General features: G+C 29.8%; 6 protein-coding genes across 12 annotated transcripts in view; 5 read left to right on the top strand and 1 right to left on the bottom strand.

Annotated features, from left to right (window-relative positions):
• The first annotated feature begins 32,345 nt into the window (after positions 1–32,345).
• Positions 32,346–33,398, top strand: LOC119606003 (protein CWC15 homolog). Its single transcript, XM_037959362.1, has 2 exons — positions 32,346–32,621; positions 32,687–33,398. Exons 1-2 carry the CDS (start codon positions 32,491–32,493, stop codon positions 33,282–33,284), a joined length of 729 nt encoding a protein of 242 aa, XP_037815290.1. The 5' UTR covers positions 32,346–32,490; the 3' UTR covers positions 33,285–33,398.
• Positions 33,399–34,475: 1,077 nt separating this feature from the next.
• Positions 34,476–36,438, top strand: LOC119605990 (dolichyl-diphosphooligosaccharide--protein glycosyltransferase 48 kDa subunit). The gene is made up of 2 exons (XM_037959348.1): positions 34,476–34,728; positions 35,075–36,438. The coding sequence occupies exons 1-2, from the start codon at positions 34,590–34,592 to the stop codon at positions 36,286–36,288; spliced, it is 1,353 nt and encodes a 450-aa protein (XP_037815276.1). The 5' UTR covers positions 34,476–34,589; the 3' UTR covers positions 36,289–36,438.
• Positions 36,439–38,928: 2,490 nt separating this feature from the next.
• LOC119605988 (ras-related protein Rab-10) lies at positions 38,929–42,394 on the bottom strand. Its single transcript, XM_037959346.1, has 4 exons — positions 41,996–42,394; positions 40,152–40,351; positions 39,998–40,087; positions 38,929–39,928 (listed from the first exon to the last, which is right to left on the bottom strand). Exons 1-4 carry the CDS (start codon positions 42,120–42,122, stop codon positions 39,731–39,733), a joined length of 615 nt encoding a protein of 204 aa, XP_037815274.1. The 5' UTR covers positions 42,123–42,394; the 3' UTR covers positions 38,929–39,730.
• A 696-nt stretch (positions 42,395–43,090) lies between these two features.
• Positions 43,091–58,008, top strand: LOC119605972 (leucine-rich repeat flightless-interacting protein 2). Of its 5 annotated transcripts, XM_037959327.1 has the most exons (8): positions 43,092–43,434; positions 45,468–45,652; positions 45,733–45,898; positions 53,198–53,494; positions 53,571–53,934; positions 54,001–54,165; positions 54,226–54,410; positions 55,479–58,008. In XM_037959327.1, exons 3-8 carry the CDS (start codon positions 45,812–45,814, stop codon positions 55,587–55,589), a joined length of 1,209 nt encoding a protein of 402 aa, XP_037815255.1. In that variant the 5' UTR covers positions 43,092–43,434; positions 45,468–45,652; positions 45,733–45,811; the 3' UTR covers positions 55,590–58,008. The 5 variants fall into 5 exon arrangements, with proteins under 5 accessions (XP_037815254.1, XP_037815255.1, XP_037815256.1 ...); XM_037959326.1 differs by lacking the exon at positions 45,468–45,652 and having other exon boundaries at positions 43,091–43,434; XM_037959328.1 differs by lacking the exon at positions 45,468–45,652 and having other exon boundaries at positions 43,092–43,420.
• Positions 58,009–60,069: 2,061 nt separating this feature from the next.
• Positions 60,070–64,182, top strand: LOC119605982 (late secretory pathway protein AVL9 homolog). Its single transcript, XM_037959340.1, has 4 exons — positions 60,070–60,446; positions 60,509–61,532; positions 62,252–62,840; positions 62,912–64,182. Exons 1-4 carry the CDS (start codon positions 60,372–60,374, stop codon positions 63,546–63,548), a joined length of 2,325 nt encoding a protein of 774 aa, XP_037815268.1. The 5' UTR covers positions 60,070–60,371; the 3' UTR covers positions 63,549–64,182.
• A 1,781-nt stretch (positions 64,183–65,963) lies between these two features.
• LOC119605973 (solute carrier family 41 member 2) overlaps positions 65,964–72,089 on the top strand; it is a 64,464-nt gene continuing 58,338 nt past the window's right edge. The window contains exon 1 of one of the 3 annotated variants that reach the window (XM_037959330.1): positions 65,964–66,138. The gene's annotated coding sequence lies outside the window, so the exon portion shown is untranslated. Of the gene's footprint in view, positions 66,139–71,339; positions 71,355–72,089 lie in introns of those variants that run through there. The other 2 variants (XM_037959332.1, XM_037959333.1) reach the window with 2 other exon arrangements.

Below are 72,089 nucleotides of genomic sequence, written 5' to 3' on the forward strand. Positions count from 1 at the left end.
AGTTGATCATCAGATCATCTTCTTAACATCATCAACGTCGTTTCCATCTCCTTTTTCAAAAGGCATAAAGTTACCAAACATCACCATCACAACAATCAATATTGTTGTTCAATTGTTGTGGGGCTTCTTGAGATCTTAAAATAAATTGAAACTTGTATGACTATAGGAAAAAAAAAATCGAAAATTTCAAAATATTAAATTAAAACAACAAAATTCTTAAGTTTTACAAAAAAAAAAAAAAAACAAACACCAGCTTAAACAAACATATTTTTTGGATCTCCAAAGAGTTTTCTGTGGCAGAATTTTTCTCAAACACCCCTACACAACACTGACTGACAACAACGACAACGAGTAGACGAAAGCATGAATGTGTTCAGTGAATTGTAAAATATTTCGTGTTACTTTAGGCACATTGCTTAAGGTTTGTATTAAAACACAAACACAAACGAGGACGGGCTGTAAAGAACCTTTAAAAAAATATTGAAGAATTTATACGATTACTCGCCAGGTCTTTGCTCTGCAACTAAATCATTTTAAATCGAAAAACATTTATAATGACTTTTGGTATTAACCTCGTTTATTTACATACATACATATGTGTGTAAATATTTACATATGTATGTTCGTAAGTACATTCGGTGTTTGTTAACTGTTTTTATTTGGGGTGTTCAAAATAAAATGCAAATAATGTTTTTTTTATTTAATTTTATTTATTTATTAATGCCAGAGTAAAAAACCGCAAAAAATGTTCATACATGATCCTCCGCCTCTTTTTGCACATATTACTAGTGTTTTTTGTTTTTTTTTTTGTTTTTGTGGTTGTTCATCATGTCTATTGTTGTTGTGTAGTTTTCAATCTTTAATTTATTTATTTATTATCTATTCTATTTATATACAAGTATGTAATTGCAAATGTTTGCAATAATTTTATTGTGTTTTTTATTGTTTTTGTTTTGTCTTTAATTTCCATATTTTATTATTGTTACTGCAATACAAAATTTGATAAAAGATTTTCTAAGGTTTCATTTATACTAATTTTGCAATTATAATTCTTGTTAATTGTATTTTATTCTATTGAACATCATTTTGAAATCGTTTCTTTTTTTTAATACAAAATGGTTTTTGTTATAAAAAAAAATAAATATAAATGTACTTAAGTTCAAAATTAATTCTCTACTGCTTAGATGATCTAATTCAAATCGTACTTAAAGAATTTCCGCTGCAGATTGATTCGAATACGAATTACTTAATTCTTTTTTTTTTTTTTGAGTGTGGGAGCTCTTTAAGGGCCCTTCCGACGATCACACTTTACATACGACACGTCTAATGAAAAAGTAAAATGAAATTCCATCCGTATGACAAAAAAGAGAATAAAAGTCGTATGATTTATTTTTTTTTTTTTTGTGTTTACTCGATTGGTATAAAATAGGGATGCCAAACGGGACTGGCTTTTACAAATCCCGGGATTCGGGATTTTGAAAATTGCAATCCCGGGATCCCGGGATATTTCGGGATCCCGGGATTTTTCGGGATCCCGGGATTTTTCGGTATTTCGGGATTTTACGGGATTTCGGGATTACATGAATTTAATTATTTTATATATGAAAATCTTTAAATCATCATATTTGTAAAGAAAATTGTTTAATTTTGTGGAAATTTAACAGACAGAAGATATATTTAAATTAAAACAATCCAATTAATTCCAATTTTTAAATAAAAACTTTCAGAATTGAATAATTTCTGAAACTTTTTAAATACATACTTACTTCCTAAATAAAAATAAATATCAAGTTCCGAAATTAGACATAAGCACTTTTTAAAACCTCATACTGTTCCATGTGAACTAATAATTATAACAGATACCAATTCAATTATTCGAACATCAATTTAGAACCTATTCTTTGAAAAATATTTGGAATTTTACTCAAAATACATATTAGTTTTGGAACATATTATTATATTCGTAGTATTAATTTAAAATTTTAGGTGCATTCAGAACAAGGTAATTTACCTTTACCGGTATCATTCAGATTTGTAGAAAGTTAGAAATGTAAAATCCTCTAGTACCCTTTTGGGTCGGTCTACGACCAACATTGCAATGTGCTAACAAGTAAAAAGTTATAGTTGGGCGAAGCCTTATAAAGCATCTAAGTTGAATTGTACCTTGCCTCAGATATAATTTAGCTATTTTTTGTTGAATAAAATTGTGTACATTTAAGTCATATTTCGAAGGGGGCTTTGCATAGGGGCTAGGGTCAAATGAGGCCGCATCATCAAAAAATACATCAGGGTCATGAAGGCTAGTATAGAACTTGGTTTTGCAGCTTTTTGTCGAGTTACGAGTATATTGAACATAATTATGAACTTAAAAACCCTATTTGGGGGGTTCAGTTGTATGGGGGCTAGGTCAAATATTGGACCGATGTTATCCATTTTCAATAGGATCCGTCTCTAGTACAATAGAAGATCATGCAAAATTTCATTGAATTATCTTCAAAATTGCTGTAGTTTGATTACAAGGTTTACACGGACGGACGGACAGACGGACGGACACAGCTAAATCGACTCAGAAAATGATTCTGAGCCGATTGGTATACTTTAAGGTATAGGACCAATATTATTGTGTGTAACAAACATCAGCACAAACCCAATATACCCTCCCCACTAAAGTGGTGTAGGGTATAAAAACGAAGTGAATAAATAAATTTATATGTGCTATGTGTATGGACTCATACCACTTTAAAAAATAAAAGGTTCAAATATGTATAAAATTAGCTCTGCGGAATTTTGTTTTGTATGAGTCAAAAATAAAATAAGATCGTAATTTTCAAATTAATGAAAATTATGGCTCAAAAAAAAAAGAAAATAAAAACAGTTTTTTGAAACAAATCCTAATCCCGAAAAAATCCCGGGATTTATTTTCCAAATCCCGGGATTCGGGATTTGCCAATCCCGAAAAATCCCGGGATTTTCGGGATCGGGATTTCGGGATTGGCATCCCTAGTATAAAACAATAACAAGTAAGATGGAAACAGCTGTTTCACTTTTTTTGTATGTATACATCCCTGATCTAATGCGACTTGCTTGTATTTTGAATCATTTTCAAAAAATGGAGAGAGCCATACGACTCAAATTTTCCATCCGTATTTTCTCTCAATGTGTGATGATTTCGTTACATATTGCGTTTAGACGATCCCATCCGTTCTCTTCTACACAAAATTTTGACAGATCATATTACTTGTGTGCTCTTGTGAAGGGGGCTTTAACAGTTTTTGTCTACGCAAAAGTTTATCGTATGATATTTAAAAAGCTTGGAAGAGCCTGCATTAGTATGGGAACCTGCAGAATTCCCATAAAATCCTGTCAACAATATAGACATCCAATGTCAGTTTCAAGTTTATTATGTAATTAACTTTTTGCAGAAATGTTCGGAAATCAAGTACGAATCGAACTCAAGCCAAGCCCATTTTGGGATTACATAATTCAATATTTTACGTACTTGAATCAAGTATTTTGTACTTGATTTAAGGAATATCGTACTTAAGCAATTCGAAAACTGCTATTCGGGTCCAAACAGGTATTCATTCCTATTCGTCTAATGTAGTATAACCTAAGCTCCGAAATACTCCTCGTATACTTAGTAAGTTTCTAGCTGCCACATTTGCTACATAGGGTCAATGGATAGTTGCATTAAGCATTAAGTTCTTTAATAGAAAAGTATCTTAATTAATAAAAGCTAAAAATTATTGAGGCATTGGAAAATTACCAAGATTTGCATATACGTAGTAAGTACTACTTATTTTCTAAGAAAAGTCAGGCAAGTCTGGTTTGAATTAACGTCACAATTTTCAACAGAATTAACAAGCTTATTAAAGTTAAAAGTTATGCATGTAATACAAAATTTCACATGTGTATATGTATAATATGAATCTATTTTAAAACAAATTCAATATCTTAGCTAGGTCAATAATTTTGCTTAATCATCGGGCTTCTTCAAACGTTCACACCCCCAAAAAGAGAAGTTTTCGAAAGCAAACTTTCAAAAGTTCAGCTCTTAAAAAATCAATGAAAACTCTTAGCAATCTTTGTAAACATTTAAATAAAATCTTTTATTTATTTAAACAAATCTAACTCACCTTAGCTCTCATATCTTTCTTAATATTGAAACTCTCCCTTTCTCTCTAACAAATGAGAAAAGACAATGAAATACACAACAAACTTGTCAACGGGGGTTTTTGAATATTGTCATTAAATAATACGTTCGCAATATAAACGGTCAGCAGCAGTGGTGGGGTGAATCATACAGGTAATAAAATGACGTAGTGAATACAGCAAAAACAACTTAATTTTTACGTTGCTTCCGTACGTGCTCGTTTGTCTGTCCGTCCGTTCATCCATCTATCCACACACCAAAATCAGCTGTCTGTTGGTTTGTCTAGCCGGCTTTTGTGTTTTTTTAAATGAGCTCTAAAATATTAATAATTTAAACACGATTTTTAAAAGTTTAGTGTGTGAATTAGAAATCCCAAACTTTTGAAATTGGAAAAAGCTTTTTTTCGTATTCCGTATTGTATACAAACTGGCTGAAGTAAGTTGTAGTATTGTTGTTTGCATATTAGTGAATAAAATGTAAAAAATAAGTAGAACTAAATAAATATTTGAATATTGCGCGATTTGTTTTGAATTAAAAATGACAAATCATTAATGAGTGTGATTTAAGTGCGATAAATGTGACCAACTAAAGGTGATAATAAGAACGGGTCTATAAAAACAGCAGTTTTACTTGAACGCAGAATCGGACGTTTGTCGAAGGTCAGTATCAAAAGTTTATGTTCCAAATTCCAGAAAATAAATCTATCTATCTATCTATCTATCTATCTATCTATCTATCTATCTATCTATCTATCTATCTATATATCTATCTATCTATATATCTATCTATCTATCTATCTATCTATCTATCTATCTATCTATCTATCTATCTATCTATCTATCTATCTATCTATCTATCTATCTATCTATCTATCTATCTATCTATCTATCTATCTATCTATCTATCTATCTATCTATCTATCTATCTATCTATCTATCTATCTATATATCTATCTATCTATCTATCTATATATCTATATCTATCTATCTATCTATCTATCTATCTATCTATCTATCTATCTATCTATCTATCTATCTATCTATCTATCTATCTATCTATCTATCTATCTATCTATCTATCTATCTATCTATCTATCTATCTATCTATCTATCTATCTATCTATCTATCTATCTATCTATCTATCTATCTATCTATCTATCTATCTATCTATCTATCTATCTATCTATCTATCTATCTATCTATCTATCTATCTATCTATCTATCTATCTATCTATCTATCTATCTATCTATCTATCTATCTATCTATCTATCTATCTATCTATCTATCTATCTATCTATCTATCTATCTATCTATCTATCTATCTATCTATCTATCTATCTATCTATCTATCTATCTATCTATCTATCTATCTATCTATCTATCTATCTATCTATCTATCTATCTATCTATCTATCTATCTATCTATCTATCTATCTATCTATCTATCTATCTATCTATCTATCTATCTATCTATCTATCTATCTATCTATCTAATATATCTATCTATCTATCTATCTATCTATCTATCTATCTATCTATCTATCTATCTATCTATCTATCTATCTATCTATCTATCTATCTATCTATCTATCTATCTATCTATCTATCTATCTATCTATCTATCTATCTATCTATCTATCTATCTATCTATCTATCTATCTATCTATCTATCTATCTATCTATCTATCTATCTATCTATCTATCTATCTATCTATCTATCTATCTATCTATCTATCTATCTATCTATCTATCTATATATCTATCTATCTATCTATCTATCTATCTATCTATCTATCTATCTATCTATCTATCTATCTATCTATCTATCTATCTATCTATCTATCTATCTATCTATCTATATATCTATCTATCTATCTATCTATCTATCTATAGAATCGCTCATAATTCTTCGTTAATTTGGGTTAAACCCAAAATGGAAATCAGTCGGTTACGTTAAGCACTACTAGAACAGTTTTTATTTATTCCAAAATGCAAATATAAACACGATTTATTAAATTTTATTTTCTCTCACTCACAAAATATTAAATAATTTTTCGTTAAAGGTGTCTGGACTATGAGAAAAAAACTACATAAATAATCTAACAAATTACTTTAAGTAAATTATAAATTTCCACAGCACTAGGAACTTGTTAAATAAATAAAATACAAAGTAATATGAGTAATCGTAAATTAAACATAAAATTATAATCGTTTCTTGAGTTTAAATTAAAATTTTTAGGAATTCACAAAACGTACAACAAATGCTGAAGGAAACCTAACAGCAATAAGTGAACAGGTCAATGCTTTAAATGGCAGCACATATAATACAAATCTGTTGCAAACTTCTTAACCAAACAGTCTCGATTTTATGGCACACGCACGATGTTTGTATGATTTTTGGTAAATTTATCTAAAATCGTCCGCCGCTAATCAAACTGTCAGAACTTCAATCATTTTATGAACTTCTAAAAAGCTGTAGAAAAAACATATTCAACACAGTTTTCGAAAAGATTATTGCGAGTGTTTTATAATATAACAAAAAAAGTTGAAGTGTTTAAGGCACCTGCCATTTAACCCAACCGACCGAACAACACACATCTGTTTGAGAAACTACTTTGAAATAAGGTGATCAAATAATTTGTTGTGTGAAAAAATATGTTAATTTTTGCGGTATTATCGCACAATTTACAATAAATTATCTTTCTTTTTTAATACTTCTGACGAATAAAGTTGATTTTTTTGTGAATTTCTTATTGATATTACAATAATGTTGCAAAAATTGAGAATAGCGTTTTAATATTTGTTTAAAATTAATCAAAATTTAATAAAAAAGTGATTATAAGAAAATTTAAAATGATGGAAATACGGATCTTTTTTGGAGCTGTATTCAATAATATTGAAACAGGAATGTATTGGATGTATGGGAGGCAGAAATTCAAGGTTTCTTGGAGGAATGAATGCATAATCATATTATTTAAAATCTAAATTTCCTAAGTTTAAAAATATTTATTAGCAGAATGAAAACTTTGATTGGAATGTTGGTTATTCTGGAGGTGATCTCGCGGGGCCACTAATAATACGTCCATTAATAAAAAAAACTATAGAGTAGACTATAGACTAGACTATAGACTAAAATATAGACTAGAATATAGACTAGACTATAGACTAGACTATAGACTAGACTATAGACTAGACTGTAGACTAGACTATAGACTAGACTATAGACTAGACTATAGACTAGACTATAGACTAGACTAGACAATAAACTAGACTATATACTAGACTATAGACTAGACTATAGACTAGACTATAGACTAGACTATAGACTAGACTATAGACTAGACTATAGACTAGACTATAGACTAGACTATAGACTAGACTATAGACTAGACTATAGACTAGACTATAGACTAGACTATAGACTAGACTATAGACTAGACTATAGACTAGACTATAGACTAGACTATAGACTAGACTAGACTATAGACTATAGACTAGACTAGACTAGACTATAGACTAGACTATAGACTAGACTATAGACTAGACTATAGACTAGACTATAGACTAGACTATAGACTAGACTATAGACTAGACTATAGACTAGACTATAGACTAGACTATAGACTAGACTATAGACTAGACTATAGACTAGACTATAGACTAGACTATAGACTAGACTATAGACTAGACTATAGACTAGACTATAGACTAGACTATAGACTAGACTATAGACTAGACTATAGACTAGACTATAGACTAGACTATAGACTAGACTATAGACTAGACTATAGACTAGACTATAGACTAGACTATAGACTAGACTATAGACTAGACTATAGACTAGACTATAGACTAGACTATAGACTAGACTATAGACTAGACTATAGACTAGACTATAGACTAGACTATAGACTAGACTATAGACTAGACTATAGACTAGACTATAGACTAGACTATAGACTAGACTATAGACTAGACTATAGACTAGACTATAGACTAGACTATAGACTAGACTATAGACTAGACTATAGACTAGACTATAGACTAGACTATAGACTAGACTATAGACTAGACTATAGACTAGACTATAGACTAGACTATAGACTAGACTATAGACTAGACTATAGACTAGACTATAGACTAGACTATAGACTAGACTATAGACTAGACTATAGACTAGACTATAGACTAGACTATAGACTAGACTATAGACTAGACTATAGACTAGACTATAGACTAGACTATAGACTAGACTATAGACTAGACTATAGACTAGACTATAGACTAGACTATAGACTAGACTATAGACTAGACTATAGACTAGACTATAGACTAGACTATAGACTAGACTATAGACTAGACTATAGACTAGACTATAGACTAGACTATAGACTAGACTATAGACTCGATTATAGACTAGATTATAGATTATAGACTATAGACTAGACTATAGACTAGATTATAGACTAGACTATAGACTAGACTATAGACTAGACTAGACTAGACTATAGACTAGACTATAGACTAGACTATAGACTAGACTATGGACTAGACTATAGACTAGACTATAGACTAGACTATAGACTAGACTATAGACTAGATTATAGACTAGATTATAGACTAGATTATAGACTAGGCTATAGACTAGACTATAGACTAGACTATAGACTAGACTATAGACTAGACTATAGACTAGACTATAGACTAGATTATAGACTAGACTATAGACTAGACTATAGACTAGACTATAGACTAGACTATAGACTAGACTATAGACTAGACTATAGACTAGACTATAGACTAGACTATAGACTAGACTATAGACTAGACTATAGACTAGACTATAGACTAGACTATAGACTAGACTATAGACTTGACTATAGACTAGACTACATTATAGACTAATGACTCTATTGTCTTTAAGTGTCCAAAGTACATTTCTAACCTACTTATCAAATAACACCAAAGCTTTTTTTCAATCATTTGAATCGCAAACTGCATTTGAAATCTATAACTAATTAAAATATCAAAGATGACTCAACAATGATGAGTAGCATCTTTAAAATAAAAAATTTTCCCTAAAATTAATTTAAATATTTGTTAAAATATTTTTATTGCCATTTTTTTCACTTAACACACACACACACAATTTATGTCACAGTTTCCGTTTAGATGGTAAATCAAAGTCATCATTGCCACCATCAACAACGGCAGCTGCTGCATCTGTATGGGTCGTCATTGTTGGCATCATCACCATCATCACATCACCATCGTCGCTATAATCAAGGCTAAAACTAAACTGCGTGATTAAATGTGTCTAAATATGTTGGTTGGTAACGCTGAGAATGTGTGTTTTTGGCCTCATATATGAATGTTTGTTGTTGTTGGTTTGGTTTAACTATCGACTGACTGCAATTTACATCATGTTTTGTAATGTTGCGGCCAAACATGACCTGTGAACTTGATTAGCGGTTATTTTGGCTTAAAGTTTTTGACATGTTTATTTCGCTGCGTTTTTCACTTTTTTGTGTGTGTGTAGTGCTTTTAATTTTTTTTGTTCTTGCTTGATGATTTGTATTTATTTAATTTAGCTATTTGTTAAATTTTAGTTTTATAATTGGTTAAAAAAAAGAACAATATCATTTGGGGCAATTGCATGTAAAATCGTAAACGTTGAAAAGAAAAATGTTTAATAGAGGACTTATTTATATCTGCATAAAGAAATTTGTTCTGTACCGTGCTAAAAAGAGAATAGAACGATGTTAAGAATAGACAATGAATGCTTGGTCTTCGGTTTCCTAGAAGGAGGGAACTGGTTCTTTTGGTGGTGGAACCGATTTTAGTTCTAACACTTCATTAGAAGTGGTTTTTAAACTGTTAACATTTGCAGGTCATTTGGAAGGTCTTGAGACTTCTCTCGACATTGACAGAATCAAACGATACTTTTGGAAAATTTGATTACTTTCGTCAGTAACACATTCTTGATATCGACTATATCATGTAAAGCAGGGCAGTCACATGAATGGTGTCGTACCTGCTTGAAAGAAGTTCTCTAGTAAATTTCGTCCAATGGTCAAAATCCATTTTCAAGGAATTCCAGAGCATGTTTTGTACGAGTTTAGAACGGACCACTTGATATCCAATTTTTCTATCGCCCATTCAGCGATCATGTTCTATAACACGGACAAGAAGGATCTTAATTGCACATTCGTTAGCAATTTCATTTTGCCGAATTCCATCATTCCCTAGAAGTCTGAGGAGATCGATTCGATAGATCGACATTACAGTTGACAGCTTTGAGAGATGTCAGACTGTTTACGTAAATGTTACTTAATGGTCTCCATCTCGAGATTCACCTTGAATCCTTATAAAGTAGCAAGGGCCCCAGTACTCGCAACAGTATTTAAAACTTCCTAACGTTAACGTTTTCAATATTCTATGAAATTGTCTATGTGTTTATGAATTAGTGTTTATTAGAAAGTACAAAAAGGATTTAACTGTGAAAAAATGTAAACCGCTTATTAAATATTTAAAAGAAAGACTATTAGTACTAAATACACAATCAATAAAAACAAATAGTGATATAAAAATTGGACTTCAATATTTGAAAAGTTAGCAAGTAGATATCGGTGACTGACAGAGTTAAGTACTTAGGTGTAATCCTTGACCGTATGATAGGATTAAGAAGGCACATAAGTGTTTGATGCTATGAAGGAGAACCATAGCCACGAAATGGGGGCTTAGTCAAACTATGACATGGCTTTATAAAAGCGTGACTTGACCAATTCAAACTTATGCTTCAATTATCTGGTGAACTTCTTTAGACAAAAAGTGTAATATCAAACTACTACAGGGAGTCATCAATAACACTAGAAAGTGAGGACATAATGCGTCTGGGGTTTTATATTGAAGACCCAGAAATAGAAATATACTACCGTCTTCATAATAACAACATTGGGGGATGATACATAATCAATAAACAAAACTTGGAACTATAATACAAACGATTATTCAATCTTCAAAGTAATCCATATTGGCCCCCGAGGTCAATGATCCCCGTTTTACCCTAAATTGTATAGAGAGAATTTTTTTAACCATTATATACATTTAAAATTTTCATTCTGCAAATACTCATTATTCATTAACAGCACAACACTAATTTATCAATTACTGCAGATAAATTGAAAAAATTCGAATTTTTTCTCTTTTGTACTTATATTTGGAAAAATGCGCAAAAAAGAGGATGTTAGTGGTTGATTAGCTCAAAACAAATAAACAAACATTTGAAAAAGAATAGAGGAAAATACTAATTTTATAAAATTAGCGACAAAATAGTGGTTTTCATAAAATAAATACTATAAAAAATAAAATTAGAAATAAAAAAGTCACACAGCAAAATCATTAATTAAGTGAAAAATAATAGATATATTTTTTTACAAAATTAAAATAAAACTTTTGGAATTTCCCAAAAGTCAAGTCAATTGTATATGTAGACTTAATATAGAATTGAAAAGAAAACATGATAAAATATGCTTAAACGTACATTTAGTTTTTACCAACATCAGTCCAAAAAAAAATCATAATAAAACTGTTGCACGTAAAATATTAAGGGTATTCATTCGGATGTCAAATGATTCCTTCCACAACGACTTTAAACATATAAAATGCCTCCCCAAGTACTTGGACTAGTTTTGTATCAGTAGCTTTCCCTATAAAGTAGCGTTATAATCAAAAGCGAAAAATCCCACTTAGAATTCTCATAATTTTTAATATGACAAATCTACGGGATCTCGGGAATCCCCATAGCACAAACTCTAGTTGTTAAGCACGATATTTTGCAACTTCAGAATTGTTAAACAGTTTAAGCAGCTTAAAGTCTGCCTAAAATGGCAATAAACATTAATAACTGTATGTAAAAGTATTAATAATATCTCAAAATATGATTCCAAAACAACTAGAAAAAAACGTGAGTCCAAAAAAAAAAGGAAAAATTAAATTATTCTTATTATAATAAAATCTTAAAATTTACTACGATTTAAACTGCACGTACACCAAAATAAACTCAACTCTTCATACACGCAATTTGAAAAACCCTTTATGCCGAGAACCGTAGCAATGGACTTTTTTTATCATAATTAATATGCCAAACGCATAGGTTACTTTCATATAAAAACATTTCAATTTAAAAGGCAATAAAAATCATTATTTTTGCTCAAGAAAATAAAATTAGCAAACTAAAAAAGTAAAAAAAAAACACCTGACGTAGTTTGTTTTGTTGTTGTTTTCCTTAAGAGTATATTAACCTAGGTTAGAAACTAAACTTAGATTTAAATATACAATATATAAAAAATGGGTTTTTTGGGTTTAATAATAAGGAAATTTTAATATATTCTTTAATGACTTATATCCTGCTTTTGGATTCTTGAAGTTTTTTTCTTGCTACACAATTGATTTATTATTTCTTTTGAACGTCTTAAATTGTATTGTTTTTCTTATTTAGCAACAAATATGTATGTATGTAAGTATGTCTCAAATACTAATTTATCATTATTACAACATTTTCTCCAAATTAAATATATAAGAAAAAAATTGTTGCAAAAAAAAAAAAGCCACAAAGTGCCAATCTGTCTGCTCTGAATGTGGTCACACTTATAACTTCCATTTTTACTTTAAAAATACATCATTGTCATTACAAACACACATGCACGCCCTCACTTACACTACTGCATTTACGAAATTGTTATAGTTTTTTGTTTTTTCTCTTCTTCCCACTCTTTACCCAGTAGTTTACTAGTAGTCAATGTATACCCTTTTTATGCAGTGACCTTTACTATTTCTATTGTTCTCATTAGGAGCATTATTGAAGAATCTAAAACGATCATGGAAAGTTCAGTACTAGACTAGTCAATAGGCTAGTCCATAGACTAGTCCTTATACTAGTCAATAGGCTAGTGCATAGACTAGTACATAAACTAGTCTATAGATTTGTCAATATGCTAGTACATAGACTAGTCAATAGGCTTGTCCACAGACTAGTCAATAGGCTAGTCCATAGACTAGCCAATAGGCTACTCCACAGACTAGTCAATAGGCTACTCCATAGGCTATTCAATAGGCTAGTCCATAGACTAGTCAATAGGCTACTCCATAGACTAGTCCACAGACTAGTCAATAGGCTAGTCCACAGACTAGTCAATAGACTAGTCCATAGACTAGTCAATAGGCTATTCCATAGAAAAGTCAATAGGTTAGTCCATAGTCTAGTCAATAGGCTACTCCATAGACTAGTACATAAAATAGTCTATAGACTAGTCAATAGGCTACTCAATATGCTAGTATATATACTAGACAATAGGCTACTCCATAAACTATTCAATAGGCTAGTCCATAGACTAGTCAATAGGCTACTCCATAAACTAGTCCATGTATAGTAAATAGGTTAGTCCATAGACTAGTCAATAGGCTACTCCATAGACTATAGGCTAATCAATATACTAGTATATAGACTAGTACATAGGCTAGTTAATAGGCTAGGACATAGACTAATCATTAGGATAGTACATAAACTAGTCAATAGACTAGTAATTAGGCTAGAACATAAACTAGTCAATAGGCTAGTCCATAGACTAGTCAATAGCCTAGTCCATAGACTAGTCAATACGCTAGTCCATAGACTACTCAATAGGCTAGTTAATAGGCAAGTCCATAGACTACATAATATAGGCAGACTTTTAGTTTTCTCTTAATTGAAACGTTATTTATGAGCCGATTTTAAACTTTTTCACATAAAAATCTTTTTTTTTTTATGAAAATTATGAATGATCACAAATATTCGTTATATTCTCAATTAGATTACTATTTAAGGATCTGCAATAAACCTGATGTAAGTAATTAAGAGCTCTTTATTACTTACCTTTATTTGTTTTGTTTTGAAGTTGACTTTATTCAACCAGAACTGCTGGGTATTGTTGTATTTGTTTTCTTTATAGTTCGGATATTGATAATTTACTACTCAAAACATTTGGGTTTTTGAAAAGGAAATTAAAAAGTGTGCCGCGTTTTTAGTAAATTTTACGAGAGCATTTTCAATATTTTATGTTTATAGTGCCAAAACAATAACAAAAATGTTTAAACCACCACCAGCTATTAATTTTTTAACTTTATAGCTTTAAGGAGTGGGTGTAAATGTTAACAATTATTAGAGCTTTAAGCAATATTTAATTATTTATTCAGAATTTTTTTAAACAAAATAAAGAACGAATAACTTACATTCATAAAAAATTAAGTAAAATTTCAAAAAATTTGTAGGAAATCCTGTTATAAAAGCTTTTCACACAGATATCAACATTATTTAATAATTACAGTAGTTATCTAATAATTTCTTCAACAACTTTGACATTTACTTAGCTACGAGTGCCTGCCCTCAAATCCGCAACCTCAAACGTGATATATTTAAGTTATAATTATTGCAGCTTGTTAACTAAAACTGCACTTTGTTCACAAAAAAAAACCTCAAAAGGAAATATTGGAAATTCCCATAAATTTTGTATAGATAAATTAAATTTATTAAAAGTCATTTTGATCTGCTAATATTTTAACTAAGAGTGCAAACAAACAGACACAAACACACACCCACATTTTAAGCAGATGCTGATGATGTTGGAAAAGTTATTAATACTAATTAACAAATGTTTAAGAATTAACAAATCAATATGCACACAAAAAATATTAAATTATAATTTACTATGAATAAATAAATGTACGTTTGATAACGGAAATTCCAATACACATTACGCATTCAAGAAAAAACCAAACAATAACAATACATACACAGCCAAAAACAGATTCATACAAACAATTAAATATATTTAATACGAGTATTTAAAAAAAATCAAACAAAAACTTTTAAGCCAAAATAACGAAGAACCAAACGAAAATGAAATCAAACAAAATAAAACAACCAAGAATATACAATTTTTTAAATGTAAATACAAATGTATTTGGACAACTCACAGTCCCAGTAAGACTTATGAAAAACGTAATGAATCTTGTATATTGAAAAATCGCCAAATTTGTGAAATAATTCAGATTTCAAAAAAATTTTCAGTGGAGAACGTACATGTTGGGAGAAAAACTTATCAATGTTGATAGAGTTGCCAATGGTTTTTTATGGGGGACAACATCAACTAGAGATCAGAGTTGTGCCAAAGATCGATGTCTACTTACAGGACAACTTGAGTTAGCGATTGTGTATTATATAGTCATATGTAGCTTAATATAGCGATCGTGGTCTATATTGATGACAACTTGAGCTACCGATTGATCACAGAAAATGGATTTTGGTCTATATATGGATCAACTTGAATTGCATTTTATTCCATATAGAGAAGTACTTAAACTAGCGATTATGGTCTATACTGTTAATGATCGTGGTCTATTGTGAAGGAAGATAAAGGAACTAAAAATTGCTAAAAATCGTCAGTACAACTTGAAATAGCGATCGTGATCTATATTAATTTTCTATATTTTTCTATATAGTGAACATTTTAAGCATACAAAAATCGATTTTGGTCTATATATGGGTCAACATGAATTGAATTTTACTTCATACAGGGAACTACTTAACCTGTCTATACTGTTAAAGATCTTAGTCTATTCTGACGGAACATAAGCTAGCGATTGTATTCTATAGGTGACAACTTAAGATAGAAATTTCTGATGACATCTTAAGTAGACATTATGGATATTGTATTCTATATAGGAATCAACTTGAATTGCTGATTGAACTAATGATCGTAGTCTACATCGGGTACAATTCGAACCACAGATTGATGCTAATATGGGGAACAACTTAAGGTATTGATTGTTGCTTATACATATTGAGGACATTTGTGATCTTTAAAGGGAACAACTTAAGCTAAAGATCATAGTCTATGTAGAGGACAGTTGGAACTATTCATTACTGTCAAGATAGGGGACCTATATTTAATTCAAGTTGAGTTTGCAAAATGCTGGAGATTTCATTCTACATAGAGGCCAGCTTGAGTTGACAATTGTGTTCTATATAAGGGACAATTCGAAGTTCGAACTAAAGAATAATATAAGTTATCGATTGCGACTTATATTAGAGTCAACTTGAGTTAGTGAGATCGTGAAGATTGAGGTCTATATAAAGGCCGCTAGCTGGCCTGATTATGTTCTATAGAGGTAACAATTTAAGCTAGAGATCGTAGCCTATATAGGCGGCAATTCAACCTTAAAATTAGTGGCAATATAAGGATCAGTTGTGACGTTTATTAAGGACAACATGAGTAAACGAGATCGTAGAAATTGTAGTCTATATACAAGGCACCTTGTGCTGACAATGCACAGTGGTATAGGAAAAAAAAAAGAGAGAAATAATTCGGTAACTTCAAACGGTTAATCCGATTTTAATGAAATTTGGTATGCACAAAGATGAGGTGTTGTCGAGTTTAGGTTTTGAATTTGGACCTTATAGGCCAACCAGGGGCCCGGCGGGGGGTCCTCAAATTAGGACACCTCGGCTATGTTAAATTTTTTAAAACGATTCCGTGATTTCTAATAAGAAAATTCGAAATTTTTATTTAATTTTGGATTTTGAGTAAAAAAATCTAAAATTTTACAGTTAGGTAGATTTTTTTACTCAAAATCCAAAATTAAATAAAAATTTCGAATTTTCTTATTAGAAATCCCGGAATTCCCAAAAAAGTTTTAAAAAATCCCAAAAATGGGATTTTTTGGTTTTTTGCCTATTATAACCATACCAGGGGCGGGGTTATCGAAACCCGTTACAAAATGATTAAGAACATATTGGGTCATATAAAACAGGTCACTATAATTTGATATCGACTATGCGATTTGAGAATTTTTGCTCAAAATTGAATTTTCCATAAAAAATAGGGTTTTTTTTGGATGGACCTGGTCCCCTCGGTATCAAAAATTTTTAGGTTTTGTTTCATTTATCGTATTTTATGTAAAGTCAGCTTTCCAAAAAGTATAAATTCTATATACATCTTCTTAGAAACTTTTTAGATAACTTAAAAAGAAAAAGATACTTTTTTTTCCCAAAAAAATGACAAAAAATCGCCTTTTTTTAATTTTTTAAATTAAAATGCCTATAACTTTGGACTCAGTCATGATTTTTACATAATTCTTTCACTACTTGATATATAAACTTGTTGTTAAGCGAATAATAAAAAATGGCGAAAATCGGGAATATTTGGACCCGCTTTTATCAAAAAAACTAAAGTAAGGACGGTAAAAATTTTAAAATTTTAATTTTCAAATGCGAATATCTCCTAAACTATAAGAGATAATTTACTGCTGCGACAACATTTTTATAGTGCTCGATGAGGAGATTCTATATACGAAATTTTTTTTAAAATGAAATGAAGAAATAGGATCGTTAACATAGGAACTCAAATGAAGAAATAGGATCGTTTTAAAAATTTAACATAGCCGAGGTGTCCTAATTTGAGGACCCCCCGCCGGGCCCCTGGTTGGCCTATAAGGTCCAAAACCTAAACTCGACAACACCTCCTCTTTGTGCATACCAATTAAAATCGGATTAACCGTTTAGAAGTTACCGAATTATTTCCCTCTTTTTTTTCCTATACCACTGTGCAATGGTGATATATGTAGAGAGATCAACTTGCAAGGACTATTATGTTCTCTACAGGAAAGTACATACTTAAGATAGAGATCGTAGAATAAATGGCAGACAATTTGAACTAAAGATCGCGTTTAATATAAGGATATATTGTGGTAATTGTAGTCTATATTGACGACAACTTAAGTTGGCGATATTATTTTATATAAGAAACTAGACCTAGATATCGTAGTCTATATAGAAAAAAATTCAAACAAGAGATAGCAACTAGTAACTCAACTTTATAAAGTGAGATCGTTCAACATGAGTCTATATTCAGGCCAACTACTGAACTGTGAACACCCCAACTAAGCAAAAAATCACTGTGTAGAAAAAGAAACAACAGTTATACAATCAAAAACAATATAACACTGAATAAAGTTATTGCTTGCTACTAAAACTGATTACCTGGTCTTTATTTGTTGACTTGGTCAACAAAATAAATCTATCAATTTTATAATAATTATTATTATTTATTTAAAGATTGTTGATAAATAAAAAAAAAACATACAATTTAAACAAATACATTTATTTGTTAATACAATATTTGTTATCTATGTAGATTTATTAAAACAACAATAATAAAGTGTAAAACAAATAAAAAAGTTCAACGTCTTACTATTTGTCACCTCTATATAATTTTCCGATTTTTTTATGGTTTAACCAAATAATGGGAATTTCAAAATCTGTTTAGATTGCAGCTATAAATAAACTTAAAATTTTAAATGAAGACAGACAGGTTTTATTCTATAATTGCTTATAAAGACTGGCGGTTAAAGTCTTATAAATTAGCAATCAAAATTTAATGAAATTTTGGGTAATGCATAAGTATAACGACTTATGAGTACGCTACTTGATTTATAAAATGTTTTTATTTTTTTTTTTTTACTTTATATTCATTAAGAAACTTTAACTATTTGGAGCCGATTTATACTACATACTTTCAAATGTGACCAATACTCCATTCTATCATTGATATCATCCCTACTTATGTAGCGCTCTTCAAATATCAACAATATAAAAAATATTGCAATAAATATCAAAATAAAGTGACGTTTTTTTTGGGAAATAAAAAATCACACGAATTGTTTGTGTGACTAGATAGAAGATACATTTTAAACTGTATTTTCCATTTTTTTTGCTTTAGATTTTTTTTAATAATTCACGTTTATTTTTGGTTTTCTACAACATTAATTATGACTTGATATTATTTAATTGCATTTATGGACAATTTTTTAACTTTGCCTAATAAATTATTAATTAAACGATATTAATTCATAAATATTTAATTATATAGAATATGTTATAAATTGTTAAATGGGTTTTAAGTGAATTAATATTAATATAAAAATATCAATATAAATTAAAGGAAATGAATGAATGAATAGTGAAAAATATTTAAATGAAGGGAACATATTTTTTTATTTAAGTAAATAAATGGATGGATGGATGGACAATAGATTGAAAGAAAAACAACATCGCTTGTCTAGAAAACAACTTGCTATACCGATAGTTGCCTAATATATATGAAGAAGATCACTTAAATTATACATCCTTAAAGCTCCATTTAACACACCTTATTTCCATGAGTGTCAACTAATGAAGTCCACTACAATGTGCCTAAGAAATACTTAAACATTTTTTTCTCAATGAATTTTTCCAATTGAAAAGTGGACGCAGAAAACCACAAAATTCTTTTAACGACTTTCTATTTATTGAACGCATAATAAATGTGTGTATGTCTTTGAGTGGGAGTAGGAGCAGTTCGAATGTTACAAGTATTAATAGACCCCACCATAATACCAACACAAATCTATGGTTTAAATATCAATACACTCTAGGATGTCTATTGTCCTAGGACATACTCTATGCGTAAGAATAACTGGTTCATATATGTTTTCGTATGTAAATGAAGCCAATTACACCTTACGCACAATTACCCTGGAACACATTGTAAAGAAATTTTTTCTCCGTAATTTTTGCTTTTTTTTGTCATACTAAAATGCCTAGAAAGATATAAAGGATTTTTACACATTTGTGAATAAGTGCTAGTGTTGTAAAAATAAGTTAACAGCATTTAAGCATTCTAACATATGTGGGAATGTGTGCTTTGACGTTGACATTAGATTGTGTTACCAAAACCTACAATTTGTCTAATCCTCATGTGAATAAAGTCACATGAATATATATTTAGGGAAACTGGTTACTTGTATGTAAGAATTTTTTTAGACTATGAGAAGCAGTTATAAAAGGCAACAGCGTTTCTATTTTGCAATGTTTGGAAAAGAGTTAAATCTTTCGAAAGAATTGAAGAACTAGAACTGAACTAGAACTGAACTAGAACTGAACTAGAACTGAACTAGAACTGAACTAGAACTGAACTAGAACTGAACTAGAACTGAACTAGAACTGAACTAGAACTGAACTAGAACTGAACTAGAACTGAACTAGAACTGAACTAGAACTGAACTAGAACTGAACTAGAACTGAACTAGAACTGAACTAGAACTGAACTAGAACTGAACTAGAACTGAACTAGAACTGAACTAGAACTGAACTAGAACTGAACTAGAACTGAACTAGAACTGAACTAGAACTGAACTAGAACTGAACTAGAACTGAACTAGAACTGAACTAGAACTGAACTAGAACTAAACTAGATTTAAACTAGAACTAAACTACAACTGAACTGAAAATGCATACATTTAAACTGCTTTTACTTCTGACCCTGTTGCTGTAAATGCTAGTGAGCCTTATGCATTTTTCGTCTTTCCCTGGCATTTTAAAATAGAATAGAATACTTTAGAGTACGACAAGTGTTTGTAAGTATGTTTCGCCTTAAATGGTCAATTTCTCACACTAAATTTAGCCATAATTTCAAGTACAATATAAGTACACTCCTACAACCATAGTTCTATCCAAACTATTTGAAAAATGTTTATAAACATTGCAATCCTTTCTAGAAATCGGAAAAACATCTGCAGGCAGGCACACACATACAAGACAATTGTCAGATTTTTTTTTAGAATTTGTAAGATTTTTTTATTTTACATCATGTTGCATATATGTATGTATGCATTGGGCCCAACTAGAATTGTTGGCAAAATGTGCGTAACCATAACTTTTCGTGAAAATGTGTAAATAATCATTTATTCTGCAAGAGTCACATACACCAAGCATTTCGACTGGGAATATGCATTTGATATCTTCACAATTGGGGATAGAGTATATTCCTTGATAGGATCTATCATGGAAGTTTGTTTGGCTAGTATTATGTATGTGTTATGTGTAACAACAGTTGTAACAAATGTTTAAGCAAATCATTTACATTTGTAATAGATGTTGCAACATTAGCAATAAAAGAATCATCATCATGTAACAAGAACAACAACAAGAAAAAAATTGACTTGTTACAAAAACGCATAATTTAACTGGAAATTCTTTTTTTTTGCATAAAACTTGCTGCTACTGTTGCATTTTATTGTAACAAGACCAATTGGTAACAGTAAGAAATTCATACATACACATGTATGAATAGAAAGGAAATTTATTTTCATTCCATAGCGGAAGTTGTAGACAAATGAGACCTTTAGTTTTCCAATACTCTTATGATATTTATAGCACAGAGTAGAGGCCGGCCATTAGTAGATACTGTTTCAAAAGTCTATAATTCAAAAATGTGAGAGAAAAAAGAATTTCGTACAAACATTAAACTGTTTTCATTTAGTTTGAGGATTTGTGTATTTGTCACATATGCATACAGGAATGCATTTCCGTTTAAAATGATTTACTACCTTTACACTGACGGCAAGTATTTACACACGCATGTTGCACCTACACAAACATTAGTACATATACACGTTGAAAATTTTAAAGAAGTATTCAAATTAATAAATCTACGAAACTTTATTTTGATTCAAAGCCAATGGACCTCAATTGGACAGTTTTGTTGCTCCAATTCAAGAGCACTTTTCTTTCAGTGTTTCCCTGCGTAGGTGTGTTTTACGCACAGAACTCACATCATTTCATGCAATTTTGCAATCATTGCCGTATTGGTAGTGTTGAATTGCATTGCATTGAGTTTGTGTTGTTTTTTAAAACTTAGTTATGAAGTCAATTATCTAAAATTGAAATTTCTTATCGAATTTACATAAAATTTATTTGTTGGAAAATTATATTTTCCAACAAATAACACATCAGCCATACATGTAGTCTGTGAACGGAAATTTATGTCTGTTACTTGTTAATTGATTTTCAATATAAATTTAGTTTTAAATTTGTTTAATTGTTAATTGCACTAAGATGAGAAATCAATGAAGTGAACATATGCACTTTCTTTAAGATTTAAATAAATAAAATAAATTATTGAAAATCTTAAAGCTAATTTATGTTATAATGACTTGCAATAGAGAATAGAAGTACGACAGAACAGAACTAGAACTAGAACAGAACTAGAACAGAACTAGAACAGAACTAGAACAGAACTAGAACAGAACTAGAACAGAACTAGAACAGAACTAGAACAGAACTAGAACAGAACTAGAACAGAACTAGAACAGAACTAGAACAGAACTAGAACAGAACTAGAACAGAACTAGAACAGAACTAGAACAGAACTAGAACAGAACTAGAACAGAACTAGAACAGAACTAGACAACTAGAACAGAACTAGAACAGAACTAGAACAGAACTAGAACAGAACTAGAACAGAACTAGAACAGAACTAGAACAGAACTAGAACAGAACTAGAACAGAACTAGAACAGAACTAGAACAGAACTAGAACAGAACTAGAACAGAACTAGAACAGAACTAGAACAGAACTAGAACAGAACTAGAACAGAACTAGACAGAACTAGAACAGAACTAGAACAGAACTAGAACAGAACTAGAACAGAACTAGAACAGAACTAGAACAGAACTAGAACAGAACAGAACTAGAACAGAACTAGAACAGAACTAGAACAGAACTAGAACAGAACTAGAACTGAACTAGAACAGAAGTAGAACTGAACTAGAAGTCGAGTCGAGAGATTTCATAACATGAAAGTTAATGTGCAGATTTTGTAATAAAATGAATTCATTTAAAGAATTTCCAATATTCCTACAATATACCTTTTCGATACTTATCAATTCAATATTTAAGCAGCACATACACTTTCAATATCAAACATTTTTATTGTGGCCAAAAGTGACAAATCACTACTTTTACTATAAAAACCAAATGCAACAATAAAAAAAGAGTTCAACCACCAAAAAATTTACCACGAACACATGTTTTTAGCTGGGGAACTGCAAAAAAAGTCCAAAAATATTTATGGACATGTTCACAAACACAAGCCAAGCAAAAAACCGAATATACAATAAATACACTTTGGAACAGGACGAAATAAGGATAGTACTCGTAAAGTAAAGTTGGACACAGCTTAAATATTCATACATACGTACATGTATATATATATATATAAAATGCAACACAATGACGACCTTCAACACTCCATGGATGGACTCTGGTGTCCACAACCGAAGTATAAGGGAGAAACTGCATAATTTAATTCATTGCAGAGAGGCAGGCAAATGCAAGCAATGACATGCAGTGCTGGATATAAAAACTACCAACTGCAAACAACTATCTAGACCTAAAAGTCTTATAGGAACCGTTGGATGTGTTTGCGTAAACTGGAGCCCATACAGTTGTTGTTGGTGATACTTTTTACATTGCATTGTTGTGTCTGTCCTGTGCAGTCCTTTAAAGTTTTTAACATGCGGCCGGAAATGCATTATAACGTTTTATTTTATTTTTTCCAATTTTTACAAAAATTACATGCTGCTTCCCATTGAGTAAATATCACAGCCAGGAATGAGTGGGTGTTGGTAGTTAAAATTTTTTTGTAATGAATTTCGTCTGCCAACCAAAGCGTCACGCCTGTACTTGACATATTTACTCGTTCTGGGTGCTGCAATTTGTAAATTGTCTCTTCATTTATTTTATTATGGCAGTAAATGCTTTTTTTTGACAAAGTAAAGGGAAATACTATGGGTTTCCGGTTTGACCGAATGGCATATTTTATACGAAAATTGTATGTTGTATAAATAAGTTTACTTTAGTTTCCAACAAATTAAAACATTTTACTAAAAAATATATACATATATTCTATTTTATTAAAGTTAATAAAAATTGAGACTACATAGGAATTTGTCAATATTTATCTTTAAAATTACCCTAACAAATAATCTGTGTTCTATTTTATATGTAAAAATCTAAATACCTATTTCCACCCTTCATATGAAAGAAAACACTTGAAATATTTGTAGCTGTAACTCAATATGTTGGTTCTTGCCATGATTTTACGTTCAGTCGGTGGGTCAATTTACAACTAAATACTCTTGTAATTTGTTTAGAAAGAAGGCTCAGACATTTTACAGTTTATTGTTTAGTTTTACTAGACAATTAACTTCAGCTGGCCACAGCTACTGTATTATTCACTTTTAACTGACCATTAAAGCCAATTTGTTTTTAGAATCTTTTTTACTTTGCTGCTCCTACATACCGTTCATATGTAAGTTTGTGTGTCGACAAAACTGAAGAATGTCTATGCTGTTGCGTTTGTCTATTGCATGGGTGGTAAGGTAATTTGTGTTCACATTTTTAAGAATAAAAATAACCGGTTGGATAAAGCAAAATCAATGAACAGGAATAAATGTTCCACCAAAAATTGAAACAAATCGAGAAAATGTTCTAGTTCAGTTCTAGTTCAGTTCTAGTTCAGTTCTAGTTCAGTTCTAGTTCAGTTCTAGTTCAGTTCTAGTTCAGTTCTAGTTCAGTTCTAGTTCTGTTCTAGTTCTGTTCTAGTTCTGTTCTAGTTCAGTTCTAGTTCAGTTCTAGTTCAGTTCTAGTTCAGTTCTAGTTCAGTTCTAGTTCAGTTCTAGTTCAGTTCTAGTTCAGTTCTAGTTCAGTTCTAGTTCAGTTCTAGTTCAGTTCTAGTTCAGTTCTAGTTCAGTTCTAGTTCAGTTCTAGTTCAGTTCTAGTTCAGTTCTAGTTCAGTTCTAGTTCAGTTCTAGTTCAGTTTAGTTCAGTTCTAGTTCAGTTCTAGTTCAGTTCTAGTTCAGTTCTAGTTCAGTTCTAGTTCAGTTCTAGTTCTAGTTCAGTTCTAGTTCAGTTCTAGTTCAGTTCTAGTTCTTCTAGTTCTAGTTCAGTTCTAGTTCAGTTCTAGTTCAGTTCTAGTTCAGTTCTAGTTCAGTTCTAGTTCAGTTCTAGTTCAGTTCTAGTTCAGTTCTAGTTCAGTTCTAGTTCAGTTCTAGTTCAGTTCTAGTTCAGTTCTAGTTCAGTTCTAGTTCAGTTCTAGTTCAGTTCTAGTTCAGTTCTAGTTCAGTTCTAGTTCAGTTCTAGTTCAGTTCTAGTTCAGTTCTAGTTCAGTTCTAGTTCAGTTCTAGTTCAGTTTCTAGTTCAGTTCTAGTTCAGTTCTAGTTCAGTTCTAGTTCAGTTCTAGTTCAGTATTCTAGTTCAGTTCTAGTTCAGTTCTAGTTTCTAGTTCAGTTTAGTTCAGTTCTATTAGTTCTAGTTCAGTTCAGTTCTAGTTCTAGTTCAGTTCTAGTTCAGTTCTAGTTCATAGTCAGTTCTAGTTCAGTTCTAGTTCAGTTCTAGTTCAGTTCTAGTTCAGTTCTAGTTCAGTTCTAGTTCAGTTCTAGTTCAGTTCTAGTTCAGTTCTAGTTCAGTTCTAGTTCAGTTCTAGTTCAGTTCTAGTTCAGTTCTAGTTCAGTTCTAGTTCAGTTCTAGTTCAGTTCTAGTTCAGTTCTAGTTCAGTTCTAGTTCAGTTCTAGTTCAGTTCTAGTTCAGTTCTAGTTCAGTTCTAGTTCAGTTCTTAGTTCAGTTCTAGTTCAGTTCTAGTTCAGTTCTAGTTCAGTTCTAGTTCAGTTCTAGTTCAGTTCTAGTTCAGTTCTAGTTCTAGTTCAGTTCTAGTTCAGTTCTAGTTCAGTTCTAGTTCAGTTCTAGTTCAGTTCTAGTTCTAGTTCAGTTCTAGTTCAGTTCTAGTTCAGTTCTAGTTCAGTTCTAGTTCAGTTCTAGTTCAGTTCTAGTTCAGTTTAGTTCAGTTCTAGTTCAGTTCTAGTTCAGTTCTAGTTCAGTTCTAGTTCAGTTCTAGTTCAGTTCTAGTTCAGTTCTAGTTCAGTTCTAGTTCAGTTCTAGTTCAGTTCTAGTTCAGTTCTAGTTCAGTTCTAGTTCAGTTCTAGTTCAGTTCTAGTTCAGTTCTAGTTCAGTTCTAGTTCAGTTCTAGTTCAGTTCTAGTTCAGTTCTAGTTCAGTTCTAGTTCAGTTCTAGTTCAGTTCTAGTTCAGTTCTAGTTCAGTTCTAGTTCAGTTCTAGTTCAGTTCTAGTTCAGTTCTAGTTCAGTTCTAGTTCAGTTCTAGTTCAGTTCTAGTTCAGTTCTAGTTCAGTTCTAGTTCAGTTCTAGTTCAGTTCTAGTTCAGTTCTAGTTCAGTTCTAGTTCAGTTCTAGTTCAGTTCTAGTTCAGTTCTAGTTCAGTTCTACTTCAGTTCTAGTTCAGTTCTAGTTCAGTTCTAGTTCAGTTCTAGTTCAGTTCTAGTTCAGTTCTAGTTCAGTTCTAGTTCAGTTCTAGTTCAGTTCTAGTTCAGTTCTAGTTCAGTTCTAGTTCAGTTCTAGTTCAGTTCTAGTTCAGTTCTAGTTCAGTTCTAGTTCAGTTCTAGTTCAGTTCTAGTTCAGTTCTAGTTCAGTTCTAGTTCAGTTCTAGTTCAGTTCTAGTTCAGTTCTAGTTCAGTTCTAGTTCAGTTCTAGTTCAGTTCTAGTTCAGTTCTAGTTCAGTTCTAGTTCAGTTCTAGTTCAGTTCTAGTTCAGTTCTAGTTCAGTTCTAGTTCAGTTCTAGTTCAGTTCTAGTTCAGTTCTAGTTCAGTTCTAGTTCAGTTCTAGTTCAGTTCTAGTTCAGTTCTAGTTCAGTTCTAGTTCAGTTCTAGTTCAGTTCTAGTTCAGTTCTGTTCAGTTCAGTTCTAGTTCAGTTCTAGTTCAGTTCTAGTTCAGTTCTAGTTCAGTTCTAGTTCAGTTCTAGTTCAGTTCTAGTTCAGTTCTAGTTTCAGTTCTAGTTCTAGTTCAGTTCTAGTTCAGTTCTAGTTCAGTTCTAGTTTCATTCTAGTTCAGTTCTAGTTCAGTTCTAGTTCAGTCTAGTTCAGTTCTAGTTTCAGTTCTAGTTTCAGTTCTAGTTCAGTTCTAGTTTCAGTTCTAGTTCAGTTCTAGTTCAGTTCTAGTTGCAGTTCTAGTTCAGTTCTAGTTCAGTTCTAGTTCAGTTCTAGTTCAGTTCTAGTTCAGTTCTAGTTCAGTTCTAGTTCGTTCTAGTTCAGTTCTAGTTCAGTTCTAGTTCAGTTCTAGTTGCAGTTCGTAGTTCAGTTCTAGTTCGTTCTAGTTCAGTTCTAGTTCAGTTCTAGTTCAGTTCTAGTTCAGTTCTAGTTCTAGTTCCGTTTCTAGTTCAGTGTTTTCTAGTTCAGTTCTAGTTCAGTTCTAGTTCAGTTCTAGTTCAGTTCTAGTTCAGTTCTAGTTCAGTTCTAGTTCAGTTCTAGTTCAGTTCTAGTTCAGTTCTAGTTCAGTTCTAGTTCAGTTCTAGTTCAGTTCTAGTTCAGTTCTAGTTCAGTTCTAGTTCAGTTCTAGTTCAGTTCTAGTTCAGTTCTAGTTCAGTTCTAGTTCAGTTCTAGTTCAGTTCTAGTTCAGTTCTAGTTCAGTTCTAGTTCAGTTCTAGTTCAGTTCTAGTTCAGTTCAGTTCAGTTCAGTTCTAGTTCAGTTTCTAGTTCAGTTCTAGTTCAGTTCTAGTTCAGTTCTAGTTCAGTTCTAGTTCAGTTCTAGTTCAGTTCTAGTTCAGTTCTAGTTCAGTTCTAGTTCAGTTCTAGTTCAGTTCTAGTTCAGTTCTAGTTCAGTTCTACTTCAGTTCTAGTTCAGTTCTAGTTCAGTTCTACTTCAGTTCTAGTTCAGTTCTAGTTCAGTTCTAGTTCTAGTTCAGTTCTAGTTCAGTTCTAGTTCAGTTCTAGTTCAGTTCTAGTTCAGTTCTCAGTAGTTCAGCTAGTCAGTTAGTTCAGTTCTAGTTCAGTTCTAGTTCAGTTCTAGTTCAGTTCTAGTTCAGTTCTAGTTCAGTTCTAGTTCAGTTCTAGTTCAGTTCTAGTTCAGTTCTAGTTCAGTTCTAGTTCAGTTCTAGTTCAGTTCTTCTAGTTCAGTTCTAGTTCAGTTCTAGTTCAGTTCAGTTCTAGTTCAGTTCTAGTTCAGTTCTAGTTCAGTTCTAGTTCAGTTCTAGTTCAGTTCTAGTTCAGTTCTAGTTCAGTTCTAGTTCAGTTCTAGTTCAGTTCAGTTCTAGTTCAGTTCTAGTTCAGTTCTAGTTCAGTTCTAGTTCAGTTCTAGTTCAGTTCTAGTTCAGTTCTAGTTCAGTTCTAGTAGTTCTAGTTCAGTTCTAGTTCAGTTCTAGTTCAGTTCTAGTTCAGTTCTAGTTCAGTTCTAGTTCAGTTCTAGTTCAGTTCTAGTTCAGTTCTAGTTCAGTTCTAGTTCAGTTCTAGTTCAGTTCTAGTTCAGTTCTAGTTCAGTTCTAGTTCAGTTCTAGTTCAGTTCTTTCAGTTCAGTTCTAGTTCAGTTCTAGTTCAGTTCTAGTTCAGTTCTAGTCAGTTCTAGTTCAGTTCTAGTTCAGTTCTAGTTCAGTTCTAGTTCAGTTCTAGTTCAGTTCTAGTTCAGTTCTAGTTCAGTTCTAGTTCAGTTCTAGTTCAGTTCTAGTTCAGTTCTAGTTCAGTTCTAGTTCAGTTCTAGTTCAGTTCTAGTTCAGTTCTAGTTCAGTTCTAGTTCAGTTCTAGTTAGTTCTAGTTCAGTTCTAGTTCAGTTCTAGTTCAGTTCTAGTTCAGTTCTAGTTCAGTTCTAGTTCAGTTCTAGTTCAGTTCTAGTTCAGTTCTAGTTCAGTTCTAGTTCAGTTCTAGTTCAGTTCTAGTTCAGTTCTAGTTCAGTTCTAGTTCAGTTCTAGTTCAGTTCTAGTTCAGTTCTAGTTCAGTTCTAGTTCAGTTCAGTTCTAGTTCAGTTCTAGTTCAGTTCTAGTTCAGTTCTAGTTCAGTTTAGTTCAGTTCTAGTTCAGTTCTAGTTCAGTTCTAGTTCAGTTCTAGTTCAGTTCTAGTTCAGTTCAGTTCAGTTCTAGTTCAGTTCAGTTCTAGTTCAGTTCAGTTCTAGTTCAGTTCTAGTTCAGTTCTAGTTCAGTTCTAGTTCAGTTCTACTTCAGTTCTAGTTCAGTTCTACTTCAGTTCTAGTTCAGTTCTAGTTCAGTTCTAGTTCAGTTCTAGTTCAGTTCTAGTTCAGTTCTAGTTCAGTTCTAGTTCAGTTCTAGTTCAGTTCTAGTTCAGTTCTAGTTCAGTTCTAGTTCAGTTCTAGTTCAGTTCTAGTTCAGTTCTAGTTCAGTTCTAGTTCAGTTCTAGTTCAGTTCTAGTTCAGTTCTAGTTCAGTTCTAGTTCAGTTCTAGTTCAGTTCTAGTTCAGTTCAGTTCTAGTTCAGTTCTAGTTCAGTTCTATTAAAACACTCGACTAAAAACCCCGGGTTTTATTAGCAACTTGATATCTCCAAGTTGGTGGCAACATATTGTAAACAAATTTTGACACATAATTGTTCATAAATTCGTATTGGAAAACAATGAAAAAAGAGTTTTAGTACATACACACATACAAACAACACTTAATGTGTTGTAAATTTAAAATAAAGAAAAATATTTAATGCCTTTGTAACTAAATATTTACACAAGTATAGGCAACAAACCTCCAATACGAGTGTATAAATATTTAAAGGTGTCTTTAGTAATTTGTTACACATTTGGCTGGATACAAAACACCCAAGACCATTAAAAATATTAAGATATTAACTTAAATAGTTAAGCTGTAAGATTATGTTGAATATGTTAATTAAGTTATTTAAAAACCTTTGACGAATGACTATTTCATCCTTGAAAACTTAATTGAAATGTAAGAGTTAATAAATCTAGTTGAGAAATGTATTCTGTGGGTGATCTTACCGTTTGTTTCTTTTTATGCTGGGGAGTGAAAAAAAAAGTATGCGATGATACGTAGCGAGATCGTTTGATCTAAAAACGAAATTTCCCTAAGTCCGTTTCATGGCTTACACTTCCCTACTTTGAAATGTTATCAAATAATAATTACATAATTCTTAGCAAATTATTGTTATTATTTTTTATGTGGCCTTAAACCATCAACATACACTAACTGATTACTTTAACCTTTTCCCTCGCCAGGTTTTGTTTCTTTTTTATCTCCACACGATCATGAAAAAGAAAGACAGAATAAAAGTGGAAACAAATAACATTGAAAGTATTTAACTGCTGTGTTAACACATCCTTTTTAAATTGATTTTCTGGCTGCGTTGTTTGCAGCTTGAAGACTCCATAAAAATGACTTATGGACATGAGCAGTGTGAACTTTTGTGTATGGATCTTCATCATGTTGAGGATCATTTGATGATGCTAATATTGACTCTTTTGTTTTTTGGAGTTTCTTTGAACTTTTTTTAGTTTTTTTTTTATTGCTTGATGATCTTTGTTTGCGCAGGCGTATAAATTCTTAACCAAAGTGTGAAACCGCAGAAAAATATCGGTAGCAAATACAGAAAAGATGGGAGAAAAAAAATAACAACGAAGAGATGTGTTCAAATTATTGGCGCAACAAATTTGTTGGCTCACACAAAACATCGAAAAAGATGGCAAAATAAATTATGATTGTTTGTAAGGTTGCAACTGGTTTTTCTTTTTCCACTTAGAAATATCAGCAAGATCATGATGCATAACTACTACTGTATATTTCTTACTTTAACATTTCTTTATTCTTATTATATTTTCAGTAAGAAATCTATCAATCATAATCGATTTCTTAAGGTATTTTAAGTGTAGAAAAATCAATTTTACTTTAACAACTGAAATGCTTCAATTTTATGCTAATCAACAACGATCGAGAATATGTAAATCAAACAACCATCTACTCATAATAATAGTATTCATTCTTAGTGATGTTTTATCTGGTCCCAATATAATAATGATTATGATTATTTTGCCGGTTCATTTTAGTTCATTGCCGTCAATAATGTTGCTTTATAAATAAATAATAAGATCTCATGATCATGATCTTTTTGTTGATTCGTGAAATTCCTTTCAATTTCATATGCATTTGTAAGGGAAAATCGCTTGTTGTTGCTGAGTTTAGAAGTCTTGAACTTGTATTAAGTAGCGAGAGAAATGATCTGTTTCCATTTCTTATTTTTAGGATTAAAGCCTGGAATTGCTGGCTCATTTGTGTTTGTAGGTTTTATGTTACCAGATTTATTCGATCAGAAATGGAATGTAGAATATAATTTTCCGATAAAGTATAGTATGATTCGATTGAGCTTGATTCTTATATGGGTCGATTGAGCTATCTGTAGACTTGCTGAAATCATAAATAACCGAGATATGGGCAGAATTAAAGAAGTTTCCGATTCAGGAAATAGTGATAATCTGTAATCACTCATAAATTTCATTAAAAGTAATTTTTTATTCAAAACCTAAAATCGACTATAGATTTTTTTAGCTTAGATCCTACATTGAAAATAGGAAATGATTACCAACTTCTCCTTTGAAATAGGGAAAATGTATCCGTTCCCAAATCTGGCATCCTTTTCAAAAAGCCTCGCATTACATAAAAGTTGATTGAATTTGTTTTCATATTTTCTTCTTTAGTTGAACGCATTTCGTGCTCGTATTGTTTTCAGCTACGTGAGCGTTCATACAAATCACTCCTGTAAACTTTTCAGTAGACGAAGACTGCTGATTATATTTTTGCCACTGTGGCCTGATCACTTAGCATTTGGCCTGTCTGCAGCGTAATAAATGAACTTTGTTTTACTTTTCGGAAGTTAATTATGCGAAATAAAGTAAAAAAATAAATTGTGAGTAAATTGAAAATAAGTTCGAGTTGCTAATTTGAATTTAATTTTTTTTTATAAAAGCAACTGGTAAATTTTTTGGGGAACCATAAAAAGGGAATAATATATATGTATTAACTTTGTAAAGGCACACGTTTAAAAATTGTTTAAATGATGAAACCTTATTTTCTCTATATAACCCCTTATTCAATTTTCTAATCCTGCAGTAAGGTTCCTTAAAACATTTTTTAGTCAATTTGTTTTATAATATTTAAAAAAAAACATGCCCAAAGTGAATTAAAAGATACGTTTTAAGAATTTTTCCATAAAGCAAATTGAAAGTTGGTTGAAATGTAGCAGGTTCTAACATTATTATAATTTTAAACTGACAGTATTTAAGATATAATTTGAAAATCTTTAATATGCCTTATTGTTTAATCAAAAATTGTAATTTCCTGTTAAACTAACAAAATAAAAGAAGTTTTACCTAAAATTTAAATTTAACAGTATGTTTAACCGCACACACTCTGTTTTATGAAAGTTACTTATCCTATTAAGTGAATCGCCCTGTATTTTAGTTTTTTTTATTACCGAACACTTCCAAAATGAAGCCAGCTGTCATGAAATAAAGAAAAAGAGAGCAAACAACAAAAAACGTTTTCATTTTGTGAATAATACATAGAAATTTCAACAAAAATACGCAATTTTTCAATAAATCTTAATAAAAACTTAATAAAATTCATAAAAAAACATGACTACAGCTGCTAGACCCACATTTGATCCCGCCCGAGGAGGCAGTGGTAAAGGAGAGAAAGATTTAAGTGCTTTAAGCAAACAATATTCCAGCAGAGATTTGCCTGGTCACACAAGATTGAAATACAGGTAAGTTGCTATAATTTAGAGATGTTTTAAGACAAATGGTATTAATTTTGTTTTTTTATTTACAGAGAAACTGGTCAAGGCACCTCCGATGAATTGCGTGCCCGTGATTTCCGCAAAGAATTGGAAGAACGCGAACGTGAGGTCAGACCCAATAAAAATTTACCCTCCATTGTGCGCAAAGCCATAGAAGCCAATAATTCGTCAAGTACAACAGGAGGCTCTAGCAGTAAAAGAGCCAAGTTAGATCAACCAGCTGCACCAGTCAATTTAGATGCTGATGACCCTGTGGATAATGACTCCTCTGACAGCGATTCCGACTCTGAAGATGAAGATGACACTGCTGCCCTATTAGCGGAATTGAATAGAATCAAACAGGAACGTTTGCAAGAGACACAACGTAAAGAGCAAGAAAAGAAACAAGAGGAAGAACGTATACGCATGGAAAACATTTTATCGGGTAATCCCTTAATTAACTATGCTGCTGGCTCCGCGGCCACTGCAGCCAATACAAAGACGGCTGATCTAAAGGTTAAACGTCGTTGGGATGATGATGTGGTATTCAAGAATTGTGCTCGCACCGAACCGGAGAAGAAATCACATTTTATTAATGATTCTTTGCGTAGTGAATTTCATAAGAAATTTATGGAGAAATATATTAAATAGAGGATTTCTAAAGACGGGACAATAAGGATGTTTTGTCTTCTTTTCTACTAAAACAGTTTATGATTTAAGTGAAGTACAAGTTATCGTAATAAATTTTAAAGATTATTATATAAATTTTTTGAAACTTTGGATTCTATTTAATGGACACATTAATTTTGTTATTTCATTATCAAAATTTAAGGTAAGGAATAGTTGTTACCTTCAATATAACTAAGATTATTAAAGAAACATTTACTCCGTTGATTTTTAAAGTTTAATATTCGAAAACAATTCAAATTTTCTGCCTAAAACATTTGTCAAATTCTACAGAGATATTTACAAACTCCATTTTTTAGCAAAAATTAAGAACCTCTGTAACTATGACTTGATGTTTAAAAACTAATAAATTAAAAAATAAAGATTTAACTCACCTAAAATTATATGTATATTGATGAAGTCTTCTTTATAAATCAGCCATATTTTTTAAGGATGATAATTCTTTCTTCCATAAGCTGAAAAAGCACTACTACAACTTTTTTTAATACTTTTTTTTAATTTTTATTTTTTTTTTTATATATTTATTACTTTTTTATTTTTAATGAATACTTTTTTGCATAACTTTCATTAATTGATTTAATTTTTTTAATACTTTTTCAAAATTTCACTTTTATTTATTTTGTTTATTTCACTATTTTTATTTTTAATATTTAATTGAAAACTTTGATAATGATTTTTCATATACATATTTTGTTATATTCTTTAATTTTGGAAACTTGGATTTTCTTGATTTTTTTAATATTTTTTTCATATTTATATATTATATTTTTATAATAAACTTTTATTATATTAATAAATAATTATTTTTAAAAATTTTATTATTTTAAAATATTTTTTCAAATATTTTATTAAACACACATTTTCTTGATATTTATTTATTATTTTTAATTATTATAAAATTATTGTTAATTTTCTAGTTAATATTCTACAACGTTCTGTCATTTTCAACCGAAAAATACCGTTACTTCTCTACATTATCTTATTTTCACAATTTTTAACTTTGCATTAATTTTCTATTGACATTTTCAAACCAAAATAAACTTTAACGGTCATACAAAAACAACACTCCTATTAAAAACACAGTTTGTTTATCATGGCATTTGCTACTACTTTTTACAACTCTGTTAGTTACCCGTTATTACTATAGTAATCGGTTTTTCAAATCTCTCTACAACACTAACCGGCTTTATATTTTTTCAGTACATTTCTTGTCATTTCGTTAATTTATCAGCATTTTTGTATAAAGGGCGTTTAATTTATAAAAAAAATATGTGGAAATATTTATTATTAATATTTGCTTTGGCAAATTATAGCCAAGCTGTATTGCAAAGTGATGCTGATACTTTGGTTTTGTTGGATAATTTAGCCATTCGCGAAACCCACTCTATGTTCTTTAAATCATTGCAGGGTAAGTGCGTTATTTGTGACGTGGTCAAAAGTTCTGTAAGAAAAAAGGAAAATAGGATAAAAATGATTAAAAATCTAAAAAATTGTACTGAAATGTTCAAATTAGTGTGAAAAAATAAATAACAAAACATCACTGTCTCAAAGGGAAAGGGAACAAACCTAGCATTAGTCCCCTGACTGCTAATTTAAAAGCAGGAAAAGTTTCTAGTAGTGTCCAACCTCATTGGACAGTTTATAAGTGCATTCTCTTTTCGTACAGAACTTAATTTAAGTCGTTGAGTCGTTGCCGGGATATAGGTACCTATCATTTCATTTAAACCTTATAATTTCTACTAAATTTCTTTCAGAGCGTGGCTTTAAATTGACCTACAAATTAGCTGATGATGCCAATCTACTATTGTCGCGTTACGGCGAATATCTATATAAAAATTTAATAATTTTTGCCCCTAGTGTCGAAGAATTTGGTGGAGAATTAAGTGTCGAGAAATTGGCTCAATTTGTGGATGATGGTGGCAATGTCTTAGTGGCTGGCAGTGAACAATCTGGTGATGCCTTAAGAGAATTTGCCTCTGAATGTGGTTTTGAAATCGATGAAGAAGGTGCTTCGGTATTAGATCACTTACACTACGATATCTCTGATAAGGGTGATCATACCACCATTTTAACAGCTGCCCGCAACTTAATCAACTCCCCTACAATTGTAGGTGATAGTCGTAAGGCTGGTGGTAAACCGTTGTTGTATCGTGGTACCGGTCTATTGGCTGATAAAGAAAACTCCTTAGTATTGCAATTGCTGACCGCCGAAAGCACTGCCTATAGTTATAATCCCGATCAGGCCATTAAAGATTATCCCCATGCTGTAGGCAAGAATACTTTGTTGATTGCTGCTCTACAGGCTCGCAACAATGCACGTGTTGTGTTCTCTGGTTCTTTGCATTTCTTTTCCGATGAAGCTTTTACTAATCCTATTACTTATGCTCAAACTGGTGAACATTTTGATCATTCCGGCAATCGTGATGCTGCCTCGGCCATTAGCAAATGGGTATTTGGTGAAACTGGTCGCCTACGTGTAGCTGAAGTTAAACACCACAAGGAAGGAGAAACCCAACCACCAGAGCAAGCCTATACTATCACTGAACCTGTAGTCTACTCGATTACTATTGAAGAACTGGTTCAAGACAAATGGCAACCTTTCAATGCCAACGATGTACAATTGGAATTTGTACGCATTGATCCCTTTGTACGCACCACCCTTAAACATGTCTCTGGTGGTCGCTTTGAAGCTAAATTTAAAATACCCGATGTCTATGGTGTCTATCAGTTTAAGGTTAATTATGATCGTATTGGTTACACACAACTTTATAGCACTACGCAAGTCTCGGTGCGCCCATTAGAACACACTCAATATGAACGTTTCATACCCAGTGCTTTCCCTTACTACAGCAGCGCCTTCTCCATGATGGTGGGTGTATTTATATTCTCTTTGGTATTTTTACATTTCAAAGAAGAAACTCCCGGTTCGGCTGCTGTTAAGAAGGGTGACAGCAAGAAGACTCAATAAGCAGAGGAATTTTTAAGGAACTAAATTAAACTAGCGGGAATAGAAGACGTCCCCTATAATGAGTCTATAATAGACTTTTTAAGTATTTGTATTGAGAACTTTTATAAATAAAGGAAAAATAAAGTCTTATATTAAAAATTATAAAAAATAGAGTTTGGTATTTTTTTTTAAGGTTAAGACTTTGAAAATGCATTTACTGCAGTTGGGAAAGTTAACTGTTTTTATGTTTAAGATTTTGTAAAATGCCGTAAAATGAAAAGTCATGTGATGCCTTCCAGTATACGGTATGATATGATCGGACATAATCGACTATAATTTTTAATATGTTTAATATTTGTTGGAAACTGTTGGCTAGTACCATGCGATACATTCTTTAAAATTTAGTCTCAAATTATATTGAACTTTCCTTTTCCCAGGAAAGCTAAAGTTTTAGATGTTACATATTTGGTGAAAATCTAGTGGCATCAATGAATATTGAAAATCATGTTTAGATGATTGGAATAACAAATTTCTTAGCCCATTTATTAAATTCAAAATAAAACTAATATGAATATAACATTAACGTTTTTTCCGGACTTTAAAATATCAAAAAGCCAAAAAGGAGCACCCACCTGTCTCAAAAACTTTGCGACAATCCTTATCAACAACTTAAATTGTAACAACGATAAATTTTTAACACAAACATTAATCAACACATTTTTTTTAAATTTTAAGCTAAAAATTTTAATAATTAATAATTTTAAACTTTATTTTTTAAATTTGTAGCAACAAATGCAAATTTAACACTTTTTTATGTGCGAACAAACTCTAAATAGCTCTTTCATTACTCTCTTCTTTTTTTTTTTCATTTCACAGTTAACAAAATATCACTATTTTGTATCTGTTTTGTATATTTATAACATTTCTTATTAATTTAAATAATTTTTCTATTAATTTTACACTTTTAATTCTAATAAAACACTTTCACTTTTCCGTTCTAATCAGACGCTGCATTTTTTTAAAGGAAATGCATTAAAGTTACTAATACAACTATAACATTGAGCGGGAAAGTGTTGTTTATGTTCTTTTAGAATGTCAGGGCAAATGTCAAATGTATTTTTATTCGTTATAACATAATTCGTTACTTCTTGATTAAAAAAGGTAAACAAATTGCAAAAAAAATCTATTTAAACTTTTTTACAGTTCCATAACTTGTCCAAATATTAGATTTTAGGTATAAATGATCAGAAAATAAACCTTTTTTAGTATGGAAATGATTTCCAATGCGAATTTGGCAAGTAATTTACTAAATAAAAGTTTATACTGAGGCTAAGTTCAAAAAGGAATGTCAAAAAACTTGTGAACGTAGGAATAAAGTCAAAAAGCAGTTTGTTAAAAAATTATGTAAGGAACATTGCGAAACAGCCGTCTTTATGTCAAATTTAATGTTTTTCTAGGATCCCTAAGCTTCTGGAGTTTAAATAAGCACAAGAATCGACTCATTCGTATTAATTTGATCTCTTTCTTAATTTCATTAATATAATGAGTCGATTTAACTTATTAAGATTAGTTTAAATTCAATCTATTACAAATTAAAACATAGCCGACTATATAAAACTCTACACCTGTGAATATTATGTATGGACTATTAAATAAGCATTATGGACTATTAAATAAGCATTCAAGTTGTTTTTGGTCTTAATTTCGAAATAATTAAACAAATTTTAGACAATTTGATGATGGAGGGGTTATACGGAGGCAAGGGTAAATATGCCCCATACTAATGATTGTTGGTAGAGGCATTTACGTTTATATAAAAGTTATTTATGCAGAATTATATTTTCTGAAGGGGGCTTTGTATTAATTAACTAATTTGTGCCGATTTTTATAGAGATACTAAAACATTCAACATAATTATCAGCTCTAGAGCCCTATTTAGGGGTGAGGGGTTGTTGTACGACTGTATGGGGCTAGATGAAATTATAGACCGATTTCAACCATGTTCAATAAGATTCGTCCTTGGGTCAAGAGAAAGGTATGTGCAAAATTTCATCAAACTATCTTGACATAGCTTAATAGACTCAGAAAGTGATTCCGAGCCGATTGGTAGGACCAATATTTTTGAGTGTTACAGACATCAGCACAAACGCATAATATCTTCCCCACTATAGTGGTGTAGGGTATAATCTCTTGACTCGTCCAAGATACAACCATAATAGTTATATTATGGACTCGTCTATCGCCCAGTTTATTGATTAGTTTATTGTCTACTCCCTTATTTTATTATTTTTTCTTTTTTTGTTGTCAAAAGTACTGTAAAAGTACAATAGTATTGAAATATCCATACCTGATATAAATCATACAATTAATTAAACTAAAAAAGTAAATTCAGCCTCAAAATCAAATAAAGAAATAATTTTGAAATTCCTAAATCAAACTTAGATTTTAAAGGAAAATCGGGTTTTTAATAACCGTCATTTTCAGCTCTTGAAAACAATACGATTTAAAAGGCATAATTTTGACTCTAGCAATAAATTGTTGACTTATCTACTGAATATACGCACTATTTATACTACATGTGTGTGTACTTAAATTATTTGCAACTGTTGGGAAAATAATCAACCTGATAAAAAAAAATCAAATGATAAATAAATTCAAACATTTTTTTTTTTGTTTTTTCCCAGTTATTATTTTTTATTTGCGCACACAATTTGACGTCTCATAATTTGATTTTTTTTCTGTTTGTTTATCCAGTTTTCTTTTTTATATTAAATTAACAAAAACTTTATATTTTTTTATATGCAAGTGTATTAATTCTTTACTTTTTACCGCCTTTTCATTTTCTTATATCGTCTTCATATATAAAAAGCATAATGATTTATTTTTCTTGTATTTAACTAAAAAAATAATAATAGTAAAACTTGTTGTTTTGTTATATAAATTATGCATGTATCTTAATTTATAATTAATTAATTTATGTACGTTGTGAGGAGAGGGTTTTTTTTGGAGGGGGAGAGTGGATTAACGTTAAGTATGTATACACACATATATCTGTAGTATATAAATGACGTATAAATGTTATTTATATATGTAATTTATGTATATAGTATGTATGTTTTTTATTTATTAATGTGCTAATGTGTGGTTGTAGCAAAGTGAACTTATTATTATTATTATTTAAATTTTTGTTTTTTTAGTTTCAAAGGTTCATTTCTTTTTTAAAGTTTTTGTTTGTTGTTGTTGTTAGGTTGACATTAATTTCTTGTTTTTGATTAGAATGTTTTGTGGTTTGCTGTTGTTTGTTGTAGTTAATGATGATGTGTTTTATTTGTTTTATTGGAATTTAGCAAAAAGTTTAAATATATCGTTTCTTTTTTTCAGATTTGTGGTATAAAATTGTTCTTGTTGGTTGGTTTATCGTTTCAGTTTGGTTTTTTATATTGGTTTTATTAGTTTATGTGTTTTAAGAACAACAATTCTTGTAGGCAGGAGGTTTTTCATTATTTCGACGATCGACAACAACACGCTCGGGATTTTCGGCAGATTCTCGGCCAGCTGTTTTATCTAATATAGCCTCGGCAAGTTCGCAGAAAGCACGTTCGATGTTAATGTTAGATTTAGCTGAGGTTTCCATAAAACGTATACCGTGCTCACGGGCAATCTAGATAAGACAGAAAGAAAGTAAACATTAAAAACTTGCTTTGTAATTTCTTTTTTCTTTCAAACTTACCGCTTCACCACGTTCTTTACTGACAATACGCTTGTCTGACATGTCACATTTATTTCCCAATATCATTTTCTCCACATCCTCATTTGCATGCTGTGAAAAAGCGTTGATATCGTTTTGATATTTCATTTAATTTAAAAATTATATAACATTTTACCTCATCTATATTCCTTAACCATTTAACGATATTTTCAAAACTTTTCTCATTCGTTATATCATATACCAGCATTATCCCCATCGCTCCACGATAATATGATGTTGTTATGGTATGAAAACGTTCCTGGCCTGCAGTATCCCAGATTTGTAATTTGATTTTTTTACCCCTGAGTTCAACGGTTTTGATTTTGAAATCGATACCTAAAATTAAAAAAAAAAATGATAGAAAATACATTTCAAAATGTTGCCTTATATCAGACCAATTGTCAATTTTGGACCGATTCACACAAAATTTAAATATTTATGACCTAATGGAAATAATGGACCGTTTCAATGGGATTTGTGTTTGATACAAGCATTACAGGGACGGAAACATCGAAGTAAGGACGGATATCGCTAAGTAGACTTCTATTTTAATTTGTTGGCCAACATCAGCACAAACATTAAACCTTCCACACTCTACCGGTGTAGGGTACAAAAAAGATACAACTGGAAAAGTTTTTAAAACAAATATTTCAAAGTCCGCAATCTAGGCATACATGTAGAAATATTAAAGAAAATAATACAAATATTTAGCCTCTTAAATATTTTGCATACATTTACCAACACATCCTCATTCTAAAATAAAAAGAATTTAAAACAATTTGTATGTGGTTTAATTAAAAAAATGACGCAAACATTTAGTTCATTTCTTGAACTAAAAAAAGTGAACGCATGCACATTAATTAAATTCCCTAGAAAATAATAAATACATTTACGATAAAAAGAACGAACAGGAAAATAAATGAAATGAAAAGACTAGTATCAAATGTTATCAGCAACATATTAAATTCCGTTAATCTTATATTGTCTTTTTTAATTTATTTTTTTTAACGTTTTTTTTTATATTTATACTCTTGGTGCCCTACACTGCAGTGAGAAGTTGTAATTTGCTTTGTGCTGCTGTTGGTGACTTATAAATTGTTCTTTATTGTTCCTAAGTAGCACATTATTTCGTTCTTTTGACAACGCTTTCTTACAATACCAAGTCAAAAGTTTAATCTATATAGCCTAGTCTATAGTTGAGTATAGTCTAAGTCTACTCTATAGTTATGATATAGTCCTCACTTCCAAAAATTCTTTAAACTTAAATTCAATTTCAATGAAAAATTATTTTTACTAAATGCATCACATGCAGTCCATAAAGTAGGACTACATTGACAAAGGCCTACTTTTGCAAATAATTTTACATCTGTGTAGGGTATCCGAAACCCGACCTTAACCGACACTACTTTCTTAATTGTTTTTGTATTTGGCAACTCTCTTATTTAGTAGATTGTATATGTTTTTTTTTCTACGTTCAATTCTACTACACCAATACAATGCGTCACAATTTATTTTATGTAATTATTTAATTACGATTTACTTCCATTCCATAAATAACTAAACAATATCAAATAAATTCTATATCCAACTATGGTCAACTACAGCAAAATGATAAAATAAAACAAGCCATAAATACAAATGATGTTATAGACAAAAAATATCGCTAGTTACATTACAAACCAACCCAACGACCTACAAACTGAAAGAAACGTCTCGTTATAAGTGGAAAAAATCCATTAACACTTTTTTTCTTAATCGCATTTAGAAAATTGCCCTTTTCCGGTCAATATTCCAAAATCCAAACTCCAATTAACACTTTTGAGTTTGTAGTAATGGTATACCACGCCCTTGTACACAAAATAAAGGTGATGGATAGATGGCTGGATACATTTTTACAAAACCCCCACCTTTTTTACGATTATTTTTTTTATTGAGCTATGAGTGTGCACACTCATAAATGTCATTGAAGGAATTACTTACCAATGGTGGATATAAAGGTGGATGTGAAGGCATCGTCCGAGAAACGGAAAAGTATACATGTTTTTCCAACACCTGAATCGCCGATTAGCAACAGTTTGAACAGAAGATCATACGTTTTCTTGGCCATTTTTTGCTTTTGTCGCACAAGTAGTTGGGATTTTTTTTTGCTTTTTCCTCTACTAGTTTAGTTGTAAGTTATTTCAATGTTTTTACTGTTGTAACAAACGTTTTTGTAGTTTACTTTATTGTTCTTTATATAATTAAACTTATGGCTAAATTTTCTTTATTTAAATTTAGTTTTTAACTTAAATCTTTATGTTTTTTTCTTCTTCAGTGCAATTCTTTTTGTAATATCCTATATTTTTCTTTGGTTTCTCTTCCTCTTCTTTGCATTTGACAGCAAAAAAATATTATCGGAGAAGAAAAAATAAAGTGTTGCCAATGTTTTTGAATTTGAAGAGAAATTCCTTTATATGAATTGTTTACAAAAGAGAATAAAAGAGAAAGGGGAACATTTTTCTTTGTTTGAATTCCCAGAAATTTTTGTAAAATTTCTTAAAAATAGTATTTTTTTATAATTAAATTGCAATTTTATAATAAATTAAGATTCCAAGCACATACTTATATCAATAAAAATTAATTTTCTGTGTTGTATATCTGAAACACTTGTATTAAATTTTTATTTTTTATGAAAAGTTTTTAAAAGAAAAATGAACCTATTATTTGTTCCTCCACTGTATATTTACAGTGACAAGCAAAAGTTTCTTAATGTTAGCCAATATTAAATTTTTGTATCTAGATGTCGTCCAAGGTTGTTAGCAGGAGCAGATGTTATGATAGTAACTCTAAACACACAGCGATACCTTCCTAACGTAAGGAATATTAAATCACGAATAGGAAACAAAATTATGTTTACATGGGATCCATTTTTAAAAGTTTTTTCATTTCATTTCGTCAAAATAGAGCCGAATGTCGACTTTTTATATAGGCTTATATTAATTTTAGAAATTCTGGCAACATTTCATTTAGAAAAATAAAGGCTGAACTTGCGCGTCAAAAATTTTATACCGCCGCCGAAATTTTTAGTGTTAAGCGACGTTGTCGTTAATGTTTGTCGGCGCTGGGCTCTGATGTGTGCCAGAGCAGTGAATTTGTGAAAAAAAGAGAATTAAAAAATAATTGAATACAATAATAATAGAAAAAAGAATTGAATTTATCAACCTAAATAGCCAAATATAAATATACATACGAATTATTTAAATATTTCCAGGCCTTACATGGCTATAACGACATTCAATTAATTGCTGCAATTGGAGAAAAAAGATATGGGAGAGAAGAGTGGTGCTGCAAAAAATTATTACTACCCATCTCAAGTGTGACATGAACTTTTTTTCTTCCTATATATTTTTTATATTAACAAACGAAGTAAAGAAAAAAAGGTGCAAACTAAAAAAAATAATAATTTTAGAATGGAAAATTTTATATAAAAATTTAACAAAAATATTAAATAATTAATAATAAAACAAGTAGTAATATATTTAAAAAGGAGTGAACGCAAAAGAAAGAAAAAAAAAGCGAAGGTGTTGATTTCGGCACACAGCTTTAGTAGCTAGTCAAACGAGCTGCGTTGACTGCGCAGCGACCGCAATAATCGATCATACCCAATAAGCATATTTAGGGGTTTGGACGAAGGCAGTTGTTCTCATCTTAGTGGCAGGGTCAAGCATATTGATAAATCAATAGTGATTGCTCGGTATTAAATTGTGTAATATTTTAAATACATTTTTTTCTGCATCGGTTAAGGACAGGATTTTTAACTGGATGCAACGATATTCCCTACTGGGTTAGGTATATCCATTGCTGAAGCCCATTTTGGTGAAATTATAAATATTAAACTGTAAATAAATGTTTTTAAGTAAATCTGGATTTCAAACGAGACTGTGTTCCTGCAGAACATATTGTGAAGATAAGTGATTTTCTCCAACTTCATATTATTTTAAAAATCTTAAATAAAATTTTGAAATATGAACATTATTTACTGTTTAACTATGTTGGTATGTAAATAAGTTTCCCTAAATGCTTATTGGGTATATGTATAAAGGTGTAGTGCATCACTGCAACAGCGATAGCCGGTGCAAAAGTTCCTTTTTCAAATGTTAAGTTTGGTTTGAAACCCTTTGCGAGTGCATAAATCTTAAAGAATATAATATAAAGTTAAAGGTTTAAAGAATCAATTGCAACTTTTGCACATACTACCACACAGCTGCAGTAAACAACAACACAAACTCACATTTATTTTGACTGAAGAATTTATTGATTATTTTACTTCTTTGATACCCAGTCAAAAGAAAAGATGTTTTAAGATATTTTAAAAAGTGGTTTACAAAATAACAATTTTTAACAATATACTTAAATAATTGTTAATAATTTTAAAAAGTTTTTGCTTACAAAAGTCATATCTTCTATTTGGAAGTTTCAACTTTAAATTGTATGGAATTAATATATTCAATTGTTACTATCTTTATTTCTTATACCTATAAATTATTAAATATAGTTGAAAGAAATGTAAAAATCCTGTTATAACTTAAATATCCCCTTCGCTATGAGAAAAGAAAGACAGTGTAATTCGTTTGATACTTGACAAATTTGGGTGGTTCAAAACCCACCCTTGCAAAAGTGCAATAAAAACCACATACTCACTCACTTAGTCATACAAATACTATTAAAACAATAATTTTAACCACTGACTGAATTTTGCTACTTTGTATAAAAATGTTAACAAATCCCAAGAAAAAATTTAGAATTTTTTAAAAAATAATCTCTAGAAGGAGTGAAAACTGAGTAACTCTTTTTTTTTCCTTTTGTAAAACTAATTCCGAAAGATTCGGGAATTAATTTAGAATTATATAGGGCATTCTATCGAATCTATAACGCTTCTAAAGAACAAGCTTTGAAACTTATATTTTGGAAGAAACATTCAATTTACAATAGGTATTACTTTTTTTAGAAAAATGTTCTTTCCTTATTAATATGTTCTTCAATCATATGCTTCTTAAACCTTCAAGCCATATTTGTTTTTAACATATTTTTTTCATATTTCTTTTAACATTATTATTTACAATTCTTGATTTGTATTAACAACTTTACGAATCGTTAATAGAAAAAAAAAAACACCAACGTCCATATAAGGCCTTAATGTGTTTTTGACAGTAATAAAATATAAAAGTTAAAAATATATATGTACGTATGTATTTCTAATAGAAAAATCGTGTGCAAAGTGTCTCATACATATTGAATCAACTTACCGCATAATATTTGAAATAGAAAACAAGCAGCAGCAACAACAAATTCTAAACTTACTCTAAACAAGCAAAAAAATAATAATAAAAGCAATCTTCACCTAGTTTGTTCATTCTTTGCGTTCATTCAACAACATTAACAACGACAACATCATCACACTATCAAAAAACAGCCAAAATAATTTTTATAAAAGAAAACATAAAAAATTAAATACTCTTCTAGTAACAAAAAGCAAATAAGTTTATACATTTTTTTTAAGTAAAATTAAAAAAAGCTTTCAGCATTTGTTTTACACTCCGTTTCGTTCCTCCTCTGTGCACTCCTCTTAAGTGTGCTTGTGTTTGTGTTTTTTGTAATGTATGTTTTATAAAAAATGAAATTGTGATGATTGATTTTTTTTCTACTTCTAAAACATAAAAATAATCTCACATTTATAGCTCAACATAAAAAACAATAAAAACAACAACAGCAACAACAAGAAAAAGAACAACTACTACAGCAGGATTACAACATAATATGGATACTACAAGTGCCGTAGGACGGCGTCGTGGAAATTCGCGTGTCAATGCCGAAGATCAAGCTTTAGATCAAATAGCAAAAGAGGTAAATATTAACATTAATAATTAATATTGTTATTGCGTTTTTTTGTTCTCCCAAATATGGGATAAGAAGAGAAACAAACAATCGATGGATCGATTGATAGTTTGATTATTATTGTGTACTTTTTTTTGTCGTTTGAGTACATTTTCTGCTAAACATACATACATAGCTGTTTGTATATGTTTGTTTTTAGCATGTAGTTCATTAGCGTTTATATATTCAATTCAAGTTTTATGGATTTAGGTATTGTTGTCAATTTTTAATTAGTTTATTTGCATCCTTATGTATCGTGCGCTAAAATGACAAAAGTTGTTAATTTTTATTTAGATTGGAAAAAAGGCGTTAAGCACGCTCCTAGTAAATGATGTCATTCTGACATACATAATTTTAGTATAAAAGGACGTTTAAATAATAAGTACGTTGAATTACAAACATTTTAGCAGAGAGGATTTATCCCAATTATGTCCATAAATAGTTGAGGTTGAGTCCAGAGTATAGACTAGACTATAATCCAAACTATAGACAAGATTATAGTCCAGACTGTAGACTAGACTGCATTTCGATTACGTTACTCTACATTCGAAAATTGGCATTCTAACAAATAACTGAATCGTAAGAAAAAGAAGAAGCAATTCCATTTTATTTCAATGCTTTACGATTGTGTGTATTCTGCATTACGAACGTAACTACGTTTTTGTAAGTTATTTTAGTGACAGAGCTTCGAATCGAAATGCAGAATACCAAAGTTATCAAGTAGGGGTGAATACTCCAGACTAAACTGTAGACTAGACTTTAGTTCAAAGACAAGACTATAGTCCCAACTATGGACACTATAGTCCAGAGCATAGACTAGTATAGCCTATAGTCCAGAGTATAAGAGTTTCATGACGTACAAACTGCAGACTAGACTATAGTTCAAACTATAGATAAGACTATAGTCCAAACTAAAGACAAACATAGACAAGACTATAGTCCATAGTATAGGCTAGGCTATCGTCCATACTACAGACTATACTATAGTCCAGAATAATGAATGAATCCAAAGCTAAAAAACTAAGAAAATTGTAGATTTTTATTAAAAATTTCTGTATTAAAATTTTGAGTTTTAAAATTTTGAAAATTTTCAGTTCAAAAATTTTGAAAATTTTGAGTTTTAAAATTTTTTTAGAAAACTTTCTTTATTGAATTTTTTATAAAAAATTTTCCATATTGAATTTTTATAGAAAAATTTCCGTATTGAATATTTTATAGAAAGTTTTCTATATTGAATATTTTATAGAAAATTTTCTGCATTGAAATTTTATAGAAAACTTTCTGTATTGAAATTTTTTGTATTAAAATATTTATATAAATTTTTCTGTATTAAAGTATTTATAAAAAAAATTTTGTTTTGAAATTTTTTTAATTCTTATAAAAAAATTTTCGTTTTTATTTTTGAAATTTTTATTGAAATTTTTTCAGTATTTTTTTTATAGAAAATTTTTCAGTATTGACATTTTTATAGAACATTTTTATATTGAAATTTAAAAAAAATTTCTATATTGAAATTTTTATAGAAAATTGTCTATATTAAAATTTTAATAGAAAATTTTGAGTTTTGGAATTTTTAGAGAAAATTCTCAGTTTTGAAAATTTTAGAGAAAATTTTTCTGTATTAAAATATTTATCGAAAACTTTTGTATTGAAATATAATTTTTCTTTGTTTTTAATTTCAATTTTATAAAAAATAATTTGGTTTTGAATTTTATATTTTTTTTTTTAAATCTCTGATTGAAAATTTTATAAAAAAATTTAGTTCTGAAATGTTTATAAAAAATGTTGGTTTTAAAATTTTCATTAAAAAATTTTGGATTTGAAATTTTTTTTAAAAAATTTTGTTTTTTTTTTTGATTTTGCTTTTGAAATTTTTATAAAAAAATTTTGGTTTGAAAATTTTATAAAAAAATTTTGGTTTGAAAATTTTATAAAAAACAAATTGGTTTTGAAACTTTTATTAAAAAAATTGGTATACAAATTTTTATTAAAAAAATTCGGTTTTGAAATTTTGTTAAAAAATTTCGGTTTAGCAATTTTATTGAAATATTTAGTTGTATGATTTGTAGGAAACTAAAAATTATAATAATGTGTGTTTTTTAAAACTAGCATTTCCGATACAATCCTTTTTAACACGCATTTTACAAAAAATAAATATTACTTGCATTCAAAACTATTGCGTAACTTCAAAACATAGACTGGATTTATTAAATTTATTGTTATAATTTGTGAATTGTATCTAATTTTATTTGTAAGTTTTCATTCATAAATTTACGATTTACTCATGCGATCACTATTATTATATTAAAACATGTTTGGTGTGTTCACTCTCTTTTTTTTTTTTGTTTATTTTTTCTTAAAAGAAGAGGGAAAAACGCTAAAATAAATTCCTCATGCATGTCAACCCTGTCGTTTACTAAAAATTTATTTATTAGCTACTTTCAACGATAAAAGAGAGTTAGATCGTCAGTTGTCGACGTACAGTGAGTAAGCGTACACAAGTTAAAAACGAAATAATCTGTGGATCGTTAAAAAAATAAAGAAATATAACTTAAAAATTATTAAGAAGAAAAAAAAAATCGAGTTTTTGTAGATTTACTTATACTTATTATTTCAGTATTAATAAATAATTTTTAACTTGAAATGTTAATTTAAAAAAGCTGTGATTACGTAGTCAAAAGTAAATAAAATTTTTGAAAAAAATACAAGTACAGAAAATATATTAAAATAAACAAGGTTTTAAAATAAAAAAATAAGCAGTTTGAATTAAAATTAAAGGAACAGAGAGAAGAAAAAAAAAAACTAAGTTAAAATGTCAGTGGAACAAAAATTAACTGATAAAAATGTTGAAACTACAAAAACAAATACAAATTCGAGTTTAACAAAAACTAATAAAAAGAATAAAAACAACAATAACAACAGCAATAGTAGTACTAGTAGTAGTAAAAAATTCATTAAAAAAGCATTGAAAACCTCAAAAACTAAAAAAACTACAACTAATGTCAACAATAATAACAACAGCAACAACAACACTATTATGAATAACCAAAACAACAGCAACAACACTATTAGCAGTAGCAGCAGCAACAACAATGTTGAAGTGGCAAACGATGAAATCATCGAGGAGTTGTTTGATTTTAGCGATACCGATTTAAAAGAACTTGACGACGATATTGAAAACAACGAAGAAATTTCCAAGAACAACAACTCCAATGACGAACTTTCAAATAAAGATATTGATGAATTAAAGGAAAAAGATGAAGTTGACAAAGAGTCAACAGAGCAAATGCAAAATTCCACAATAAGTGATAATAACAACAATACTAATGACAAAGAAGAGACAAACGAAGTAATACTACAACAAAAAGAACAACAACAGGTGGAAGAATTATTATCTACACCAATTGATAACATTGATAAACAAAACGAAGAAAACAAACAACCAGAACAACAACAAGATGAAAACAATGAATTAGCCACGACAATGTCTGCGACTGCAAATAATACTATTAGCGAAAAAGGAAATAAAGATAATAATGAAATTGATAAAAACCAACAACAACTACAGCAAGAACCAGACTCTCCCATAGAAGAAGCTATAGAAGCAAAAGAATCCAATGAAAATATATTTTTAAATGACAGCACAACAATAACTACTCCCGTGCAAATCTGTGAAAGTTCTATTGTTGAGGAACAGACATCACATAATAATAATAATAATGACAATACGATAACAACATCTCCTCCTCCAGACACAAAGTCTAAGCAAACAACTGAAGATGCAGTCGAGTCAACTGCAAGTGTTGTAACTAAAGAAAGTAGTTATAAAGAGCAAGACGATGATCATGATTTAAATAATGAAGAAGATTATGACAATGATGATGAGTATGCCGAACCGTATGATGAACTATTGGTACAATTCCTTGATGAAGCCAATCAGATTGTAAGCTTAATTAAAAATTACTCTATACACATGCTATTTTAAAAAAAAAAAGTTACATTGTAGTTTTTTTGTATGGGAATTGTGAGAAATTATGGGCAACAATTGTTGTGAAAATTTAACTGAACTGATTTAGTTGTACATTTTGTACAGGCTTTCTCTGTAAAGTAGGTTCTTTTTTTTTTTAGGAACTCTTAAATTTAGTTTCAATAAAAATTTTCTGGTATTTGGACCAAAATTCGAACATTTAGTGTGTATTAAAAGAACAAATAGGTGTCCTATTTCTTAGCTCCTTTAGGGAGTAAACGGTTAAAACTACATTTTGGTATTTTTAGTTAGTTCTTTAACTCCTTTACCATTGTCCCTGGAGGGATTCGAATCCGTCTAGCAGATTAGAAAACGGCTTGAAATAATGAAAATTTAAAGAGCTAAATAAATAAATAAGAAACTATACAATGAAACAGTGAGGGATTGTTTTGATTTTGAAATGGTACTTTTTAAATTTTCTATCATATTGAACGTATTTAAGTTAACATTAATCATGAAGGATTCTGAGTTAATAAGCGTCTATGTATAAGAATGACTTTGGTACTATTTAGTTCATAAAAAGAGGATCTTTAAATGGATCTAGTACTTCTTATTTATAAATACTTTTTAAAAATAAAGCTATTATTGATAACTCTACTATGTTCAACCAGGATAATTTAAATAGTGTTTGGTCCAAAGACCTCCTAATTACTTAATTTGTTATATAACAAAAACATTAATTGAAGGTCTTGTAATAAACGTGGAAAAATAATTTAATATTATCAACGTCAAAGTAAAATTAGTTAGTTAGTTAGTTTGATAATGTAATTTAAATTGTGCAAGAGTATGTGACCCCTTCATTTGAAATTAATTTAAATTGCAATATAAATACAAATAAAATTGTTAAATTTTGTCGGGAAAGAAGTTGAAGCTGAATGGTTTTCCCCCATAAAAAGATAACATCTGGGGGAAAAACTTTCAATCTCTAACGTAAACTTTGGATGAGAAGTTAAGTACTAAATTTTGTAAAATTAATACAAATATTCTAAAAGAATTGTATATTTGCTTAGTTTTTAGTTTTTTTTTCAAATCTCTTGCCTGTTTGTTATTAGCATGGAAAGTTTTTTCATCAATAGCACTAAAATCTTATGCATTGAAATAAGCAAAATTGATAATTTTCGCACATTGTTATGAAAGCTATAATAGAACATTGCCAAAATAGAATTTCACCATTTAAATAATAATTCAATATTTAACTACTTTTACCCTCAAGCATTAAAAAGCTCAATTTTGTAAATAAATATTTATATTATCTAATTAAAGTATCTATAGTCATAACAAAAGGCAGTAAAAATATTAATATAAATTTGCTATATAGAATACTTAGAAAAAGCTATTTATTTTCTAGTAATAAAATATATTACAAGACAATAAATATTATCTATAGATTGTTAATATAAACAATTTTAAGTTTAATTTTTCAAAATATTTATTTGTGAAAAAAATCTTTATAAACCTGTTAATTAAGAAACGTTTAACACATTGTCATTTTAAATAGAAATATTATGTTACAGAAGACGTCTTTGTAATCTCAATTTTCAGTTAAACGTTGTACAAATATTGTTTTTTTATTTATTTTTTTTTTCAAGTATAAATTTCTGCGGCTAGCTTAATAAAAGGAAAATGATAGCTGGTTGTATTTATAGGAGTTTATTAAAAGGAATATATTTCAGTAACAAGCTGTTGTATGTTTCAATTTCTAATGCGGCTAAACGCTGAAATATATCTCTTTGATATTTAATTTATAGTTGCGATTGCATTATATTAAAAAGATAAGCAGTGATGTATGTAACGCATAGAAATATTGGTTCGACACCCGCCTTTAAGCATTCCTATCAAATCAGACCCAGACTCCTCTTATCTGAATCGATCGATAAGAGGAGAGGCAAGATGGATAGATAGATAGATAGATAGATAGATAGATAGATAGATAGATAGATAGATAGATAGATAGATAGATAGATAGATAGATAGATAGATAGATAGATAGATAGATAGATCGGAATTTGTTAGTCGACATTTTTCTGAAACTGGCTTTATATGGGGGCTAGGATCAAATATGTGCCGTTTATAATAAAACTGATTTCTGAAGGGAACTCTGTATAAGAGCCAAGTTAGGCCTGATCATTACGAAAATCGACAATATAATCATATAATCATTCTATTATCTAGGTAAGGTTATATTAAGAAGGGTTATGCACCATAAAAAATTGCAACTGCGAGTGGAGTCACAACTCCATTGTGATTCCCTTCGTAGATTGTGAAGATCCAAAGATAGACAAGTAGAGAGGAAAATCACCCTATTATCGGTGATTTCCAAGGAATTTCAGTCTGAAGTTTTCCCTATCATCTCTAGCTGGAAATTCTATCTATCTATCTATGTATCTATCTATCTATCTATCTATCTATCTATCTATCTATCTATCTATCTATCTATCTATCTATCTATCTATCTATCTATCTATCTATCTATCTATCTATCTATCTATCTATCTATCTATCTATCTATAAGTTTCCCAACTTTTTCACCTTTAAATAAATTGTTTTATTTAACTAGAATTAAACTATTACAGTATTTCAGAATAATTGACCCGCAGTTGAAAGTACAAAACTATTTTTGCTTTTCAGTACATATTTGTTTAACATTTAGGTAACTCTGTTTGAATTAAAAAAACTCTTCAAATCAACTGTTTCTCTTAATAGTTTTCTACTTAAGAGCCCACAATAAATCTTTCGATTCTCTTGTTAACTTTGTACTGTTTAAACTTTGAAGTGTAGGTTGAGTCCTATTTACGCTAATAAATTGGTGAATCAATTTTGTTGCACAACAGTACATTTGTTGTTTCTTTTTCAGTATTAAAAACTAACAAACAAAGGCACGTATTTTTAATTAAATTATTTAGCGAAATATGTATCTTTAGCGTAATGTTTAAGAAATAATTTAAAATACAAGTAATTTCAATTAAATGTAAGGGATTTTTTAAAACTTTTGTATGCAAAACTCATTACCTTATAGCTAAAAGATACACAAAACACATGTGTCATGCATTAGTTGATTTTCATTGATTTATGTATGTAGTTAAAAAAAACGCATGACTAATTACTATTAACACTTAATGAACAACAGGTAGTGAGTTAACAATTTATTATATTTGGTAAAAATTCTAAATTCCCAATTAATAAATAATTTCTCTTTAAAGTTTATTTTAATTAAATATTAAATTTTCGTTTTTCTTTTGCAGGCTGAGGCTAGATTAGCTGCCAGAAGGCATGCTCGAGCGGAAGCTCGTGAAATACGTATGCGAGAATTGGAAAGGCAGCAAAAAGAACAAGAATCTAATGCAGATCGTGCATTCGATATGCACTCAACCGTTACCGGCATTACACCACTGTCACACATGCGTCTGGGTTTAGGTAGTTCACCAGTTACTGGTCTACTAAATTCAACAAGAGGAAATTCAATGTCATCGAGACGCAGTAGTGAAGATTCACTAGAAGAGGAAGGCCGCAGTTTAAGAGACATACGTCATGAGTTAAAGGTATTGAAATACATATGAACTTATACCCCTTAAACAAATCGCTTTTAATCAATTTTTTATAATTCCTTTTATAAAGGATGTCGAAGAACGATTTCGTAAGGCTATGATAGCGAATGCTCAGTTGGATAACGATCGTGCCTCACAAACGTATCAGATACAGTTGTTGAAAGACAAACTGGAAGATATGGAAGAATCATATTCACAATTACAGCGTGAATGTAAGGAAAAGACACGCGATTGTAATGCCTTGAAACGATCGTTGGATAAGCTAAGCGAAGAGCTTAAACTGGTACAGGGTCAGCTCAATGAGCGTGATACACTGATAGCAGAACAAGGCTTAGTTATTGTGGCTATAGAAAATGAAGATGGCACTGATGCCAAACGTGCTCTAGTCAGTGTGGAAAATGCACAATTATTGGGTTCGGTACAAGGATCATTAGGTAATTATTTTGTGACTATATGATATAACTTGAAGAAGAATATATTAAAAATTACTTTTTTAACAGATGTTCGACTTAAGAAATTTAGCGAAGAGAAACAGCAGCTACAACACGAAGTCCAGCAGCTGCAGGAACAATTAGAAACGTATAAAAGTCAGGGCAAAGGTCGTGGTAAAGGCAATTCTTCAAATGGTCCCTTAGGTTCAGACGATGATGATTATGAAGCTCAAAGTATGTGTTTTCTTTTAAATGAATTCTTGCATTTTATTAATTATTTTATATATTATCTAGGAGAAGCTAATAAAATCATATCGGATTATAAATATAAATTACAAAAAGCAGAACAGGAAATTGCTAGTCTTCAGTCGAGTTTAGCACGTTCCGAGACACAAGTTATACGTTATAAAAGTACAGCTGAAGCGGCTGAAAAAGCTGAAGCAGAACTTAAAATCGAAAGGAGGAAACTGCAAAGAGAGGTAATTTATAAAATTCTGTAAAAAACTTGTTAAATATCGAATTTTTATATAAAAAACTTATTCAGCAGAGCTTTTTTTATAAACATTTGATTAAGCAGAAATTGTATCTGTAAAAAAATGATTATGCAAACTTTTTTTATAAAAAATTAATTCAGCAAAATTTTGCAACAATTTTTTCTAAAGAAAAGTGTATTCAGCAAAATATTTTTTTCTAAAAACTTAATTCACCAAAAAAGTTTATATAAAATATATAAATTTTTCTATAAAAGTTTAATTCAGCAACACATTTTTTATAAAAATCTAACCCTCATGTTTTTTTTCTATAAAAAAGTAATTCAGCAAAATAAAATTAATAAACAATACCGCATTTTTTTGTATAAAAATTTAATTCAGCAAAAAAGTTTTTTTATAAAAATTCGTTTAAAACAGATTTTTAAAAACATTTATTCAGCAAACATATGTTATGTTAAAAATGTATTCAACAAAAAATTGTTCTAAAAAAATAATTCAGCGAAATTTTTTCTGTGAATAATGAATTAGGATAAATTTTTTTTCTCTTAAAAATGTATTCAGCAACTATTTTTTCTATAAAAACTTATTCAGCAAGAATTTTTTTATGAAAAAATTTATTAAGCCCCAATTTTTTTATAAAAAAACTTATTCAGCAAGAATTTTTTTATGAAAAAATTTATTCAGCTTCAATTTTTTATAAAAAACTTATTCAGCAAGTATTTTTATATAAAAAAAATTTATTCAGCTGGATTTTTTTTTATAAAAAACCTTTTCAGCAAAACTTTTTTCTATCCAAAATGTATTCAGCCAATAATTTTTATATAGAAATGAATTCCGCAACATTTTTTATTCATAAATAATGTATTCAGCAATAAATTGTTGTATAAAAATTAATTCAGCAACATAGTTTATTCATATCAAGTGTATTCAGCAAAAACAAATGTATTCAGCACCTATTTTTTCTACAAAAATTAATTCAGCAATATTTTTTTATACAAATGTAACTGTTGCTTTACAAAATTGTTCTAAAAATTAAATAAATTTTATTTATTTCAGAATCGTGAGGCAATGGAAAAACTCGAAGAATTAGAAACATCAAATAATCATCTACTGAAACGTTTGGACAAATTAAAGAATGCCAAAAGTGCTTTGCTCAAGGATCTCTGACCAATATATGGAGGATATCAGCAACAACAACAGCAGCAGCATCAGCGTATGTCTCAAAATAACACTACTACAACAAAAGCAGCAGTAGCAACAAAAGCAACAACTAATAATGTTGATAGTGAGAATACAATGGCAACAAATAAACAATATTCTACATCACCAATTCATCAGCAAAATCATAACAAACAGCAGCAACAAACGCCATATAATTACAAAACGAATGCGACGCGTACTAATGACAGTGACGCCACCGATGTTAGTAACAATGCCGTCATGGCCCCTTCCTCATCCTCCTCCGTCGCCACAAATAAAACGATGACAACAAACACGTATACAAATAGTAGAAGTAATAGTAGTAGTAATGGGCATTGAGTTAGGAAAAACAAAACGAAACAATTTGAAACAATTGGGCATCAAAGTAGATCAATCAAGCAAAAAGACGTTTGAAATTTAGTAAGAAAAAAGAAAAAAAAAACAAATTATGGTGTTTACAACAATTTAATAAATGTTGTAATTAAGAAACACAAGCTTTTACAAATATTATTATTGAAAAATGTCAAACAAACATCTTCCAGAAACATTAAAAAACACACACACAACAATTATATACATACATTTATATTAAAATAGAAATTTTTTGAGAAATGAAAGAAGTAACACAAACACTTTAACACACATTTATAATTTATAAAGAAAACCATTTAAATATATACATACATATATACAATAGAGATATGTATAATTAGTTATATGTATTTAACCATAAACAATTTCACACACACACATAGAGGTTTCGTAAAATTTAGGAAAATATGGTGGTGATTTTAGGATTATTTGCAGAATTCGATGTTTGAAGTAGTAGTTTAAACTTTAAAGGCATTGCCAAGTTTTGTCTTTCTTTTAATCTCTAGTATTTGCTTAAACTTAGTTTAAACTAGAAATGCATTTTAATATAGAAAAATTTATTTTTTCACTTCATTATACAGAGTTTAAACATGACACATTTAAAACTGCCTGGCATCTATGCTGCATGCTTAGCATATTGCATGAGGGAGGATTTGCTCTTCCTTAAGGAACTGCCGTATCAGATATTACATTTAACTTTGAAAGGTTAATAGTTGAAACCAAGTTTATATAAAACAGTTTATATAAAACATTTAATTAAACTGTAAAAGTTAAGCCTTAAAGTGGAACCTTACTTAAACTATAGTTTCTGTGTTTTATTATACCATATTTTTGTCATTTTAATATCATTCTCTACAATTTTCTCTAATTGAAGCAGAAAGTATATTTATTAAAGTCCTCTAAAAATGGAATTCTGTCAGTTTAAAAGTATCCATCTCAGATCGCTCAAAATTCTTAGTTTAAACGAAGCTAAAACTTTAAATGCTGTCATTCCATTAAAATATTATCTTGTTTACAAGGGATGGTTAACTTAGCAACCGAAAATCTATGGTTAAACCATATTTTTTTTAATCTAATTTAACTAACAGTTAAGTTAGAAGAATAAAAATTGATGAAATAAAAATTTATAAATTAATGATAAAATTTAGCTTTTTCAAAAAAATATAAGGTATTAAAATCTAGGTTTAATAAAGCAGTTGTTTAAGTTAAACAATGTCTTCAACTAGGTTTAACTAAGAAGTTAAAAACTGACTATTTAACTATGTCAGACATTCGAAAGTTCGATAAATGTTTGAAGGTCATGAGGATTCCCTAAAAATATTTTAGAAAATTTTAAGTTACGTTCAGAAAACCTTAAAAATTAAAAAATTTTTGAAAATTCGAAAAGAATTTAGAATCGTTAAAAGATTCTTTATGTCCAGAGGTTTCATAAAAGTTTAATTTTAATTATATTTTATGCCAATTTCTTAGATTTTCCCAATTCGAAATTAAAAATTTTGAAAATAATTCATCAATTTTATAAAATTTTTAATGTAGTTGCAGAATATAAACTTTTTAAGGTATATTTGAAAATTCGAACTTAAGTTCGAAATTCGAAATTATGTTCGAAAAATGTTTAAGGTTTTAAAATGAAAGAGAATCATAAGAATTCATAAAAATATAATTTTAATTTTATTTTAGGTCAACTTTTCTAACATTTTCTAACAATTCGAACTTTAGCTTCAAAACTGTTGAAAAAATCTCGATGTAAGGAGAATTTGGAAATCGAAAAGAAATTTTAGTTTTATTTGAGGTCAATTGCGAAAATTTCACCATAAAATCTTCATTATATTTTCAATATTTTTTTTTGAAATCTCTATGTAAAAACATTAAAAACCAACAAAAACCGCCAGAATAAACTAACCACAACATAATAAATATATATATTTTTTCTTTTTGTAATTATTATGCTCTGCACTGCTCTCTCGCTCTCTAACTCTATATTTTTCTCTTATATATAACATTTTTTTAATAACAATTTAAAAACCAAGCTACATTTAGTAAATGTAGAGTAAAAAATTTGTATAAACAAATTGTTTAATACACACCCACACACTTATAAACAATATTTTTATTTAAATTTTTTTGTAGTTGAAACATTTTTATAACTGTTTTGTTGAAAATATTTAAATTTTAGCGCTTTTTTTTTGTAATTTTGAAGTAAGAAAAAGGAATATTTAGCTGTTATGTATTAAAAAAATATAGATTTTGTATTTATAAAAAAACACAAACAAAAAAACACCATATAAAACAAACAACCAATAACAAAACGAAATTAATTAAGTACTAACAAAAAAGTTAATAATTTCGTTTAGAGATAAAGAAAAAAAGTAAAAACTGAAAACAAAGTGAATATAAAATTTTATATTAATTTAACTTATAAAATGGCCATAAGTAAAAAAATCGAAAAATCTAAATTTTTTCTAATTATTAAGTTATAAACATTATTATACTTTAGGAACTAAAACTTAAATTATTTTTATGCAAAAAAACTTTTGGCTTGTAATTTTTTTTAAACAATTTTTGCTATAATCTCTTTTTATTTTAAATATTTGGTTTTAAAAATCGTTAAGTACTTAAAAAAAGAAAACAAAGAAACACAAAAAAAAAAAATGTTGTAATATACATAAAAAAATAACACAGAACATATAATAATTATCATTTATACCAATCCAAACACATTTTTAAATACATAAATGTATTATATATATATTGAGCCAAGTTTAAAACAATTTTTTTAAAACTGTTTTTTTTTTTTATAAAATAATTATAAAAAATAAAAAAAATCTTGCCAACAATTTTTAACGTTTAATTGTGCTACAGGACTCTCTGCCTCTTTGGTAACTGTGTCTAATGTTTAATTATGAATTGATAGAATTGTTAAAAAAATTGATGTCCTTTTTAAAAGTAAGATCCAAATACACGAACATTTTTTTCTATTGCTTCGCTCAATATTCTAAAAAAAATAATAAATAAAAAATTAAAAAGAAATCACGTAAATTAATATAAACGAGTAAAAAATATTAATAAACGAAATTATCACAACACAAAAAAAAAAAAAATAAAAAAACTTAAAAAAATATATAAAATCTGTTTGTTGTTTTTATTTATCTAGTGAAAATTAGGGTACTTTTGGTAAAAATGTAAATTTTTAATGAAATTTCATTTCATTTTCAAATAAAAATTTTAATGTTAACAAAAATTAAAAGTTTTGTTAAGTAATATTTTTCTAAATTTAAAAAATTGTTTGATCATTTTATGATTCGACTAAAAATTGGATTCTAGATCAAACATAAAACCAATCATTTAGGATTTCATTAAACCTAATTCAACAATTATTGGTAATAAAACTTTTAAACCATAGGTATTAAATCGAATAATAGCGATAACAGTTCAATACCTATTGAGAAGGATACTGAAACATCCGTTACCTTATTCGAAATTTTTCGTCAAGACAAAAATAAAGTATGTATGTATTTCAAATGAATTGAAGTATCTTTCGTTTAAGATAAATAATGTATAGCAAATATTTTCATTCAAAATATATAAATAAAAACAAAAATTTCCTTAAATTTCAGAAAAATTTTACAAATTTTTCTATATTTTAAATATAACGTTGACAACCTTTTAAAAATAAACATTTCTTTAACACCCTGTGAGATGCCATACAAATGCAAACATAACAAACACCCCCTGTAGCGTTTTTTCTTTCCAACTTCTTTCTTTTTAGTAAAGTCACTATATCACAAAACGGAACCGGCTAAATGTTTGCAAAAAAAAGTTAACAAAAAAAAAACGCAAAATTTTTTTTACAATTTTATAATTGCCTAATTTTTTAGTTAATTTTATAAAAATATTACCTTTTTTAATGTTTATAAAATATTGTATATTGTTATTTAACTTTTTAGTGCGTATAATTGAATTAAAAAAACTAATTTTATAATTTTCTCATACAAAATCGCTAGAATTGCTTCAAATGATTCTTCATCCTATGAAAAAGAAGTCACTAAATTAACCACACTAACCTGACAAAATATTTGCAAAAAAAAAATACAAGAAATAGAAAACCGTGCAAAAGTTTTTTTTATAGAAGGAAAAGCAAAAGAAAAATAAACAAATTAATACGTACTTATATATAGAACTTATATATTTAAAAAATATATAAAACAATTGAATTGTAATCAGTGAAAAACAATAAAAACTACAAAAAAATACCTCCTCCAGCAGACAATAGTTCAGCAATTGAAACAAAACACAATTCATTGATTTTTATAATTTTACACAGCAGAACAGAAAACGAAAAAGGAAAAACAGGGAAAGAGTTGTAAGAAAAACATTATGGATTCTGCCGAGAACAAACCACCAATTTTACATATTCTGGTAGTGGGTTTTCATCATAAATTGGGTTGTCAGGTATGAGTTAATGACAGTTATCCGGAATTTTCTTTATAACATAAGATTTCTTCTTAACGTAGGTGGAATTTTCCTACCCCCCTTTGGTAAAGGGTACAACGGGCAAAAATGAATGCCCTTCTGGTTGGAAATATCTGTCGACCTTGGCCTTGCCAGATGGTTCACACAATTTCACCGAGGACACAGTATTTTTTAATCTACCCAGTCTAACAGATCCTACAGAAAGTGTTTATGGTGTGTCGTGTTATCGTCAAATACCTGTGGAAAGACTGAAGATACGTACAGCTGATGTTACGCGTAGTACGGTACAGAAATCTGTTTGTTGTTTGGCCCGTTTACCCATATACGGTTATATAGAGGTGAAACTAGCATTGATAGCTGATGCCTTTTTTGAAACAGGCGATTTTTCTAGCACTGATCTCTTGGTCAAGGCTTATCAACAACTGAATGCTTGTTTACTGAGCGATGAGTCACGTCGGCCACTGCGTCATTTTCATGTGGGTTTATCTTTACGTGAAATTGTTCTACAATGGCGTCACAAAACCTTGCAATTATTTAAACTGTTTCTGCTCCAAAGGCGGGTGGTATGTTTTGGTTCCCCGGTACGCAATATGTGTGCTTTGATTTTGGGCATTTCATCTTTGATACCACGACTCTTGGAGAAGGGTTTTCAAGAGGTGGCCTGTGTTAGAACTTCACGTCCCTTATCACCCATGCCGGATTATACAGAATCTTTAATTAAAGCTGACGATTGTAGGGAGGGAGTTGAAACTGCTTTTGAGGAAAAGGAGGATTTAAAAACGGAAAAAGAGGAGCCTATTTTGACATCTGATATTGATAGTTGTGCTACTGCTGTGGTTGGTGGCGGTGGTGGTGATAGTGTGGACAATACTTCTTGCAGTATTATGTCCGCCACTACAGAAAGTATTAAATCGAATAATAGCGATAGCAGTTCCACACCCACGGGTAAGGATGCTGAGGCCTCAGATGCCTCTTCATTGACAAATGTATCGGTAGAAGTTGGTGGTAGCAAACGTTTAGAACGTAGTAATTCATTTACCCGACAACCCAGTGAGGATACATCATGTAAGTATATTATAATTTTCATGATTATTTTTATATTTACAATGAAATTTTGTTATCTAAGTTTTATATAAAAAATACTGTTTTTTTTATAAAACCTTTGATAAAGTAAATATTGTTACAGCTGAATTAATGAATTGCTCGGGGGTAAAGTTTAATCTTGTAAGAGACCACCCTACCCAAACTGTGAAAATGTTATAATGATTCATCCAAAAAAACATATGTGTGATATTGAAGGACAAAGAAAATGAAATGTTCTTTAAGATTAATCTTCATTTACTTATAAGAAAAAGTTTAGTTACTCAATGTAAAGTTTAATTTTTATTAATAAGCATTTTTTAGAGGAAGTTTTGAGTTTGATAGGGTTACTTCAGGAAATCTCGACCTTGATAGCAAAAGGTTTCTTAAGGAAATCTTGAACTTGATAGCGAAAAGTTTCCTTAGAAAATCTTGAGCTTGATAGCGGAAGGTTTCTTGAGGAATTATTGAGTTTGATAGCGAGATTTCATAAGGAAACCTTGAGCTGGAGAGCGAAATCTGTCGCTAGATCTTTAGAAAATCTTGGGCTGTTTAGCATTAGTTATAGAAGTCTAGAATGTAGATAAACCCACATTGCTAGAGTTTTCTTAACAATTTTTATAAATAGCGATATTATGGCTTAATATTAAGATACTTCGTTTATTAACATAAATCCTAAAAAATTTCTTCCATTTCTTTTCCAGCCATTGCCACCCTCACCGCTTTAACTATGGTCAATCCGGATGAGTATCGTGCGCCCATTTCAATATTTGCCAGTGGTAATCTTTGCTTGCCTTATCTCTCGTTGCCATATATGGATCTTCTCACTGATCCTTCGGTACTCAGTTATGTTATTGGTACCTCTAATGTATTGTTCCAACAAAAACACCACTTGTCCGAGGTTTTGGTGGATATTGAAAATGGCAATCTCGATATACGTGATTCAGAACTAAGAAAACAATTAGTTTTAACTACAGAAGATCTTAGATTTATGGATTTTTTGCTGAAACATGTTCATGCGCCCAAAGAAGATGCCGAGGGTAGTGAACATTGGATACGTAATCAATTTCAAGGTTATACTTTGGCTTTATTGCGTACCACAGTGGCCACTGATGCCACCTCTAAAGATGCTGATCATTTTAATATAAATTTCATGAATGCATTTCAAAAGACACAATGTTTTCAAGAATGGTTTGATGTTAAACCGGATACAGAGTTTTTTGAGCAATTGCCAGCAGGACATCCATTTTCGGGTACTTTATCGGTGGCGGATATGAAATTGAAACTGGCACAGTAAGTATACTAAAAGTTAAAGGTTTATATTTAGGTTTATATTGTTAGTTTAATCTAATTTTCTTTTAAAGAACCATGCAAAACAGTGAAAGTGGCCGTAAAATAAATCAAGCTGTTAACAACACTAGTCGTGCTGTGGGCGGTGCCATTTCTCAAGCTAAAGGCGCCTTTTCCTATTGGTGGTCCTCCATTACTACGACGCCTAACAACTCGGCATCCCCCTCCTTAGATTCTGGCAATGCGGCCGAAGCCAATGCAACTCGTGGCCAGGAAATCTCTGTTACATTCCAAAATAATTCCAATGAAGATAAAATTGAAGTAGGTATTAGTGTACACACCGAAGAGGGTGTAGTTTATAAGAAAATCAATGAGGACGAATCAAACCAGGGCACACCAATTAATAAAGCCACCAATAGCAGCCAAGAAGAGAAACTAATTGATAGTGCTGAAGAATTAATGGAAGAAAATCAATTGGATAAAATAAAACCTAACATAAATACAAATGAAAATCAAACTATTAACCCTGAAACACAACCCCGACGTGGCATTGTAGAAATAGGTAAAGAAGCTGAAGTACTAGATAAAGAAGACAATAAACAAAATGATCATTTAAAGAATTGTGGAGCAATTGAGGCAAATGATACGACAGCTGCTACTAATACTACTACCACTACAACCTGCACAAATGGGGCTATTTTTATAGTATAATAAAGAAATCGTTCTTATTAATTGACGTTAACGTTGACATTGTGTTTATAAACAGGACCTATAACAACTCCCTTAACTCCTCAGTGCATCTTTTTTCTCATTACGATATTTATATACGATATATATGATATATAATTTATATTTTTGTTACCTTATTATTTTTATATAAGTACATAATAACCTCTCCCATAATCCCGTTTAAAAATGGTAGTAGACATTAAACAAAAAAAGTATAATGTTAGAATGCTACTCCTATAACTTTTGATAAGTTATTTTTGGTGATCTCTCTTCTAACTCCCTCGTTACCCTTATACCACAAGAGTCCCTATTTTTGAAAACAGTTTAATATATACTATAACAACTTTGTGTGATCAAGTCCGAATTAGCACAACTGTCAGTTATTGAGTGCATTTCAATTAATTCACACCTAGTTGTTTATGCATATTTTAAATTGTTAAGCATTCTGCTAATTATTTGTTTGATGTTCTTTAAGAAAAATTACACAAAATATTTATTAAAAAAAGTAAACAAATTTGTATAATTGATTGAACTGGATTTATTAAGAAAATGCAAAAAAATTAATAAACTTTTTAAAATAACATGTTTAAATAAAGAAAAGCAAAAAGCCAAAGCTAAAAAAAAAACTATAAAAAGGAGAAAATGTTTTTTTTTATTAAAAAATACTCATTTGAAAAGGTTTCAGATTTCAGCTAACTAGTGAGATATACATATCTTCAGGGACATTTTTGCTATTTAGTGTAAATCAGCAGCAAATCTTGAGCGTGATAGCGGAATTTTTCTTAAACTAATGAGAATTTTTAGTAGTAGAGAGATTTCTGGGTTAAAATTTTGAGCTTGAAAGCAAGAAATTCCCTAAATACATATATCTCGAAGAAATTTTGAGCCTGAGCGAGTGAATCTTCTGAGCTTGATAGCTAAAGATTTCTTTGGGAAATTTTTGTTTAGATATAATACTTAACAAGTAAGCATGTGTAGCCGGACATGGCCGACCATATGATATCCTACACCAGTGAATATGTTAAAAACGTGGATTAATTTTCTAAAAATAAAGCATTTTACCTTATTTCCGAAATATTTGTTGCCAAAAAAGTGATTTCCTGAAAGAGGGTTATATGGGGGCAAAGGTAAATATGGTCCTATCTTATATAAAATTAGAATTTGTCAGTTTTTTTAGAGATTCTACAACATTTCACATAATTATAAGCTCAAAAGCCCTATTCGGAGGGTACAGTTGTATGGGGGTAATGCGAAATAATGGACCGATTTCAACCATTTTCATTTGGCTTCATTCAAAAGAAGAGTATGTGCCAAATTTCATCATATTAGCACACAAAGTTTGCATGGTCACACTGACGTACATAGCTTAATCGACTCGGAAAGTAATTCCGAGGTATACTTTAAGGTGGGTGTAGGACCAATATTTTTGGGCGTTACAAACATCAGCACAAACGTATAATAACCACCTCACTATGATGGTGTAGGGTATACAAAGTTAGAATAATTGATTTTGTTTTGGACTTTAGCAATAAAAGTACAATTGTATCAACTTTCCCAACCCTGTATGCATATTTTAACAGCTACGTACATATTTACTTTAACAGCATAAGACAAAACATTCGTATGCATATTGTTGACAACTAAGAGAACTCAATAATATGGAAATAAAAAGGATGCCGTACAAAATTTGCCAGATTTGCGGAATTTTACATCAAATTTAGAACTAAAATATTAAGGATTTTTTGGGAACATGTGAAGATTAAAATTAATTTTAAATATTTATTTGAGATATTGGAAGTAAGAAGATTTTAAATTTATTCTAAACTTTTAGTTTTTTTCGAATATAACAACTATTCTGCATTTCAATTCGAATCGAAATTTTCTCCGTTTGGCCACTTTGGTATTCTGCATTTCGATTCAAAGCTTCGTCACTAAAATAACAACTTACAAAAACGTAGTTACTATCGTAAAGCATTCTGCTTTTTCTTACGATTAGGGTTTTTGTAGGAATACCTATTTTATTTGTGGGTATTTTAACAAACAATATCCGGCAACACTACAAAGATGTTTTTTTTTTGCTATCAATTAAGTCTAATTAGAAAACTACCAATTAGAACAAACTTTATAGCGTGTATCACAATGCTAATTTATAATGAAAGACCAACTAACCATGTGTTTAGAAAATCCCCTAAAAACTTTAAAGAAAATAACAATTTTATATAACCAACCCTGCAACACCCTTAATAAATGCCGTTATGTTAGTATGGGTGTTTATTGGTGTTTTTGTTGTCTACTAAAATAAAATGTTTGTTGTTGTTGAGTATTTTCAAATGGCAACATTCTTTTATTCTTCTACTTTTTATTTTAGTTTTGTTGTTGCTGTTTTTGTTGTCTTCTTCCAGTGAGATTGCATGTGTGTTTGTGTGCAGTTCTTCTGTGTTTTTTTTTTGGACAAACAGGCTCTTTTAGTGCGAGAAGAGTCGTTTATTCAGTTTGAAATTTCAAGTCAATGAAGTCTGTGGTAAACTTCAAGTTCGCGCTGTTACCGCGACTAAAGTTGTCTGGAAAAGATGTAAGTTTCTTGTTGTTTGTTAGATAAAAAAAATAAATTTTACTTGAATTTAGATAAAAAAAAGAAAAGTGCAATAGTTTTCACCTAAAAATTCAATGCTTTTTTACGTTAATTTGTGTTAAAAATTATGTTCAATTTTCTAATCACAAGGTGTTTTTTGTGTTGTTTTAATAAAAAAATAGAAAAAATCAAGAAGACAGACAACTTTAAAGTTTGTTGCATAATTTTTTCATTTATTATACATAAAAGTTATACCTTCCATTTAATACATTTTCGTGAGTGGTAACTAAGGAAAATACAAAAATAAAAGGTTTAATTAATCCCTCTGCTAAAATTTTGGTTAGTGAAATTTATTTAAATTGTGAAATTCATTTACATTTATAATTCAATTCATTTACATAAATAAAAAAACTTAACAACGTAAGAAAAGGATGAAAAAAAACCAAGGGCGTTTGTACAAAGCCAAAAGAAAGAAATTATTTTTTAGCATATTTTTGCACATGGAGTTTTTTCTTAAAGTTCCTGTTCATTCCTGTCTGTGTTTTTTTTCCCTAGAGTGTAATGATGCGACAATGAATACAACGACGACGTCAACGGCAACATTATTGTCTACAACAATAGTAGTATGTTTATTATTATTGTTGTTTTTGGTAAAATCGATAACAAGAAATTTCTTCTTATTTTAACAATGTTTGTTGTTATTCATTCATACAAAGGAATTGTAGAAACAAAAAATAACAACAACAAAACTTGCATACAATTAAGTAAAATTTAAAAAAAGAGCATTTGAATGAAAAAATAGCATAAAGAAAAATCAATGTTAAAGTCTCTCTTTTCCTTATAAGAGCAATTAAGGGAAAATGTTAAAAGTGAGAATAAAAAAGATAAATATTTAGTGTTACGGTAATATAGTGTTGCCACTTAAAGTTATAGAAAACACCAGAATATTAAGGATATTTCTGAAGAAAATTAGGTGAATATATTTATATTTTTAAATAATTTGAAATAAATAATAGAATATTTGTTGTAAATTGATAATACAGTGTATTATATTGAAAAAATTATAAGAAATTTGTGTTATTTTCCGTTAATTTACTAAAATTTTAAGTGATTTTCTTCTTAAAATGTGTTTGTTATTTAGTATCTGAGAGAGTGTTAGTAAGAGACTCTAGTCTAATGACCAGTGTTACCATATGTCAAGTTTTCCCTTTTTTTGCAAGTTTTTTGAGATTCAAAAAAGTTTTCAAGTTTTATTCCAATAAAAAAAGTTTTTTGAAAATTTATACAGTTTTTCAGTTTTTATTTTATTTAATCAATAAATAAGTTTAAAATAAAAAAACAATGTTTACCATTAACAAAATAATATTTTATACCATTAATATTCGAGATATACCTAAAAACTGAAAAAAATTGACCGGTGTTGATTACCTTAGAATAGACGTTAAGGACACAATGCACTTCGACCATATTGTAGAGATTTTTTGCAGCCCATTGGTTCACCATACTAGGCTAAATTCGCGCATGAAGATAAATGGATTAATCGGTGAGTTTTTGAAGATATCATCTGGGTCTGGGTAAGATAAAATCTTCGTGTTTCGAGTTCCCAATGACGGGTAGTTACAAAAGTTCAGAGGTTTCCTCTTGTAGTACACAGAATCTACATAGATTCATCATGACATTTCAAGTGTAAATTTATGGTGTCTAAGACCACAATATCCAGTAATTCCTTGCTACTGATGTTAAAGAAAAGTTCTGTACCAATTATCATTAAGCTATTTAAAATTCCTCAATTTACAAATTTTTTCACTAATTTTTCTTGGGTATTTTGTAATTTTAGTACAAAAAAAGTTGTTTTTGTTGAAAAAAAGTTTTTTTCATAAAAATAAAAAGTTTTCTTCAAAAAAGTATATGGCAACACTGCTAATGACGCACTTATTGGCTGTGTTGCCATATGTATTGCAACGCTTTTCCCTTACAGGATGTTAAAGATATGTGTAGTTAATTATTAAGCTTTTCGAAATTCATTATTACCACATTAAGAAAGTTTCTTAAAGTTTAAAAAACCGCTTAATTTTTTTATAGTTTTACTAATGAATAATGGTATTTTATTAGAATCTCCCTTGGGGCCCTACAGTGAGGCTTGGGGAAAATATGCGGTCCATTTACATTCACACTATTTAAGTTTAACCTGACCCGAAAGTTTGTTTCCTGAGCTTTGCCTTTGTGAAAAGAATCTGCAGAAAAAAGATGTTATGAAAGTTGTGTTAATCACGACCCAGAGCAAAGGTTATGATCTTAAACTGAACAACACCAGACATTATAATAAGAATGTCTGGCATTACTAATACCGCAATGCGACTTAATGGCTCAAAATCATGGAAACATACATAACACACGATCATGCTAAAATCTGAGTTCTAGTCAATATAAATTTAATTCGGGTTTGGGTTTAGCATGATAGAGCTATAGAAATGGTTACCATTAACTACATATCAAGCTAATGCAGAGTAATTTACTGATAGCAAAGTTGTAAATAAATCTCTGGAGAATGTGTTTATCGATCGTGAAATAGTTACCGGGGTCTAGAATACGGACCTTGACTATAACATTAAAAGCAGACATTTCCGTGGGCAATGTCAAAAAAAGTTTCTGGACCATCAGCTACACATATGTACGTTAAAAGCTTTTGGTGAGCTAGGAAGTAGGTTTACTTGTTTGCTAGATTGATCATCATAGTCAGGTTTACATCACAATGTTGCCAAACAATTCACGATAAGTTTCAGAGTCTACTTCAAAATAAAGCTCTGAGCGAAATCTGACTTCATAAAACGATCGAAATATATTTTCCGTTAATGGTTAAAAAGAGGGTCCATAAACTGATCCCCGTTTGGTATAATGATCTTAAAAAATCTATGAGATTTCACAACAACTTTATAATATTTGCTTGGTTCTATAAATACAGCAAAGATTGAAACATTTTATATTGAATACCAATCAATGTGCATCAAAAGAAATTGTTTTTACAACTTTGTGAATGAAACAATAAAAATTGTATCTTGCTGTTGCCAAATTGCCGTGTATCCATGGACAAGAAATATCAAATTTTAAATACGTCAATGCGGGCGATATGATGTAATACTGTGTAATTGAACAACTACAAAGACTGTTGCTAAATACATATGTGTGGCCCTGAAGTTTACTTCTTTTACCTCTTAGAGGTACTCTGATAAATGTTCCACAGCAACTATGTTTGAATTTTGGCATAAAACCATAGGTCTCTTAGGTGTTCTAAAAATAACCCAACAAACTTTGTTTTAGACATTAAATGCGGATATTTCTAAATACCGGTTGAGATTAGCAAATGAATGCTAATTAATGGATTTTTACTACTTATACATTGGAATTTTAACACCATGATTTGGAGGCATGGAAACACGCTTGCTTATGAATAAGGAGTTAAATATGTAATAACAAAACTATGTTTAAGTAACTTTTTGATCTTGGGTCTGTTAGTCCGCAGTCGTACTCGCAAAGGTACAGGAATACAAATACCGAATAATCAAAAAATTGTGATAACACTACAATAAATCATTATTTATCTACTGTATATAAGTTATAAATTTTATGCTAAAACTATTTTATGTAAACTATTCATAATTTCCACCTTAATGTGTTAAAGTATTTAGATATCAAGCATTATAAATCAAGTCTACCGATGCATATGTTTAGGTTATTGTGGGTTTGAAATATATACGGAATTTTCACAGATGTGATTTTTTTAATATGAGTATCGTATTTATTAGCTTACCCTGCTAAAATGGATAGTACTCAGTACACGCTGGGACTGGTCCAAAACTAATCCAAATATACATATATGATATTCCTTTGCTAAAATAATGAGAGTACTTGATCCGCAATATGGTCCTATGCAATGCAGGCTATGGACCATGCTGTTTAAGAAAATAAACATGATCCACGGCTGCATTACATAATACTACTAAACGGACTATTTAGTCCAATAATGTTTACAAGGGAGTAGTTTGGGGTTTACCTAAATGAATTATATAATTCAATAATGCTTGCAGGGTATTTGATTAGTATTGGCAATACCCGGACATGTCATATAAAAAAGTCCTTTAGGTTCATACTAGAGACTTAAAATATCTAGTGCTACGAGCCTGAAAAATAAACTCTAGCCGCTCGACTACCCAGGTGACTAGGAGGTAGTCAATCATCACTCCATTACTAAGAGCTACTCTTAAGGAGCCAATTCTTGGCAACGACCCTTTTCTTTTAAGTGTCTACTATCTAGAATACTTGCGGACAGTTAAAAGACGACTGTCTCCTGTTATAAAATTTCCCAGCAGTTCGTGACGACAGTCCCAAACCACTTAGGGTTACCTCTAGCCACTCGACTACCCAGGGGACTATGAGAAAGTCAATCATCACTCCATAGATTACTAAGAGACAGTCGTAAAGCTACTCTTAAGAAGTCAATACGTGGCAATGAGCCTTTTCTTTTAAGTGTCTACTCACTAGATTACTTGGGGATAGTAAAAATACTACTGTCTCCGATTTTAATGTACTAACCAGGTGGATAGGCGTTAGTGGAAATGATTACTTACTTTTTTCGGAGGCATTGAACTGCTGAGTATTGTTCCAACAAAATCTTTTGAAGGCACAGGTTACTTCCTTGTCTTATTTTCTTAATTTTTGTTCGTGTGATAAAAATGTATATATTGTAAATGTTCAACATTGTTATGTTAACATTTAAACAGAGCTCTGTTAACAAATTTGGTTTGTGTCTAGGGTTATAAATGTTTATAATTAAACATAAAAGATCAATATTAGCAAATAGCGTGCGCCAATATTCGTTGTCGATTTGTAAACAAATCGAAATTATTGTTTTTTCTTTTTTGCATTAATTTTATCAATGTTTCCACTTTAAATACCCCGCAAAAATAAAACAACACAGCACGGCACACAACAAATTGCAAAAAAATAAAAACATAGAGAAGAGAAAAGAAGAAAAGAACAAGAAAACGATCAGACAAACAAAAGATTTATTTTTTTACTCTTCAGTTTTAAAACTTTCAATGAATACAAATGTGTGTGAGTTTCAAATGCAAAAATTTAAGAAAATTTGTTGTTGATTAAAGATAATTTTAAAATTAAAATTAATTATAATTAGTTGAACCGTGCAGTGTTTATAAAAAGTATGTATAATTTTATTAAAAAATGCATAATATTTTATTAAAACATTAAATGTAAAAATAGAAACCAGAAAAGAGCATTTAATTAAAGAAAAAAAAAAGAACTAGACTAAGAGGAGACGAGTTGTTGTGAAGAGTTGTTGTTGCTGGGGCTGAATTTTTTATTGTTTTTGCAAAAGTTGATTACAATTGAATTGAAATGGCTAAAATATTATAACAAAAACCACAAAATTATTTTAAAAATAATAAAAATGTTAATTAAGCCAACCTGCTGTTTTTCTTAGTGCTAATTGTCATTCATTGATATTTTGATTAGGGTTTAATTAATTACGAGTTTAACTCTTTTTTTTCGTATTGCAATTCCATTAGAGGAAGTGTTGTTGTGTTTTTATAAATTAAACTTTGTTTGGGTTCACTTCACCACTTAACATTCTCTTTCTCGCTTTTGTTTACAAAACGTTTCAATCACATTTGACATTCAGACTTCATTTTTTTTGTTTCAATAATGCATATTTATCAAGTGTTAAATTAATAAATAAATTTTTGTAATTATTATTTAATTCAATTTTATTTCTTAGGAAAATATTTTTAAAATAAAGTTAATTACAAACAACATTGTTAGTAAATTACTACATAAATAGTTTAATTATTCTCATAATTTTCCTTGTTTAACTTAGCAACAAAAAATAGTGTTTTTGTGGCCCAGTTCTTTTTTTAAATAGTTCGCTCAATGTGGCA

The sequence above is a fragment of the Lucilia sericata genome, unplaced genomic scaffold (genome assembly GCF_015586225.1).
Source record: "Lucilia sericata isolate MDLA Ls3-8-SP2 unplaced genomic scaffold, ASM1558622v1 Contig000544F_arrow, whole genome shotgun sequence".
Lineage (NCBI taxonomy): Eukaryota > Metazoa > Arthropoda > Insecta > Diptera > Calliphoridae > Lucilia > Lucilia sericata.

Coding starts and splice junctions, on each gene's coding strand:
- LOC119605982 (XM_037959340.1), top strand. CDS start 60,372: ATGGATTCTGCCGAGAACAAACCACCAATTTTACATATTCTGGTAGTG. Junction 60,447..60,508: donor ATCATAAATTGGGTTGTCAG/GTATGAGTTAAT, acceptor TTCTTAACGTAG/GTGGAATTTTCCTACCCCCC. Junction 62,841..62,911: donor ATGAAATTGAAACTGGCACA/GTAAGTATACTA, acceptor TTTCTTTTAAAG/AACCATGCAAAACAGTGAAA.
- LOC119605988 (XM_037959346.1), bottom strand. CDS start 42,122: ATGGCCAAGAAAACGTATGATCTTCTGTTCAAACTGTTGCTAATCGGC. Junction 40,352..41,995: donor CACCTTTATATCCACCATTG/GTAAGTAATTCC, acceptor TTTTAATTTTAG/GTATCGATTTCAAAATCAAA. Junction 39,929..39,997: donor GTAAAGAACGTGGTGAAGCG/GTAAGTTTGAAA, acceptor TGTCTTATCTAG/ATTGCCCGTGAGCACGGTAT.
- LOC119605972 (XM_037959325.1), top strand. CDS start 48,741: ATGTCAGTGGAACAAAAATTAACTGATAAAAATGTTGAAACTACAAAA. Junction 49,872..53,197: donor TTGATGAAGCCAATCAGATT/GTAAGCTTAATT, acceptor TTTCTTTTGCAG/GCTGAGGCTAGATTAGCTGC. Junction 53,495..53,570: donor ACATACGTCATGAGTTAAAG/GTATTGAAATAC, acceptor CCTTTTATAAAG/GATGTCGAAGAACGATTTCG.
- LOC119606003 (XM_037959362.1), top strand. CDS start 32,491: ATGACTACAGCTGCTAGACCCACATTTGATCCCGCCCGAGGAGGCAGT. Junction 32,622..32,686: donor CACACAAGATTGAAATACAG/GTAAGTTGCTAT, acceptor TTTTATTTACAG/AGAAACTGGTCAAGGCACCT.
- LOC119605990 (XM_037959348.1), top strand. CDS start 34,590: ATGTGGAAATATTTATTATTAATATTTGCTTTGGCAAATTATAGCCAA. Junction 34,729..35,074: donor GTTCTTTAAATCATTGCAGG/GTAAGTGCGTTA, acceptor AATTTCTTTCAG/AGCGTGGCTTTAAATTGACC.